The 71,624-nt window shown below is 40.1% G+C and overlaps 3 protein-coding genes across 7 annotated transcripts in view; all 3 read left to right on the top strand.

Moving 5' to 3' along the window:
- Window positions 1-9,987, top strand: part of LOC115053250 (uncharacterized) — a 13,850-nt gene extending 3,863 nt beyond the window's left edge. The window contains exons 10-32 of one of the 2 annotated variants that reach the window (XM_029517826.1): window positions 1-182; window positions 287-499; window positions 646-791; window positions 1,071-1,198; window positions 1,423-1,567; window positions 3,000-3,132; window positions 3,273-3,434; window positions 3,559-3,685; window positions 3,792-4,003; window positions 4,095-4,257; window positions 4,466-4,554; window positions 5,463-5,620; window positions 5,762-5,876; window positions 6,156-6,316; window positions 6,416-6,464; window positions 6,556-6,702; window positions 6,790-7,125; window positions 7,263-7,360; window positions 7,444-7,550; window positions 7,647-7,723; window positions 8,527-8,555; window positions 8,685-8,765; window positions 9,175-9,987. The exon at window positions 1-182 is cut by the window's left edge and continues 18 nt beyond it. In XM_029517826.1, the coding sequence (XP_029373686.1) occupies window positions 1-182; window positions 287-499; window positions 646-791; window positions 1,071-1,198; window positions 1,423-1,567; window positions 3,000-3,132; window positions 3,273-3,434; window positions 3,559-3,685; window positions 3,792-4,003; window positions 4,095-4,257; window positions 4,466-4,554; window positions 5,463-5,620; window positions 5,762-5,876; window positions 6,156-6,316; window positions 6,416-6,464; window positions 6,556-6,702; window positions 6,790-7,125; window positions 7,263-7,360; window positions 7,444-7,550; window positions 7,647-7,723; window positions 8,527-8,555; window positions 8,685-8,765; window positions 9,175-9,684 (3,568 nt within the window). In that variant the 3' untranslated portion in view covers window positions 9,685-9,987. Of the gene's footprint in view, window positions 183-286; window positions 500-645; window positions 792-1,070; window positions 1,199-1,422; window positions 1,568-2,999; window positions 3,133-3,272; window positions 3,435-3,558; window positions 3,686-3,791; window positions 4,004-4,094; window positions 4,258-4,465; window positions 4,555-5,462; window positions 5,621-5,761; window positions 5,877-6,155; window positions 6,317-6,415; window positions 6,465-6,555; window positions 6,703-6,789; window positions 7,126-7,262; window positions 7,361-7,443; window positions 7,551-7,646; window positions 7,724-8,526; window positions 8,556-8,633; window positions 8,766-9,174 lie in introns of both variants that reach the window. The other variant, XM_029517825.1, reaches the window with a different exon arrangement.
- Window positions 9,988-13,411: 3,424 nt separating this feature from the next.
- On the top strand, window positions 13,412-21,800 carry scn3b (sodium channel, voltage-gated, type III, beta). Of its 3 annotated transcripts, none has more exons than XM_029517820.1 (6): window positions 13,412-13,677; window positions 14,445-14,617; window positions 14,723-14,951; window positions 17,764-17,902; window positions 20,215-20,286; window positions 20,923-21,800. In XM_029517820.1, exons 1-5 carry the CDS (start codon window positions 13,623-13,625, stop codon window positions 20,276-20,278), a joined length of 660 nt encoding a protein of 219 aa, XP_029373680.1. In that variant the 5' UTR covers window positions 13,412-13,622; the 3' UTR covers window positions 20,279-20,286; window positions 20,923-21,800. The 3 variants fall into 3 exon arrangements, with proteins under 3 accessions (XP_029373680.1, XP_029373679.1, XP_029373681.1); XM_029517819.1 differs by having other exon boundaries at window positions 20,215-20,298; XM_029517821.1 differs by lacking the exon at window positions 20,215-20,286.
- A 19,626-nt stretch (window positions 21,801-41,426) lies between these two features.
- drd2a (dopamine receptor D2a) lies at window positions 41,427-69,945 on the top strand. Of its 2 annotated transcripts, XM_029517169.1 has the most exons (8): window positions 41,427-41,767; window positions 55,927-56,237; window positions 61,371-61,480; window positions 64,433-64,569; window positions 66,224-66,426; window positions 67,275-67,361; window positions 67,642-68,029; window positions 68,614-69,945. In XM_029517169.1, exons 2-8 carry the CDS (start codon window positions 55,959-55,961, stop codon window positions 68,808-68,810), a joined length of 1,401 nt encoding a protein of 466 aa, XP_029373029.1. In that variant the 5' UTR covers window positions 41,427-41,767; window positions 55,927-55,958; the 3' UTR covers window positions 68,811-69,945. The 2 variants fall into 2 exon arrangements, with proteins under 2 accessions (XP_029373029.1, XP_029373030.1); XM_029517170.1 differs by lacking the exon at window positions 68,614-69,945 and having other exon boundaries at window positions 67,642-68,491.
- The last annotated feature ends 1,679 nt before the right edge of the window (window positions 69,946-71,624 follow it).

The raw sequence follows: 71,624 nt of genomic DNA, 5'->3' as shown, positions 1-71,624 counted from the left end.
CTGCCCAGCTAACAGTTCTGTCATGAAGTCCTGCGATGGGGGTTCCAGGCCTGTTAACACCAGCGGGCTCAGGGGATCCAAAAACAGCAGCTGTGGTGTGTGTGAAGGGGGCACTTACCGTCCCCATCTCTCCTCTACACTGCAATGCCTTCCATGTCCACCAGGATACTTTTGTCCCCCAGGTACTCTATTCACAACGACAAATCTACCCCCACCCCAGTGGGATTTCGGATCATTTTTAATTGTTTAACTCCAAATAAAAGATTAATTTATTTTGACTGAACAGGCACTGACCACTATAAGAACAATCCTTGCCTTCCTGGATATATCTGTCCCATGGCATCCGTTCAACCTATACCCTGCCCCCCGGGCTCCTTCGGTAACCTCACTCATGCTGAGAAAATAAGGGACTGTCACCCGTGTCCTGCCGACACCTTCAACCACCTGCCTGCTCAGAAGGCCTGTTTTACATGTGGTAGCTCCTCTACCTCACTACCAGGTTAGACTTTGTCACTGTCACTGAGTTGTTGTTGTTTTTTTATATATATACGTCGGGCTATATACGGTGGGCTGCTTTTGTTTCCTTTCAACTATGAGGAGTATTTCTCCTTTAGTCTGTTGCCTTTTGGCTCACACATTTTTCAGGTTCTTCCTCTTGCACCTGCATTGGTAAGAACCGTGCCTTCCAGCAGTCGGATGGGTCATGCCTGTGCAGAACTGGTTTCATCTTCTACAATGATCTGGATTTCAAGAGCTCTGCTGCTGACAGTGAATTGGACTGCCAGCCAGAGGTCAGTAAGAAATCTAAAATCATGATTTCTTAAAATTTGAATAGACAGATTTTTAGTAACCAGTTCAGTTTTTCAGAACTAGCAGAGCAAACCACCCACGCTTTGGGGTCATTCTCAAAATGTGAAAAACACTGCACTGATGATTTCCATGATTGTAAGCTGTCATTCTGGTAATCAATGAAACACTAAGATGAGTAGATGTGCTGTTGTTCCGTTATCAACAATGTCATATAAAGTGTGTGTTTGAAGCTTTTAGGTGTGTGTATGTGTGTGTTTCAGGTGAACAGACGGTGTACAGCAGGGCAGGTTCGTCTAGCAGCTTCCAGAGAGTGTGTGTTGCCTTCCCTCTACTCCTGTAATATCACCTGTGGACACCATGGAGGAACTCTGGATGCGGAGATGGGAATGTGAATGTCTCTTATTTTTTTCACTTCACTACATTCCTTCACAATGTTAAAGTGACATTAATTTAAAAAAAATCCTGCGACCCAGAAATGGATAAGCAGTTAAAGATGAATTAATGAATGAATTAATTAGTTATTAAAAATTAAAACTTATCCTTGTCAAACTGCTAAAACTGACATGAGCTGTCATAATCTTTTGTCTTATCTGCCTGTTGCTGTCATCCCAGCTGCCGATGTGAGCGATATGTGTCTGCTGAGGAGCTTTGCAATACTTCCTGCCTCTCCCAACTGCCTCAGCTTTTTGCTCAGCGCTCACCAGATGGATTCTTGCTGCTCAGCTTGAGGGAGAGAAACAGTGTGGTCTGGGCCAGGGTGAGTGAGAGTCAACACGTCTTTGGACAAGCACACTGTCAGCTACATCTTGCAAGCACATGCAATTTCATTGACCTATTACTTTCTGATCAATTGCAACAAGTCTATGTATGATTGAGAGGAAGGATTTTTTGGTGCCTGCTACCACCTGATAAGAAAAGGCACAAATACACTGTTAGTGTTGCACTGATGTAATCCAGCAAGTTGTCAGATGGAAGGGATTAACTAAATTGAATGGTTGATGGATAGCTGGGCGTAGCATTTATCAGGGTGTTGGGCAGTCTGAGTTTAAGGAGAACACACCAAAATGCTGCATCTGCAGATTTTGTGATATCTTTGCATTTCCCAAAGACAATAATGAACTTCTTTGTCCATACAAAGAAAGTATTCAGCAGTTCAGTAAGATGGGGGCTGGTTTCATCATAAACATTATCATTGTCACTGGTGCAGGACATTCAGCCTTACTTAACATGATTTTTTCGAACATGGTGGACGGGCCTCAACATTAACTATCTCACTCTTCAAACAGCTGTCCTGTCAGCAGCATTAGAAAGGACGACTTCTAATTTGTTCTCAATTAATTAATTATGAGAAATTCATAGAAATGTGAAATGTGTTAGAAATGTGTTTTTATTCCTGCTGTTTAATAGTTATTACCCATACATGCAAGTAGAAAGAAAATGTGAACTATGCAATCATATACATAATTGAATCTGCATCTCAATCAAAAGATATCCATTTTGTTTATTCTGGTTTATTGGAGATCACTAGAGCAAAAACCCAAAGCAGTTCACATGGAGGCTCCTCAGTCTCTAAGGCTATCAAAGGCACAATATCAACCCGTTGCCCAGAGGAGGTGGATTTAGCACCCATCAGGATTAGATTGCAAAAGCATTTTTCTTCTCAAGGGTATAACCTGACAGTCAGCCTTATCAATGTCAAAGATAATAAAGTTGGGAGGTTTTTTTTTTTTCCTCTTAGCTTTACCAAGCACTGACAGAAAGGTAACACAGTTAAGTATGCATCATTTTCTTGACATTAAAGCTGCAATCAATCCATTCACACCGACATTCTAGCTCTTTTCTCTCACTCAAAACATAGGCACTAATGATAGATTTTTTTTTTATTTCACATTTCACACACATTTTATATAACTTGTAAACTCTGCCCGCTTTAAGCTGGTATAAAACTGTTTATCTTGACCTGTCTTATCTTGGCGACCTCTATCAGTTTGCTGTGGTTACTGCTTAGAGGATGAACAGATGAACTACTACAACGAGCAATTTGGTGAAATAAATGTCATATCAGAGTGACCTGTGTTGAGTCACGTGGTCTGATATGACAAAGAGTCCCTAAGCCCGACTTCCTTTATGAGTAAGAGTTACAGAATGCAGTAGCAGTTCTCATCAAGATTGTTTTGGTTTACTTCCAGACTGTCATGGATGTATTAGGACCGGATATCCATGCAAGGAATTTGGGGAAAATCCATTTGGTGCAGTTTGATGCTGAAGGACTGTTTGGTTGGATTCCCACACAGAGACGGCTCATCAGTCAGTTTCTGTCAGGTGATTAGTATTAATTTGTTGTGAGAATTTTTGCTTTGTCTCATAACTCAAATGTTTCTGAATAATCTTGACTCCTGCACTTAATATAACTTGACAGGAAAAACGCTGATTTTTGATAACTTGAAAATGATTTATTTCAGAACCAATTCAACTCTTAAATACACGTCCCAGAAAGAGGAGAGGCACAGAAGAAGATGATAATGATTCTCGAGCCTTGGCTGTTCTTCCTCGAATCCCGAACCCCATTGCATGTCTGTCCTCCGGTGACATGCTAATTTTTCATCTCACCATCAACCACACTGGTACTGCTTTCTTTGACTTTACGCATGATTAGTGGTTGGTTTCATTGTGCTAATATGATAATTATGGTAATTTAGTTTGTTTTGGATGGTGCAGTATTGTTCTTAATTCATTTATACCCCTTAGACCGCCGTCTGAGTCACTTCCCAGTGTATGAAAAAGACCACCTGTTTAATAGTAATCCCAGCTGGGACTTTGGAGCTTTTCGTCACCTGCACACCCTCATGAAGCAGACAAACTTTAACTCGACAAAGTAAGTTTAAGTCCATATTGCCGGCTGAGCCTCAGGTTTTGCTAATTTGAAATCACGTTCTGTGGCCATGTCCCCCCTTTACCACAAATTTCTCTTCCCTTCTCAGGTTCGCCCATGTGTTTTCTGAAACAGGGAAGTATGCATTTATGGACAATGCTGTCCCAGACTGGAGTATGGTAGTGGTGGTCAGTGAAGAGGGGACAGAGTGTGATTCTAGGGCAGCTGTCTTCCAGCCCATGACCCCGGAACAACTAGTAAGATATGGGATTGTCAAGCAGCACAGATTGAACCTTCTGCCTGACTGGGGAATGATTGCAGGTGTGTGCGCTTTCTGTTCATTCTGGTCATTTTGTCGTATTGTAGTATGACCTTGCTCTTCATATTTTCTCATGATGATGACTTTGTACAGGGATCCTGAGTCTGCTGCTGGTTGTAGTTGTAATTCTGACAACTACAGTGCTCATCCTGCGACCCAACAAAGAAAGGCTGATCTCCCAGTGGCGAATGAAACCAAAGTGGCGCAGCCTTGGGGAGCCCTTCTGCCCAGTGGAGTGTAGCTGCAATGGAGACAGGTCTGCTGTTGTGATAGCTGAGATTATGTGTCCTGATTGCACATTGTACAATAGCGTCCTCTTAAAAGCTAAAATGACCATGGGACCCTCTGCTTCTGCTGAAGTCTGCTTCGAAACTTTATAAAATTAACGTAAAATATAGTATGTGATAAAGTAAAAACATTACCAGAGAGTGTTTAGTTGTTTTTTTTTTTTTTTTTTGCTACAGCATAGCTTCCCCAAGCATATATGGTGTCCTTGGCAGAAGAGGTGTAGGAGAAGGAGCAGAGGCTGAGGAGCCTTCTGTCTCAAAGGGAGGTAAAGTTCATTACAGTGTGATAGAGATCATTTAATTTGTTTGCGTGCAAACGTTTGCCAATTGGCACTGAAAGCACGATGATTTTAGTCAGCCAAATGAATAGTAGTGATTGAGTAGTGAGTGCCACTGCAATCTTTTCTTATTCCTGTAAAGATACTCACTCTGGACCAATGAGAAAGATCAAATGAACGGCCAGCAGACCATTGCCATCCAAAGAGCTAAAAATATGGGATGTGCACTTAATGAATTGTTAAATGTTAAACCAATGTTTTAGGTAAACCTTACAAGACTATCTGTCTTTTTACTAACTGCATCACTTTAATATCCTGGTAATAAACCAATTTATTGAAAACCACACTAAACCACACTTGGTGACACCTTTCCAACTGGCTGGTTTTCAATATTGGACCTCACTGAGTTGTGATAGTGTTGGAAATGGCCATAACGTGGACTTGGCTTTAATGTTTCTCACTGAGCGCCTATTGCATTATTCATGGGGCTTAATAAGGCCTTTAAATGTCCATTGGTCTAATCATAATAGAAGCCATCACGCGTGACCAGGTAGCTGTTAGCAGCCTATTCCACAGTTGATTGATGATAAAGAAAATAATAGCCCATATCACAGTCTAATGGCTTCTGCAGTTATCTCCACTTCTCAAGTCACCCTGTGCAATTTTAATTCAACTACTTATCAGCCACTGCATGCTCCATCCTAGGTGGTCCAGAGAGCTAGAAACACTGCTGCATTCTTATGGTGCCCACTTAAAGGAGTTGTGGAGTTCTTGTCATTTATCATGAAAGTATCCTCTCAAGTCTTGAGGTTGATGGGACCATTCTCCTCTCAGTTTTTTCAGCCCATTTCACATTGACATTCTGTTTGTTGACATTTTCTGGCTCCATGTCGCAGTTGCATCAGGGCGCTGTAACTTGGAGGAGTTCAATGTGAAAACTCTCTATGACAAACTAGAGGACCAGAACCTCCACATAGCCTCACAGCTGGCCCGGCACCGCAAAGACACACAGGAATTCTACAGAAACATTTGTGAAAAGGCAGAGGCAATCAAGGTGAGTTTCACTAAAGTGACAAAACACAAATGCTGAAGACAATAGTTTCAAAGAAACAATTGGTAATAAAATGTGAAAGAAACATTGTGTTCCTTTAAAGGACCACAAGAAAACAAATTTTAACATATATATTTTTTTTAGAATGTTCTTGAAAATATGGATCATAAAAAACTGAGTCTTCTTAAAGAGCTGCTTGTCCAAAATACGATGGGGGCTAGACCATTGAAAAGCAGTGCAGGAGAGAGACACTACCAAGGTAAAACCGAAGGACGTCTGATCCCAAATCAAAGGCAATCAATGAGCACATAAGAAAATGTCAAATTTATTACACAAGTATGGTTCTTTGAGTAGGAATATAAAAGGGTGTGTAAGCTAACATGTGGGGCTTGTCCATACACAGAACACTGACCAAGTAGTTCAGTTAATAATGGTTCCCATGTGATGTGCTTAGAGAGGATGAAAGTCACATCCATCTTTTATGACACTTTATTTCTCTCTTTTCTGTGCATGGGACTGAAAATTCGCATCATGCCAGCTGAGGCCTCTTCAGGATTACTGGGAACTCTGCTCAGGTCTGTGGAAGCTCTCTTATACAGGCTGACTGGAGAAGCTTGGCAGAATCAGGATTTTCCTGGTCCCCCGTACTGTCATACTGGCCCTAACGATTCCAGGGACACCAACATATGTTACACACAGGTATATTCATGGCATTTCCTCTTGTTGCAACGTATCTTGTACGTACGTACTTGTACTAAGTACTACATGGATAATTATTATTACAAATCCTATCCTCAGTCTCCATCAGTGAATATCACCAAAGCAGATACTGTTTCACATGAGCCAGGTATTGAACCAATCTTTATAAAATGCCGACTGTATTTAACAAGGCATCCATATATTTTGTCACATCGTTGAACTGAGTCTTTCCTCCTCAGTCCCTCTCCAGAGCACGGCCCCTTGTCTAAGTGACAACGATCTGTCCAAGCTGGTCTGCATATCTCCTCTGTTTAAGACTCTGCTAGAAATCCAGCAGTCTTTACAGAACCTCACCCCAGCTGAGCCTAGACAGCATTTCCAGAATGGTACAGACATAAAATAAAACAACAGAAATCAAAATTAACAGCAAAGGGTGAATTTGTAGCCTAAATATATGATTTGCTATTTTGTAGCAGCTACAGAGCATTCCGCCCAGGAGACCCACAGTGGGAGCCTCATCCTCACTGCACTGGACAACCTCTCACCTCAACAGTCTGCTGTATTCCTGTTCGGTTGCCACGTGGTGCGGTTGCTTGAAATCTGCCCCCTATTCCCTTCTGTGCTGCTGCTAGTGGCCAAGTCACTGCCTGTTTCTTCATCCTCCTCTAATGAGGCTACGCTGGCACATTGCACAGGGGACTTTTATTTTGATGCAACTAATCAAATCCTTTATCTGTCTGAGGCAAAGCTTCAGCATGTGGGACACTTTATTGCCATCATCTTGCAGTCGATGGCCCACATAGTGTCAGGTAATTGAGAAGTATTCCTAAGGGCAAGTCCTGGTTTTGCACCAGTGATGTGTAGTACAGTATAATAGCTCTGTTAGTCATCTTTGAAGGAACAAAGTATGTAATCCTTCTTGGAAACCATACATTTTTCTGTCCAGGATCCAAACCCCAGTGCTTTATGCAAGCTCTCCACGAGGCCATTTCAACTCTAAGCCTTCAGCTGTTTAACTTCTCTTTCAAATCGAGCACAGCTGAGGTGAGTAAGAGCTACATTAGCCTCACGCATCATCCCCATACGGCACAAATGTGGGAAGATAACATTTTATGCCTCTTTAACAGTCAAACATTGATGCTTCAGAGGGCCAGCATAGCTCCTTAGCTGAGGAATTTCTCAATATTAGAGTTCCCACTGAAGCGTATTTTGCGGAGCACCTATTAGCTCACAGGTTGGTGAGAAAAATGAACCATATAGCACAATGTGGTGGGTTCTTGAAGCAATGGGTTAATCAGTTTATTAATTTTTTTTCTATATTCCTTTATAGACTGAAGAAGTACACATATTTTAAGTTAGAGCAGCTCATATCTGACTTTAAACAGAGACCAGCTGACACAGCCACAGGTAAGAAAACAGCAAATGCTTACTGAGATGCACTTATTCTATAAGATAAGCAAAAATGCTCTGCCTAGACATGTTTTTACTGTTTAATATATATTTATATAGATGGTAATCATAACACGCATGCATGTAGAGAGAGCAAACATCAAAACTTATCACCATTTAGAAGTTGGGCAGTTGCGTACTTCATAAAAGTTCTGAGAACTGTTGGAATCATAGTCAATATACAAAGAGTCATAACCTGGTGTTGGGAGCATAAACCTCTGATCCTTGATCTGAGTCTCACTGAGAGCCTTGTGCACTCCTTTTCCTGTGTGGGGCTGGGTTTAATGTTTTCAGAGCTCAATTTTCAATTGTGGAGTTATTGATCCATAAAAGCAATGGCAAGCTATCTTGTGCCATTATTCCACTACAATACTGCACCAACACAAACTAATAACACAAACAGTTTTTATGGCTCTCCCCAGTCAGAAGATGTAAACATCATTAAACCATTATAGGAATCGTTGGAGAGAAAATGTTAATGTCCACCCATCTCATCAGCTTGTTTTTTTTCCCTCCTTAATACTGGTCCAATATCCTCGTACACATAGTTCATGACTTTAATGACAGCTTGTCAGTGAGCACTGTGGCTTTTATGAAGCCAATAGTTGGTTGTGTTTCTGGTAGATGCACAGTCTTATTATAATGTGAGTAGGTGTTTTGAGTTGGCGACTTTTACATCAACATAGTTTCTAAAGAGACATTAAACATGAAATCCCTCTTTTTTTTTTTTTTTTAATAAAGGTCTTCTTTCATTTCTGCAGGTTTACCACCTAAAGGGACACCGATGCAGGTTATAAATCATAAATTATCTTCATTTAATACCCTGCAATGATCATACATTTTTTTAAAAACATTTCCTCTGTTGCAGAGATCCTCTTTGGAGGAAGAGATTGACCGCCTGAATGACTCCTTCTTGCAGCTAAGCATGCAGCTACAGAAGAGAGCTCAAATGAGCACATGGCAAGAGCATCCGGGGAGCAGTGCTGGAAACCATTCCGCAGTAATTAGCAGGATTATTAGACACACATTACACACATATGACTGCATAATCATGAGAATTCATCCACATGCTAACTCTGTAGTGAGAGACTCAGTAAGTATATTTCAGGATTTTATGTCCTATAAATTTCAAAATACTGACTTTTTTTTATATTCTCACTACACTCAAGCATTTCATATATCACATTTTTAAATTTGGCGTAGTGATAAATCTTTCAAATGTCTGTGCTTTAAGCTAAATATACATTTACTCCTATTCAGGCCTGACTTCAAAAATGTGTGCATCAGAATGGATCATGTGTGCCTGCATTTGCATATTGAATCATTGCCTGAGACTATGTGCATTCATTAATTTCTATCTAACCACCACATCTTCTGCAGTACATACTCTGTGCTCTAACCTTTTACAGAGGGCAACGAGCATGCCAAGCCTGAGTCGTAATGGAACAATCCTACTGGAACTGAAGAGGTGCTATGTATCACAGCGCCTCAATGAGCTCCAGATCACATTAGGGCAGATGAGACCGTGCCAGCAGCATGACAGCAAGTCAAAACACGGAACAAGAGGCTGTACACAGACAGACAGCGGCACCACTCAGCAGGAACAGAGGGAGCATTACTCTGGTATGGATGGCTGCAGTCCCACCGATGGCCGGTGGCAGGACGGTATTCCAGCCAGCCAAAGTCACAGCCAACAAACCTCTGAGAGCACGGTACTTCATAACTATAAACTAGAGAGTCATATTTCTGACCAGCAGAGGAGCAGCTCTGTCCAGACCAGCAACCCTGAAATGTCACTGAACTGCCAGATGCCGGAGAGCCAAGGTCGTCTGAATCTTAATGTTCCAGGAAAAGAGGAGCTAAACAGTCAGATCATTATAAAAAATACTACTGGACAGACTGATATTGATGACATGTAGGTGTCTACTAATCAGAAAATCATTCTGAAAAAGGCAAAATGCATTATCTGTTTCTTCCCTCGGCGTCTTTGTCTATGTACATATGCAAATATTCAGTTTTTATTATTGGAAAATGATCCAAATGGCCTGTTTTAATTGGCACCAGCTTTAAAACAGTCCTTGGCAGAAATAATTTCTGGCGACAGGCAGCAGAATGACAGATTCTGTCATCTTGTCCACATAGTTTTTCAGTCAGGAAATTATAGTGGCCTCAAAAACAGGCAGTGTTCATTTCCATATTCTAATTAAAACAATAAATCTCAGCTGAATGAACACAAGGTGACACTTCTGTTTCTGTGTTCCTTTGTGCTCACAACAACCTCTGTCTCTTGTAGAGGTGATGACCCATGTCTTTATGAATATTTAACTTCTAACCTTTCTTCTCTTACCTATTTTCATTTAGTCAGATTTCTCTACAAGCAACAGTTTAACCAAGTGCAGATAAAAGTAGCAACAAATTTTGAAAGCCTATTGGATCAGCTCCAGATGAGAAGTCTACACCAAACGACTGCTCCCTTCCACTGGTTCGATCATTTATCTGATGCACAGGGGTCTGGGTCTTATAATAGAAAGTGAGTATTTCTAGTGGGGGCTGTGAGCCAAATCAGAAGGTCAGATGGAACAAGTCTTCACTTACTATCAGTGTTAGCTTAGAGGTCTGTGCCAAGTCTCTCAGGCTGAAGCTGGTTGCCCTGCAGCTCTGTGTGTCTGTCGTTGCCTGTGTTTATGAGGAGTGAGTGTGTGTGTACATGTATGTATGTGTATATATATATATATATGTATATATGTATATATGTGCTTGTGTGTTCTTTCACAAGTGCTTTTTATGTTTTGTGTCTGTAATTTATATCATTTGTGATTCCAAAGGGAATTTCCTAGTGCATCAGGACATATAGATACAGCCAACCACCAGATGGATAAAGGATGAATATAGATAGTAGATGTTTGGAGAAGTAGGTAATGTCCTGCTTCCACTTTACAAATGGGGCCATTAGGAATGATCTTCAGCTGTGTGCATTTGAACTTTACATCCCTATTTCCAGCAGGTTCCATCAATAGCTGTCTGTTGTAATCATGCTATAATCTTGAAATCCTTCCAAATCCCTTGAAATCTGCTGTCTGCTCTATATCCTGGGCCCTGCGCATACAATATACACCCAACAACAAAAACACGCTATCTTTAACTCACTTATTTATACCATCGATCATTTCATTTTCTTATCTCTTAATATATACTAATGCCTAAGCTGCATACTCACTCAAATTCCCCATAAAATTGTCCTTGTGTTCTTGAGAAAATTGAAGTGTGGAACTAGCGTATTTATTCAGCTGCCTTCTTTAAAATATTTCGCTCTTTGTAGAAAATGAGCCAAACATGCTGTGCAAAGAGCTGTGCTTGAGGCTTCCTGTTGTCTTCTTGTCTGCAGGCAGTCGCTAAGCAGACCTTCTGTAGTCGCCATGGCACTGTATTACTGTTGCTATGGTTTCCTTATCTCCAGGATGTGGTTAAACCAGGCCTGCCATATTTAGTCTGCTTCCTTGCGTGCCATCCTACTGCTGACGCTGACAGCAACTCAAGAGTGCACTTAGCTGTCTCTCTGCTGCTTTCTGCATTAAAGCACACTAATAGCTCTAAAATTAGCTTGAACACATTTTTGACTGACTTATTTATTTTTTTTTTTTCATCTCTAACACATCTTGTCCGAAATGCATCCTGATTTGGTGTTGACGGATAAAATGCAGTTGTTCATCGTTGTTGACAAGCAGATTTAAAAGAAAATAATGATGGTGAAATGATCAAACCCTTGATGCTCGTGGGAGTAATCCTCTTATTCCTCCAGAGGCAACAGCTGCAAGATCATATACTGTGATGTCATGACAGCTCGTCCAGGCTTGTCGATGACGTATCACAAGTTCATTTTGACCTCTTTTCTTCTTTTGTTCTTCTTCATATCATATCAGACACTACAGTAATTGTGATTGCTGTAAAGCATCTGCTATGTTGCAAATTATTTGACTTTTATTAGAAAAATGTATGAAAGTTTGTGGCATGGAGACTGAAGCAGACACAGCATGTCTCTTGGGTCTCTTGGATCTATCTATATATAATGATCATTTAAATACTGCAGATTACAACTTTATGTTCTCAAAGTTAAATCATTCCAACTTTCTTCCTACAGCAAATTCTTCAACAGATTGAACTGAAATGTTTTAACATACATTCAGTGGTATGTAAAATTACTTTTTTATTTGAGGGAACAAGGTATTTTCCAAACCATTTTCATACAGAAGGTAACTCCCGCAGATAAGAGCTGGTAATAGATTTCTCAGAATAAAGCACATTTTAATCTTGTCAAAATAACTTTATCAATATTTATATGGCACACGCTATACATCTGTAAAACAGGGGAGGCAGAGTTTACCCTAATTTAATTACACTCTTTGCAGGCACTTCACTTCTTGCAGAGAGTGTGGGTGTGATGGACAGGGATGAGATTAAAAACTTTTCATTCACTCATTCAAAGTAAGAAAAAGGGCGGCAGTTGTTGTTGGAACACAGTTATGCGGCGCGAAAGTGTGTCCAAACATAGAAAAGGTCGGGCACTTTTTAAGGCCAAACCTCAGTGGATGGATGAACCGTCAGATTAGTGGGCTGTGTCCTGCACAGTATTTTATTAATTTCATTGCAGTCGTAAAAGTGTGTCTGTGCTCGTAGCATATAATAAAATTATTAACTCAGGCTATGAATTCTGAGGGGTACGCTTCAGTATTTCATGTTTACATGTCTTTGTAAACCTGAATCTCCAGACTCCAGCCGAACCACTCCATCTTCTCTACACTGAGGGTTTTGTTTTTGGGCCATGAGAACCCAACAGTCTTTGGAACGAGGTCTAAGGCAAGTACTGATGTGTAACAAATGAACTGTCAAGAGAAGGAGCTGTGCTAGCAGCTGCTCAGCAAGCTTATGTAACACAACACAAAGACAGTTTTGGCCTTATTCTTCACTTTAATGCAATTAGAGACTGTGACACGGTGTTGCTGTTGTTTAGCTCATCATCCTGCAGTCAGAGGAAAGGCAAAAGAAAACAGTGCTGCATTATCACTTGGTTAGGCCTACCCAAATGACAGTAATATGATCATGCTCATTGTAGTCTGGAAGGGAGTGACTCACGCATGCGTATCAGCCTCTCCCGGCGCTAAGTGACTGCTGAAAAACAAAGGCAGGGAGCCGCGGCTGGGAAATGTCATCAGTCATCCTTGGTGCAGGAAATTGACTTCAGACAATCAATAGTGTTATACTTTGAAGAGTGAACTAGGACAACTCTTATCATTGTTGTTTTTTTTTTTCCCTACTGTTTGTGTGTGAAGCAAAGACTCCAGAAAGAAATCGCAGACCAGATCGGCTTTTGAGAATCCACAGGTTCCTGTTTTTTTTTTTTTTTTCCGCCCTCCCTTCTTCCGTGTTTCTGGATGGATCTGGACTGAGTGACAGCGTTTGTGGGCGAAGGAGCGGTTGCATCAGTAGCTGTCACACATCACGGATTTGTTTACTTCACCGAGTGGAGGGACTAATGAAGTTAGTCTAGGTCTTTCCAGATTAGGAATCGCGTGGCAGGGGTTGTTGTATGGGAGCAGGGGGCGTTGGGGGGGGGGGGGGGGGACTCAAAGTCAGAGTTGAGAATGCGATTTGACAGAAGTGCTCTTCATGTTTGGGGGTAAGTCCTGTTTTAGATCAGACTCCTCACTGACGAGGGAGGTTACCTGCGCCCATCTGCCGAGAAGAGGCGCTGTCCGTGGTGCTGAAGTCATTTCAACTCCTGCTGTCGCTCTCCTGGACTCTTAGGAAGACTTCAGGACTTCTCTAAAAAAGCTGTAGAAGTCTGTAGAAAAAGCTTAACATGGTAGCTCAAACCAGAGTTCACCTGCACACTTTGGTACTTTTAATTTTTTTCGGTAAGTATAGCTGTGCAACATGTTCCAGATGGTTTGTGAATGCCAGCATGCCTTATCCCTGTGTTACGTAGAGAGCACAAATGAGTATTCATGGGTCCGACTGGCTGTGAACTCAAAACCCAATTTCACAGTCGTCCCTCTGACGTCTGCAGAGCGTGACACCGCTCAGCGGTGTCAGCATTTAAGCAAAATCCATTAGAAGGGGACCCGAAGGTTAAGATTTCCCTTTTCCCACTACTGATTTCTTTATTGACTGCCATCTTTCTGTTTCTGCATTCCTCTGCCCCCTTTTCATGTGTTTTCATGAGCCCTCAGCAAAAGAGATGAGAAGGAATCAATGTTGTCACTGTCTGCCCTGGAGGAACTTAGCTTATATAAGAGCACTGGACCCAACACAGCCACAGTCACACAAAGACATCCATGTGGCACATTCACTGATATGTATGCCTCACTTCACTTTAAGAAACATCTATCGTTGCATGACTTTGCCCCCCCCCCCCCTGAGTTTCCTTATCTTTCTTGTGTAACATACATGTAGAGCCATGATAGGATTCCAAAGTTGTAGTATTCATGTCAGAAATTGCTTTCTTATAATCAAGGGGCAAATTTTGCTTATACATCATCCAGCATGGTGAAGATGAAATACCCAAATGAGGAAATAATAACCAAAAAATATTTCCGGCGTGAACGTAGCTGAACATTTTGGCAAAGTTTTCATCGACTGACCTGCTGAACTAAATGTTTGTAACATTTCCTTACGCCTTCAGTCCAGCTAAGCCAGCCAGTATGTGTCGATATCCCATCGGACACCGACGCAGTTCTGGGGAAAGGCACTTTGTTGACCTGCATTTCCTGTATGAAAAGGGAGGAAGTAAAAACCAAGACCCGTGTTGATTGGTACTACACTCCAAAAAGTGAAGGCAGTGCCTCAAAGATTCATGTAGGTTGCAATGGCATTGTTTATGAAAAAACATGCATGCGTGTTCAAACTAGTATACACTGTGTATATATTTTACGCATGCTTCTTGCTTTTCTTCTATCCTAGATTTTGACCCATGAAAATGACAAAACAGAGAAATCCGGTGGGCCCTTTAAGGATCGTGTGACCTGGAATGGGAGCAAAGACTATCAAGATGTCTCAATTGAAATCAGTAATGTCACCTATAATGACAGCGGGCTCTATGAGTGCTATATTACGCGCAAGTTTGAGTTTGACTCCTACACTCAGTCCTTCCTCACTGTGAAGAATGTCACACTGAAGGTGAAAGAGAAAGGTGCGGCTGATTTTTCTGTACTCTTTTCATTGTTTTTCCTGTGCTAAGCTTTTGCCCAGTCCCTGGTTTCTATATCAGTCAAAGCTCAGTCACTCTGGCGTAAATCAGTTTAGCAGGCATATACCAGAGCTGTAAACAAGGCTATTCACTTCTCTAGCTAAGACACTGGAACGTGTCCATGATGTTACCAAAAGAAGCAGCTGTCCCAAGACGTCCACAACTCCAATCTGAAACTTGAGTTCTCTTTTGAAAGCTGTTTTTTTTTTTTTTTTTTTTAAATTCACATAATATAACAAAACAAAGCTGTTTCATTCAAACGGTCCAAGAGTTGGAATTCTTCAGAATTCTTCTGAAGCTCAGAGCACGTGTTATTCTCCTTTAACCTTAATATAAAAAGTGTCTGAACAGGAGATGTTCAGCTCCAAAGTGTTTATCTAGCATTAGTTTGCACTGGAACCTTTTCCCTGTTTCACAGTATCACACGAATCCATTAATGTTGATTTTGATCAGCGATACCAATGATCTGTGTAACTGCAACAGCTAACAGGATAAGTGATCATCTCATTATGAACTACGGCCTATTTTAACAGAGTGGCCCAGCTATTATATTAGAGATGATGTAATATTGCTGCTCACAGTATTCTGGGGATGTTCAGCACATACGTGTTACTTTAGCCTCCTCACTGTTAGAAGCACAGTCTGCTCATTGTGTTGACCTTTGTGTACTCGGTGTTTTCTTTGTGCCATTCATGCCCCTCCTTTGATGTTGCACTAAGTGTTTATCAGAGCGCTTTAAGTGGGTTTTTGCATTTTCTTATATATTTCCAACTTGCTGTTTTCACTAAGTGTGAAGGTAGTCCGCTACTAACAATGCCACTTTCCTTCTCTCCCCCCTTTTGTTGTGCCTCTAACGAAGAAGAATAATTGTGTGTTTTGTTCTGTCTGCCTTTATTGTCCATCAAAGCTTTCTTCTGTTGTCAGTGAAGGGGTTAATTCAAACCAACCACTTTGCTATCTCTTATGAGGGGTAATGTATTCTGCTTCCTGAACGCTTGGCTTGCTGAATGTATCATTTCCCACCTTGATCGAATATACAACACGACATGTATATTTGGAGAAATGTAACTCCTCCCATTTCTTTAACTTAACATTGCCTATATCTGCTTGCACGTGATATGTAGTTCGCTATCAGAGGCGAACAATAGGCTTGTTGTACCAGAGTTTGGCTTGTATTTGGAAAAAGAGACGTCCCAGTTTGGATTTGATTAACCTCCAAAAGTGAAACTGCATTATAGCACAATACTGCAGAATTTTTTATGCAAGCCTCTACCACACATTTCATACAACAGGGGTATCAAATTTCATAAAGCCTCCAACCAGTTTACTGGACATTATAGCATGCGAATCATGTTACATTAATGATGCCTAATTTAGCTGAATGGATTCGCTCTAAACAAACTTGTATGTGTTTTCCCATGTCAGGGATTATATGACACTATCAGGCTGTATTTGCAGAAGCCGCAGAGTCCATTCAGTGAAAGTCGTCAACTGTCTGGTCAGCAGGCTCTCTGAAATTTGGTACACAAATACTTGCACAGTGGTTCACAGCGGCTCATCATGGTCCTGGAATGAAAGATAATTTCGGACAGTTCCATTTTTCCCAGGTCTGTTTTTAATGGCACGTGCTCATGTGTACACTGAAGCAATTTTGCTTGGTGTAATAATTTTTCCAGTTCAACCAGGCCGTAAAGAGGTCCCTAATCCATTTCCAGATTATTCACTTACCTCAGTTGGTGGAAAAAAAAAGCATTATTTTACCTTGTTTGAAAATCCTTTTTTCTGTTTTGCCACAAAGAAACACATCTGTGGAAACTCAGAGAAGGACTTTGGATGAATAGTGCAAACTGCTGAAACCTAATATTAATCTTTTGGGGGCCGATCTTCACATAAAGGGCAAGGACTGTTTTTACACTGCATCAGGAGGATTACAACAAGCAAAAACTGACTTAATGGAGCTATTAATATTTACTCAAGACAGACTTGAAAGAAATGGCATGAAACTAAATTATATAACTTAACTATTACTGTACTGATGTCCTTTAGTATGGGCTAATCATATCTCAAAATAGAAATGTGTGCCATGCTCTGAGAACCACTGTGTCCTCACATATCCATCTGATTTCATATTTAAAGGTACTTTGTGGAGTTTTGACCATCAGTAGCACCATGGAGCAAAGTCTTTATTAGTGGGTCACTGTTTGTGTTTGTGCTGTGCACTGGCACAAGGATGTTTTTCTGCAAGCACATGGGTGGTACAACTCACAACCTAACTATCAGTTTCATGCTGTTCTGCTGAGGGACTGCTGTTGGCACACCAACAAACACGCAGCAAAAAAAGTAGAGAAGAGAGAACCTGCCAATGAGCAGAGAGGGGTCTATAGAAAGTGTTAGTTGCTGCTGCAAATGTTTTCTTATGAGATAAATGTGTTCAGCTTCTTGTTCACTTTGTTTGCAACAACTCCACAGGGCGCCTTTAACTTTCTGTAGGCGCTGTTATCATTGAACCACAGGTATCGTCACAACGCAGTTCTCACCTAAAAACACACACACTCACCAGAAAACATGACTTTGCTAATTATTGTGCATACTGAATTGAAAGTCGGCAATGCTGCACATGCACAAAGAATACTTTTCAAACCTGTTAATAAATAAGCCTCTTTTGTTATTACAACAACAACAACAGCAACAAAAAACATTCAGAGGAAGGAGGCGCATTGAATAATGCATGTCCCTCAATATTTGTTCCCCACAGCCAGCGAAGACCCCGCTGCTCTTTACTCTGAGATCATGATGTACGTGCTGCTCGTGTTTCTGACCTTCTGGCTCCTGGTAGAAATGGTCTACTGCTACAGGAAGATCTCCAAGGCCGATGAGCAGGCACAGGACACAGCGTGAGTTTCACCCCAAAATAACGTACAGACATTTGTTCCGAAAACAAACTTGCCTTCTGCACATCCAGTCAAAGATCTGTACTAACCATCTCTTCAATGGGAGTCAAAAGATAGCACGACATTGTGTGCCGTGATAACGGACAGCGTTAACTGTGTATGTGAATATTTGGTCATTGCATGAGGGTAATTTAAAGTTTTAGAAATGTCAGCAGGACAGAAAGTCAGGCAGTTGAACAGACAGACACACGGACAGAGAGGAAATTGAGTCTACACTGTGTCAGTTTGTAACCCTCTTTGCAACAGTAATCTGTCTTTTCACTACAACTGCCTGACAGCTATGAATAATTGTAAGCACTGCTGACTGCTTTTTTCTGATACAAGCATTTTACATCCGTGGTGGATTTGCAGCTCCACCAGAAACAGCCATTTTGCAGCAGCTTGTCTGTGCTGACAAAGACCTGAATGCACCTGTATAGTCAGCTCCCACCGGAATTTCGCAGTGTTGACGTGGCCACTCAATCCAGAGTGACAACTTTTGAACGGGCAATTTAAACGGAACAATTGCACACTGACATACATCACATGCACTGATTTTGTTATTGTGGTTTTGCAGTCAATTATTTCTAGGTTGCAAATGTGAGTCCTGCTGTGGATAGAGCAGCAGAAGGCATTTCTAACCCTGTGTGTACTTTCAGAATAGTAATAATACAACATAACACAATATCTTTAAGGTATTCACCGGTACAATTACCAGATGTCTCTGTTTACCATGTTGTTTAGTGGAGGGGAGCAAACGGTTCCCTGAAAGACTCCTGATTACAAAGATTCCTATTTGAACCTTGATTGATCAAGCATGTTAAATTTTGGAAATTGTGTGGCACTAACAACTAATTAGAATCAGTGACTTGGAAATACGCAAATGAAACACATTATTAGGACCAAAGCTATTTTCAGGGCTCTTGCAAAGTTGCAGAGGTATAAAATGAAGTATACTGAAGGAGATGATGAAAATAAAATGCTGAATATTTATGTACACACATCAGTACAGCTGTTGCACACATTGTGTACACTAGAGAAGAAATAAGTATCTCGTTTCTCAAATAGTTGAGCAAAAGGAAATTAATAAGGAGTCACTGCTTTTCTTGGAAATGCATTTTTAAATTTTCACTCATTCTATCAATGAAACACCCAAATGATAAACTAGAAAGTAAATTAATGAAAATTTATTATAAATATTAATATTATTTAATAATATTAAATATAAGAGAACTCCTTGATTTTGTCTTTCTGTCATTTATGTGCATCATCTGGCACATATTATTCAGATAATAACTTCATGTTGGATAAAACATTATGAGAACACAACTTAAAATATTCCTGCCGTTCCTGTGTTTTGTTTTGTTTAGTTTATTTAGTTTATTTAGTTTTTTTTGTGTTTGTTTGTTTGTTTTTGTCTCTATTTGGTAACTGAAGTCAAATCGGTAATGTCCTGTATAAATCAGTATGACCACTGAATGAAACGGACACGGAGCTGCAACAATAAGTGGCACATTTACGCAGAGGGTTTGCTGGAGACCGGTGAGACTTTTAAGAAATTACATCACTCTTTTCCTCGAGCATTTAGGTAATCTTTATTGATCCAGGTGCAGACCAAGACAGTACATTAAGTGATGCTTTAAGTGATCGAACTAATACAGCTCTGTGAACTGCATTAGTTCTTGTTGCTGAAGAGTTAATGGGTTGTGGCCACCTCGCAGCCGTTATTGACCCGTGTGACACCACATCCCACAGCGGGAAGCCCCACCCACTCACACGCTGTTGCTGGTCGACTTTCACCAACCTGGGCTTAATGGATATATACTTCAGCTGGAACGTTTTGAGGTTATCTTTTATGATGCATTATTGGCTCAGATAATATGCAATGTTGTCAGATTTTGTCAGAAAATCTAGTAATCTGTCAAAGAGAACAGAGAAATCTGTTTTCGCTCGTCCACAGTTTCTGTGCAGCTCTATCAAATTGTGCATATTTAGTGACGCTGTTGTGGTTTCAAACATTATGAACGTTTACTGTTAAATGCTGTTTCAGAGTGCAATGCTTTTGTAATGTGCCATCTGTACATCAGATGGCTACGGCTCAAATCACAACAATGGTGCTAATCATGAAAGTTAATTCCTTCTGGGTGGTCCAAAAATGAGTGGGTGGCAAAAACCTCACTGAAGGTCAACCGTAAACCAGCACCAGACTGTGGTGTGTGGGTGTCTTGTCACCATGTCTTAGACAGTTTTTTTGTTTTCTGCCAATCTGTCTGCAGGACAAACTACCTAGCCGTTCCTTCTGAGCAGAAAGACAATACAGCCGCTCCTGTTACCGAATAAAAACGCTTGTCAGTGACACGGTATTTTACATGTGACTCTCTCAACCTGACCCCCGTCAGTGAAACCATCCCCCTCTCTTTCAACACATTGTTTGTGCTTTTATTAGGCTGTACAGCTCTGTAGTGGAGTCCTGTTGCTTCAGCACCTTGTATGTCTCCTCTTTCCCATTTGCTTGAAAATGACTTCCATCCCTCCCATTTTTGGTGCTTCATTTATACTTGCACTCCATTCAGCAGGCTATGTAATCTTTTTCACTGTCAGTCGTTTGCTATGAGGAATGTTAGAATATATTTGCAGGGTATGTGGGATGGATAGTGTTAAATGAGATTTTAATTATATTATATTATATATATAAAAAAGTGATACCTGGCTTCTTGTGAAAATGTATTAACACATTAAACACAGTCTCATCAGGTACTGCTTTACATAATGAAGTAAATTATAGCAATCTTACAATTATTTATGGCCTTTTCATGAGTACGAGGTAGGTGTCCTCAGTTATTATAATCTGAAAGGGCACAGCTTTTTACGTGACAAAGAAGATTTGGAATTTATATATTATTTAATGTAGCATATTTGAGTCAGGCTATTTAGCAAATAACTCTATGTTCAATAAGAAGGTACTTCTTCATTGCCTTTTTCAGATATTGACCAATCACAATGGAGCATCAGTGTCATGTGACAGATACAGGCATAGATTTCATCAACCTCATCTGTGCCACACTGAAGGTGTCATTACTCCCAAGCAGCCGTGGGAATCCTGCCACTGACCTCCCCTGTGAATCGACTGCGCCTAGTGAAGAGCCCATCAAAAATGTGCTCAGTTTTCTGTTCTTCCCGTCTCTTTTAAGCATTTATGCGTTCACAGATACAGTAGTTTAAAGGGGAAAAAAGTCGCTGTTTTGCACCTATGAAGAGATCAATAGAGATCAGCAATGCTGACTTTGGACCTGCCAGTGTATAGCATCGTTTAGCATTTTGTTTTTAGTTAGTGGGACCTAGAGATTGCTAACCTCTGAAAGCAGATCTACATAAATGTCAAGGCGGTGATACCAGCTCTTTAGTACTGTGCAATTCATTTAGTTTTATTCCAATTTTATAGCTCAAACTGGTATTTTGGGTTAGAATTTCATTCACACTGCCCAGTGTCTTTATGTCATTTTAAAAAGATGGATTGCAAAGCTTTTATACTGTATGGATGTGCATTGTTCCCCGTTTTTTGCTGTATGTGTCAGTGTAACGGAAATATATAAAACATATGATACCAAATCAAGTCACACTACTTTTGCTAATGTGAATTAATATTGAGGTCTGTCCTTTACTCATTGTTAGTCAGCATTAGTCCATGGAGTAGGTTAACTCTTTGCTTACAGCTACTCTAAAATTTACACTTAGGCTTTGACTGTTGCTGATGTTTTACAGTAACATTGCTGCTGAGACTAAATGTGGACAAATGGAGTGGACAAATGTCTAAATTCTGCGATTCAATCTTACAACACTGTTCTTTGTCTTTTACGCCTAAGACATCTCCTGTGTGAGTGAGCTGCTTTTGAACTATTAAACATTATGCATTCCACAGCCCCTAAAGAAAGCTCTTTTCACTCAAAACTCTCTCTTACTTCAATGCAATTGTGCGGAAAAATAATCACTTTTAATCCTCCCAGGATGTCGAAGGGAAAGTGCAGCGTCGACGCCCAGCAGCTTCTCTTATGTCACCCTGATTATCTGTGACTGTTGTGGTGGAGAAAAAGAAAAGGCTCTAAATTAACTGCAGTAAAAACCGCTGGTATTTTAAACTCTCATTAATACTGCAGAAGAGGTGCTGGCCAAAAGCACTTTCAATTTGTTTGTGCTCGATGAAACTGTGTATTTTCACTGTCAATCTTCAAAGCCCTAAGACATAACTCTGTAAGGCTTGGCATTTTATCCAGTGAGAGCAGAGCTGGTCCAGATAAGCAAGGACGGACAGAAAGACAGATATCAAGAGTGAAAGGCAGTGGCATAAAGGATGTGAAAAAGACTGAGAAGTGATGAATGTTGCTCTTTTAGCTAGCTGTGACCCACAGCGATGACGGATATAGCTGCAACTGTTGTTATAGCAACCCGGGGAACTCTGATCTATAGTAAGGTGGATTGCTTGGCAAAGATATTACCACGCAATAGTTGAAACATATTCATTTATGCACAGCCATAAAATTGAAGCCCGTTGCAATACTTGCTATGCATAAAATATAAAGCCATCAGCCACCCAGCTTCCCCTCAAGACGCCTGGAAGAGGCTACTGACAAAACAAATATCTCCACAAGCCTACCAAGGTCAGGTGTACAGTCTGCTCGGCAGAGAGGTTATGTAACAACCCTTTATCCAGCCATCCATCAAGTTCACATAAATTGGTTATTGATCGTGCAACACATTCCATGAACCCTACAACAATATGGCATTATGGCTCTGAAATGCATTGTGAAGAGCAATTTGGAGCCACCAACCCCCATCCTCTCTGGCTCTCTCTCTCCTTCTCCCTCCCTCTCTGCTGTTACACTGTTCCTCCCTGAGGATACAACCCAGTAATATGGCCCACATTTGAGCAAAAAACGTTTCAATTTAACCACCAGGCTCCGACTGCCTCAGTGCTCTGGCAAGCATTTTAAGTCAGACCGAGGATGTCGAGTAGCTGTGGCGAGAAAATCACTCTCCATTTGCATTTAATTATCTGGGGTCATAATTGTAAACAGATCACCAAAGTGTCGAAAGTGACAGAAAGGGATTTACTTTCTTACGATCAAAGTGACAAACCATCCTGCAAATGTCGTTTTCCCTTTGTCACGGTCTGGAGTGGACTCGTTTATTATTGAACTGTTTACTCAGGGATAACCACAAAAATTACAATAGTTTTTCATAGTAAAATATACCAAGTCATTACTCATATTATCTGCACAATATAAAACTTGTCCATTTATAAAGGGTCTTTGTCTCCCCCTAGTGTGAAGCACATTATGTCATCAAACACCAACGTGAAATCAAAGGCAATGTGCAAATGTCAAGCTTTCTCTCTCTCTCTTACACTCTCTCTATCTCTTTCTCAAGCTTTGGAAAAACACTGTTTTTTTTACTGGCTGATGGAGGACCATTTCTGAATTCAAAGTTATTGATGACAGCAATATTTTTCTAATAATTTCAGGAATATAAAAGTTAGTGATTTAGTGCATCCCATCTGCTCTGCAGGTTGACTGATCCGAAATGCCTGGCTGTGGCCCAAGCATTGATGCAGCATGCAGTCGGCTGCCAGACACCCAGAAACACAATTTATTGATTGTCGATCAATAGACACTTTGCTGCAGCTGCGTTCTATCTGTTTTAACATTAAAGAGTTATGAATATATTGACAAATAAGAAAGTGAGTGATTACTATGCTTTGGTTTCCTGCTTTCTAAAAAGGTTTGCATCTTAACTGCTAATCTATAAAATCTGTTTCTTTCCGCACCGTCTGTAAACCCTCTAACTGGATTTTCAAGTATTGTATCTGAGATAACCATGGGCAACCCACATATAATTATAAATGTTCGCACATGTCATGCAGTACCGTTCTAGACAGGGACTGTCTGTTGACTCAGCCATGCAAAAAAGCCCACATCATAATCACTCATTTCTGCAAGTTTCACCTTGATTGGAGACTTCCAGCCAAAGAAAGATGGGAATTATTTTTGGATTGCAAACGATCTCTCTTCTAGTTGAGATAAATTCAACTGGAATCCACATTCCCGGACCAAACGCAGAGACAAAAGTCATCTGTTTTCCTCTGATCATGCTCTGTTGATAATAAATCAGCAATAACTAGACTCACCTTTTGAAAAAGAAAAGATGGGAAAGAAGAAGCATTATGGCTTATTTGAAAGGTAAGCGAATTTAGAAAAGCAAGAGATCATTGCACAGTGTTGTCGTGTTGATTAAAAACAAGTGTCTCAGCAGATCCTCCACATTAAACGTCAGTAATGAGACAATAGTCACTGAAAACAGGTCGTTTTGTTATACAATGCCTGCTCTCACCAAACATAGAGATGGGAGAGTGATATCAATCTTTGCACCCCTGTTAAAGAAAGTATGTATTTTGGTGTTTGACATGTATCATATTTAAAACCAGGTCTAGACACCTTGAAAAATGTTTTAATTTTGATTTTGAGAAATTCAGTAGATTATACTGATCCCTGGCTCTGATTGTATTTAGCACATAATTATTTGGTAAATATTTGATGAAACAACTGTCTTGCCTGTGTGAGACATTCAAAGTCAGAGCTTATCAGAGAAATGAAAGCCTGCTACACAGTCACTCAGCGGTTTATGTGTCTTTGACGACAAGTAAATTGCACCTTAACAACTTTGAAGATCGCCTCACTGATGTTTAGCTCAGTTTGACTTTGGCCAGCGTACAGAGCACCCCTGAATTGTTCTTGAGTCTGTGTATAATTATATTAACCTTTCTGTTACACAGTTGCCGTCAAGTCCCCGTGGTGTCATTGCTTTAAAGACAAGCAAAGAGGTAGAGGTGTTACAGAGAGCCACTCCTGACTGCTGAATGAGAACAGCATCAGCTCAGGAATATTCATTTACTGCCTTGTAATCCATCAAAGCCCCTTTTTAACAGAAGTGGTCTTCTGGGTATTTCTGCTTGTGCTCCTCCTGTCTGTCAGAAAATCTCTAATGCATATATTCTTTTAGTAATTCGACAGCAATGTGTGGCATTTCTGAAGAAATATCTGCAGTTTTTTCTCATCTGGTACATCTAGTATTTTGTTTTTAAACCAGCTACCAGTCCAGTCTTATTTTATTTTAAATGTGTCAGGTGTAGAAGCCCTGGAAACTGAGTTAGAATTAATAACAAACCACATACCAGACCTTCATGTCATGTGTGTGGATTAAACACTGCAAGACCTCTGTGGAAGATGATGGTATTTGTTTTTCAGTAGCTTAAGTCTTACGTTGCAACTTATATAGATTTTTTTTTTCCCTGAACAGTCTGTTCCCAAATGTATTGCTGAACTTGTGCCTTTTCATTGACTTTGTTAGTTTTCTCATGATAAGGTTTGTCACAGAGGACTGAAAAAAGTGTGAGGAAAGACAACAACAACAAAAAACAAACAAACAAACAAAAAAAAAAAAACACCAAATGAATACGAAATCCTGCTTTTAACTCCTAATCAAAACTACAACCATGAATTAAACAGGAACCCTTTCACCGTACACCGTAACCTTTCCTCTCTCCCATCTATCTCTCCTATCCATCATCCCATCCTCCATTTCATTCACTCGCATTTCAAACAAGAGGCATCTTTGATTAGCGAGACAAAGCGGATGCCTTAAATAAAAACACCATTTACAAGTCAGACTGGGAAGCGAGGCAGTGACTGGCCCATGCTTTCAAATTTGTGATGAGAGGATGGTGCTGGCCCACAGCTCCATGACGTCGCTGCTCTATTGTTAGTGAAATGAACACCTGGCTGCCAGAGAAGTGCTAAATCACTGCTGTGTGTTTTGCTACACCTGAGGCCCTCCACACACAGTGACACAAAGCAGAACATTACATTGCAGGCTGGCTGGATTCAAAGGTAACTGTGCCTGAGATGCAGGTTTTTCATCTAATTAATCAATAACTGGTTGGCTGATTAAATGAAAATTTATTGCACATTTCAGGATTAATCGCAAATGTTTTATTTATTTATTTATTTATTTATTTATTTATTTATTTATTTATTTATTTTTTTTTTGGGGGGGGGGGGGGGGGGGGGGGGGGAGGCACTGCTAATATAAAACATCACCAAACCTAGTAAAACAGTGGTGAAGAGGTTAATTAGCTCTGTGGATCTCTGAAGGTGTCTCATTGTGCCGTGTTGCCAAAACTTGATTAAAAAGAAAAAAAGACTGCCAATTGTCTGATGAGCCTCCTGCGCTATAACATTTACTCAGCAGCTGAAGCTGCCGTTGTCAGATACTCTTGTTGTTAGTAAACAAAGAGAGCTCGGCCATGTCTGATAAATGTAATTTTACTCCTGTGGTTATAAACACACAAACATTTTTCACCCACATCTGCCTACATGCATACCTCTGTGAAGGATACACTTCAGAAATGATAAGCCATGTCTTACACACAGAGCCTTGTATAACGACTGCAGTGCATCAAAACTCAATTAATTAAACTTGATATCCGCAAAGAGCAACAGGTTCACTCAGTGGAGGATAATGTTATGGGTGGGAAGTGAGACACACCAGCCGTTTTCTTGTGGAAGGTGCTCCATCCTTATTTCAACAATAAATCCCAAGTCTGTAAAGTCAAAACTCCTTTCCACAAATCCTCTGGGATCAATTAACAGTGTGCACAGGAAAGAAGAAGGTTTATCCACAACCTTAATCCTTCTAAAAATCCTATCCTTTTCATTTCCTATCCGAGGTAATATTATTTACATAATTTGTAGCTTGTTCTCTGTACTTTGATTAAGCCTGCAAGCTTATCTGGCAGAGATAAAAGCAAGCATCCACCGTTACTTAAATAATTTGGAGTAGCGACTAATGAACACACTGGATCGATTGTGAAACCACAGTGCATAGCTAGTTACTGGAGTATGCCCCTCTCGTCCCTGCAGGAACAGCTGACCTGATGAGCCTTGACTCAGGTCAAAGGCTTGGAAAAAAGAAGAACTGTTAGTGAGAAGTGAAAAGTTACATCATCGGAAGGAAGGTAATGTTGAACCAGGGTTAGGGTTAGTCCATCACTATCTCATCCGAAGAAAATAAATCACCTGGCGCGGGGCTCATAGAGAAAAGTGTGATGGATTTTTAAGTTGGATGGCTGTGGAATTTATTCATTCATAAAGTCCCTGTGCACGGCGACATCACGCAGTGGTCGAGTGCGTGCTTTGCATGCATAGGGCCCGGGTTCAAACCGCAGCCACAGTGCAAACCAGTGGTAGGCTTGGGGAGGGGAGAGTGACAGGTCACCTGTCCATCACAGGGCCAACACACAGAGACAGACAGAGACCAACAACCACTCACACTCAGACCTACAGACAATTCGGGGCTCATAATCATGTTAATCACCGGGCTGGGAACCAAACCCACAGCCTTCTTATTGTAGGGCAACAGCGCTAACCACGATGCCGTGCGTCCCCTCCGTCTGTGACATATTCTGAAAGGTCCAAAACTGAACCCTTTCTGTTTCAAATTAGATCAAAACATCGTGTGTAAGAGTCTGCACACATGGTGAAACGAACTTTTTACCATGTTCACAGCACGATGGAAGGGAACACTTCAGGTTTCGCAGGTATGTCACCATAATGCATAACAGGAATGATGATGAGTTAGGAGTCACCAACAGAATTACACACACAGATTTCTTGGCAAGCCAGCAGATTTTTTTGATATTGACGCTGTGTATCTGATTTAAGATCTCTTTTTTCCCAACAATATGGTCTGACCTTCAGTGATTCATCACCTTGGATGAATTAGATTTTTTTTTTTTTTTTTTGATTTGTGTAGCAGGGTAGTGTAGGGAGAAAAAAAGAGACAAACAAGACAACAAAAATATAAGAAGAGGCCAATTAGAAAATTTTAGAATAAAGACAGCCAATCTGCTTTTTTTTCCTGAACAGCACTTTTCTGTTGCACCTCAGCAGCGTAGATCAAATTTGCTTCCCCAGATGAATTTGACCTACACTGCACCATAAAAATCACTTTACCAGGTGAATTTGATCTAGGCTGAATTGGATTGAGTTACGTGCTGTGGAACTGTGGAAACCAGGTGTGATTGAAAACTACAACAGACCTTGAATGAGGTGAGGCTTTTCCGATAAGAGTGGACAAATTGCTTCTAAGACAGCTGTCCCAAACCAATTAAACCGTCGGACACACGCAAATATGCATTCGCACTTTCACTGGAAACTGACATAAAAGCAAAGCCTGCGGTGTGTAACAAATTACCTAAGCATTTATGAGAAGAACCAATGACAGAAAATCTTTTGTGAAATGTTTGTGCAAAGCACATCTTATTACAGAGCAAACAGTGGATTCTTAGATCAATGTAAAGAAGACACTCATTGAGTGCTATTATATGTGTCAAGGTGATGAATATGAAAGAAAGGGTGGAAATCATTAAATAAGTGCTACACCTCCAGTTTTGTTTTTATTCTAAAAGAACATTTCATTTCCTGAAGGTCTCTTAATGGCGCAGATTAGTCTCTGCTCAGCGACTGTGACTAATCAATACAAGAACAGGAGAACAGGCGCAAAGAGTGAATAAATGAAGAACTTAATACAATTGAGTTCTCTAGGTATGGTATGAGTACCTCTGGATTCTGAGTGGCTCAAATAACTGTCTTAATTGAACATGACAGAACCGCACAAACACAACCACATGGATATGTTCTGCAGTAATTAATTTTCTAGGAAAATCGGGTTATGCAGAAGCTTTTCTTGTTTCAGTCTTTTCTGAACAGTCAGGCTGAATACATTAGCCTCCCCAGTCACATAATGTTTCATTCTGCAGACTGTTCTCTCTTCACTGATTAAAAAAAAAACAAAACATGAAGCACATGATGGAAAATAGGCCTATTTGTGTCCCTGAATCTTGATCATCAGGAATAATGTGGGCAACAGTCAACAAGATCACTTGTAATTCTTGTAATTTTGCACGTATTTGTTTGCATTGGTGTATTCTTGAGTTCAAAGTAAATTACCATTTAGACCTGTTTTTATGTCACACTGCAAACTAATCTTCCTTAACCCCCTGATTTTTCTCTGTTTTAATGTCACCAGCATGTAAAATGATCTCCTGCAAAAGTTGTTTATCATGTACTAGTTTGTGCTAATACATATTGATGCAACACTGAAAAATAAGGCAACACTGGATATTTTAGGACACTTGAAATCAGTAAAAGCCAGAAACATTAAAGACCAACATAAACTAGATTCAGGTCTGTAGGCCTGAGGTTTTCTGGCAGGATAAAGGAGGTAATGCATGGTGAGAAAGCACAAAGCTACTTGACTGTGCTCCGAATAGACTGTTTGACTGGCTCAATGGAAGCCTTAATGTTAGTGGAGAAGAAGAGCGAGCAGCAGGGAAGCATTGAAGAGAGTAAGAGAGTAAGGAGAAGGTAGTGCTTATTGACTGGCCACCAAGCAACAAATACTCACGTGCCCATGAGCAAAGCATCCAATATCAAACTTAGTTGGGTAGCCGTCCCACAGCTAAAAGTATGATGTGCGTTTTACAAATAAGAAAAAAAAAAAGTGCTGCTTGCAACGAGGAGAGACGAGAACAATGTGATTATGATTGCGATGTAAGTCTGATGTAAGAATGCTTTTTGCAGCTCTTTGCACGGTTACACCAGTTTGGCAGTGTATATACTGTAGGATAGACATGAGTCACAGCAGCAGTCGGAACTTTGACCCTAAATGTCCAACGCTGTCAGTTTTTTGATGTGGTTTCTTCACTTGCACAAGCTTCGGATTGGCTGTCAGTCAACTTGTCACACGGTACAATTTAAAGTCATCATTTGTGATATCATCATGTTTCTGACAAACTGATACAGCTGATACAGACCAGACGGTTGAAGGTCGCCTTTATGCTCCACCATCTCTACTGCTGTGCATGAAGGAACATGATCCCCCATCACGAAACACATCATGCTGTCAAACTAGCTTTAGAGACCCCCTGTTCATATGCTGATTTTGTCTTCAGCTCTGTTGCATTTCTTACTCTATGAAACACAGCACAAGATGAGCAGTTTTTTTCACTGAATGCAAATTTCTGTTCCTGATTCCACTCAATCGCACTGCCAATCCATCCATCTATCATCTATGCTGCTTATCCACGCAGGGTCGTGGGGGGGGGGGGGGGGGTGGAACCAATCCCAGCTGACACTGGCCAGGGGCCGGGCACATCACTGTCTGTCACAGGGCCAAAAGCAGTCATGCTCAGACTCACACCTACAGGCAGTTTAGACTCATCAGTTAACATAACCTGCATTTCTTTGGACTGTGAGAAGGAGACTGACGACTCCGAGGGAACCCTCGCAGAGAATGTGCGAATCCCCCACAGAACTGCCTCAGGCCTTGGACTCTTCTTGCTGTGAGGTGACAGTGTTAACAATGTTGCTGCACGGTTTCCAACCTGGTCTAAATCAAACCGAGCTTAAGTAACTGACCTTTTCAAATGTGTGCAGGAAGCATATTCACTGACACACAGATTTATGTTGAAGGAACCTAAAAGCCTTTCATATTCATTTTTTTGCATTGGGACGCCATGAAGCGAAGAGTTTATCACTAAAATGGTCTTCTTGCAGCAGCAACCCCAGAACACCTAAACTCATTAGTTGGAGAATCATGATCAGTAAATGGTGTTTTGCCGTTAAATGCAAAGGATGGAGTAATGATCAGTGATTATGATACTTACAGTGCTAATTAACTGTCCTCAAATTGTTATCCAGTTAGAGCTAGGTCCTTTTTCACGGGTGTATCTATGCTTTATATGTAAAATACTGTATGTCCAAACAAATTCCCACTTCTCCACAGACTGGTGCATATGTTTGATAGTATTGCTACACAGCAGTTACCTCTCTAGCAGGATATATTTTGTTCTTCCTTGAGGTTTCTCTTCCTTAGATCTGTCACTATAATAACCGTGAGAGTGGATTACCCTGCTTATATCTATATTGCCCTTGAAATCACCCCACACAGAGACACTTCTGCTCACTTCCTGGCTTTATCATAAGACGCTGATTGATAGTGATGGTTGCATAGGTCCCACTGACTGACAGTCAATAACACATTAACACGCACTCAGCACACAAATATCAACGGGGTCGCACATACATACACGTGCCAATCAACTGAATCGACACAGAGGGAAGGCTGTATCGCCTGTTGTGCCCTGCAGACTCAAGAGGCTGCTGTGCTCTATACTGTACTTCTCCTTTTACAGGCTGGATTACTGAATATTTCAAAGGCATTGGTTACCCAAATCTTTAAACCTGTTGCAAAAATATATGATGGCTTGTGGTATGAGATATACATGCAGAGCCATTTTAATTGATGCTTGAACACAAACGCAACTTTCTAAACTGCATTCCCTGCAGCTTTAAAGACAGCAGGGCACGTCAGATCTTCCATTTGTGGTGTCATTTCATATTATTCATGGGCTCCCCCAAGCCTCCATATGTGTCTCTTTTGCATTCCTCCCTTGGCCTGGTCCCCATCCCATCTTCTTATCTCGCCCCTTTCCTCTCCGCCTATCACTCTGAATCCACTTTCTGCATCCTTTCCAAATCTCTTCTGCCTAACGGCATTCATGTGGCAGTGGCAGAGCCGTGGCTACAGAATGAGATTCCGCTCAAATTGAAAAGGACGCTAAAGGCTGCATGCACGCACATGTATCCAAACACCCACGCAGGTTTACGGTAAAAAATGACATTTCCACACACAAGCAAATGACAGGTAAATGATTGATCTTGATGGGCTCCTACTCTGCGTCAATGGACACGCTGACTTCGGCACAACATTAAACTTCTGGAAAAGAAAAAAATGCTGATGTGCAAGAAAAAGTAACACACTCAATACACCAAGACAGAATAGAGCTGTAGAAATGGCATGAAGACTGAGAGAAGAGAAGAGAGGGTAAGGGGAGGAGGGTGAGTGGCGGGGACACAAAAAGATGACTCTCTGTGCGCGGGTGGAAGTGACTGGTGAGGTACTGTATGATGAAATGAGAGAGAGAGAGAAGATAGATCAAAAGGAAAAAAAAACGCTGGGGAAAGGGAGAGACGGCGTGACAGTTTTGAAGTTGACAGGCTCCGTGGACAAATACAAGCAGTACATAGGTTGCCTGAGGATGTGCATCTACAGTCAGAAAAGACAGCACTCGAGAACACCAGCACACCGTGGGCAAGGAGACTGCCTGCCTGGTCCAGACTCCTTATGTAAATACAGATCACAGTTTCACAGCGTTTTAGGGTGATGAATAATAATAAAAAAAAAAAATCAGATGAGGACTATGTTTACACCGTAAATTTTTCTTGACAAACGAAGCACTGTCCCACCTGCTGTGGACAAGCAAGAAATGATGCTGAAAAGAGCAATCTAAGCAGGTAAGTCTAAACAGGCACTTACAGCCATTACACTGTCATGAAAATCAATGCATGGCCTTTGACTCGGGCTGTGCATGCTTCAGTTACACTCCCTATGACGTTGGCGGCTTGCACCTCTGTGGGACTGTGTCTTAGACATGGTTCATTTCTCCATGCTTCATGCGTTAGTTGTTTGCTGACACATCTACTCAACTCTGAGCTCCCAGGCCTATCTCTGCTTTCTTATTCTTCAGATAATTCAGAATGACACCTGTTTTGGTCACAGTGCCTGGCTTTGTTCAGTTCGGGCATAAATTAAAAAATGTTATTAAATAATAAAAGCATTCTCTGCCGCGCTGATGTGACCTTCACTACCAAATAAAATATTGATCTGGAGCAATGGATCCTCTTGTAGCCAATTAGAGGGCAGTGTGGTCAGGTGGGAAGATCTGACAGTCTGGGCTGATCGGAGAGGGGCACAGGTCTTTCACGTGGGAGATGGATGACAATGCATCAAGTTGGATAAAAAATCTTGGACTTTGTGTTATTTTGTTTTCTTAGTGTCACCTATTACTAGTGACAAAAAAGTGGTCATAATATAAAAATACAGTAGTTGCTACAGCAGTGGTAGCAACAACAGTCTCAGTATCCACATTCAGACACACCGCTGTGTTGTCAGAGCCCAAGGCCATAATATCCACAATTTCAGCCAGTAATTACCCTGTCTCAAATGTCTAACTGAATGTGTTTCTCTGCATGTTTAATCCTCAGGGAAAAAAAGCTGCTTCATCAAACAAGCGATAAAGAGACATTTAATGTGATTGGCAGTGGTGTTGGTCTTTTGTTGTGGTGTCAAAACCAATTCCACTCATCCGACAAATGAAATTGGCACATTTTGAGAAGCGCATCCCTTTGATCAGTACTCAGGCATCCGTCTCTCAGAGTCCCCCGGTTGCTGCTTTCATCAAACTGGGACAAGGTAATGCAGAGCACCCATGGCCCCATTTCTTCTGTTGCCATAAGGTCCAGCACGAACAGCAGCAGACGCTTCCCGCAGCTCTCTCTGACATAGATGAATTGTTTTTCTATTGTGTCAGTAGGGATCCCGGCTGCATCAGATTATTCTTAGATCTCTTCCACTTCTGTCAGGTCTGACTGTTATCTGCTTTCTCCCTCTATTGCGCTATCCAGACACCACTTGTGATTTTGCACTTTGGCACCTATAAGATGGTCTTAATGTCCTCTTTCTGTTTCTCCTGTCTCTCACTCACGAGGAAACCTCAAAACTTGGATATAATGATCACATCATAGATTCACATCTCTGCATTCTCTAGTTCCCAATTAAAGTCAAGAGTATGCTCCCTTAAAATAAAGATCCCCATCCTCATGCTACTGAGAGCATTTCAGCTTCTTCTGCTTTCATTACCCATGATTCTCTGTTTGACTTCTATCTGCTTATATTTCTGGCCCATCAGCCTCTTGTCCAAGTACTTGCCTTTTTGTTTCTTCTACTTTTGTTCCTTTACTCTTTGTTTATTTCCTATTTTCATAATGGGGCAAAGTTAACAAAAACAAGAACAGACAGACAGAAGTAGACAAACTTTGGCCTCTTCATCAAGTGATGCCAAGAAAGCATCTTGTGTAACTTTTGTAGACACGATTTCACATGCAGAGCAGAGAAAAAATATTTATTTTGATTGTAGTGGGGGCTCTTAAAGGCAAGGATGATGTTTTGTCAATGGAACCAGATTTATAGATGTGATCTGCTGAAATGCTTTGCAATTCATATGCTAATGAGCTGGCCTGGGCGCTGAGGAATTCAAAAGAATTAACAAGCCTTTTACTTTTTGCAGTTTAAGCATTGTTATGAGGGCTGTACACTGAAGTACATCACATAGCTTTATCATCATGTTTCCCTCAGCCTCTGCAGTTATAGAAGAAGATGAGGTTCCTTTCGGCGGAGGCTGAAAATAATGAGTCGGTTTGGGCATTTGAATAGAGATAGATAGTGGCAAACTACACACTGCTGTGCCTAAGAACTTTGATTAAATATCCAGGATAAATTATGCATTTGTACACATCCTTCCACAAAATGACAGAACTTGCAAAAAGAGGCAAATTAAAATACATAGAGACCCCCTGAATGCTTACTTGATTAAACTTGGCCCGTTCCCTTTTGCTGATTCCCATCAGTGATTTTAGGAGAACATTTGAGTTTTTAAATATAATGTCTTCTTTACAGTTACTAAGTTTTTCACCTTACATTTCAGAGCCATTTGTTTGCAGCCAGAATGTCACAGCCACAATAAATCTCAGATTAAAGACTTTGGGCAAAAAATAAATGTCCCAGAACTAACTTTTTGTATGTCTTAACCTTTCACATTGTCTCTTTACATCCATTCAGCTAGTTTCCCTTCTCTCCTGCACACTCTGCCTCGACGCTTTGAGTCATGTAGTAGGTCACAGATGTGTGTGTGTGGTAAAGATGAGGGGGCAGTCTGTGACTCTGGCAAACCAAAACTGTTGGTTGTTCTCTCATCTCGACAGATGAGTGTTAGAGTTTACAACAAAGTTTCACTCGGAAATGCGGGCCACAGACGCTTTATGAAGTGGCTCTTGATCTCTTTGTGTGGGTGGTAACATAACAATCAGCAGCTACAGAAGTAGTGTGAGTGAATATGTACGCATGTGGCTGCACTGTCAGAGGTAGGTGGGAAAGCGTGTACAGTATAATTGTTTTAAAACCTGCGTTTTATTTTGAATAATTCTTTCAAATTATTAAAAATTTGTTCACAAATACCATATAAATGTGTTTATATTAATGGAAAAGGTTCATGTTAATATGTACTTATTTCTTGTAGAGAGTTTGAGGAAAGAATGTATCATTTTGCAAGGGTTATGAATATGAGCTGGTTTTAGTTACGTCAAAAAATAGCAACAGCGGTCCACCAGCATCTACCAGCATCTACCAGCATCTGCAGCTCTGTAATTAACAGATTATACCTGTATTTAATTGCAAAATTAGCAAATGCTTATCATTACACCAAGGTTGCCTGGCAACAAGCAGAGACTCCAGGAATATATCAAATCAAAACGTGGGATTGATTTTGTTACAAGTTCCACAAATGACAAATGCTGTTGTAATGAGATGCGTCTAGAATGAAGACGGATTTTGTTCTTTGTTGTAGATAAAGTTTTTATTGCTTTTTTATTATTCCTTTATATCAATTTAAAGGCAGCTTCATATTGTGAAATCAGCTATGAGCATAATGTTGATCATTTAACTCTCTGCAAGAAAACAACTATATTTCCTGAGATGTCAAACTATTCCTTTAATACCCTCCACAGAGATGATTATACCGCTTTATTTTAACTTTTAGAATGGTATTTCTTCTGTTGTACTGGTTTCAAGAAGACATATGTTTCGATGTAATGTACATGTAAAAACGTACAATTATAAGCACGCTTCATTTCCCCAGCTTGTTCACTTTTGTAGGATGAGCCAACGATAACAGAGGTGAAAGAGGACTGACAACTATAGTCTCTTTGTGGTACCATGACATGTGCCTCTCTGTGGCATTGGGCCCACGTGGAGCTGATTAAACCACAACTGCAGAGCAACACAGCCAGTAAAGTCAGTCACGTGTTACAACTCTGACACGATTTGCAGTGGGATGGTGCACAGGTTGGAACTTTTATGCACTGCAAATCTTTTTATGGTTTCTTTTTATCTGCTGTTTATCTGTACGATAGTCTTCCTCATCTTGACACTCAGCTAATTAAACCTCCCCTTGCATAAACCGGGAGGTGGGAAATGGTTTTCTGTACAGTTTGCCTAATTAATGTTGCAAGTATTGTTGCATCCAACAATGACACATCTGCACATCTACCTATCTATCTGCCATCGGATTATAAAAGAAAACAACGGTGGAAAACAAACAATCACAGAAATAGCATGTAACACTGCATGAGTAGATGTGATATATAATTAAAATCCAGCAGTATTCTCATGTTAGATTCAATCAAGCAATAAATGGGTACACTTTCATTTAGTCTCTGGATTCTGTGTTATCACTCCAAACTCAATAAAGGAACAGGTTTTTCAATTTCAAATCAGTCTGTGAGCAGTTCCAAGCTGAAAGAACAGGATACATGAAAGCATCTTGACAAATTCATTGCAGACTCACTCATGGGTGACCACGCTAAACAGCTTGTGTGTGAATGCGAGGGCTATTCCGCCATGCCCCGTCATACTGCTGACGTGCTGCTAGGCTTGCCAACTTTGGCAATGAGTGACCTTGAGCACATAAAACAGTCTCACACTGTTTTATGTACTCTCCTTGCTCACACAGAAATGACAAATGAGTTTGTGTCTGGTTGCCTTAATGGACATAATTTCAGTGTCATCAATGAGCCTTGAAAGTATTTGCACCATCTATTATTATCCCAAATCTCCACCTCCCTTCAACACTGATATTTTACTCATCTCTCAGTCGCTTTTATCACATTGTGTCCTCTCACCTGCACGGCCGTAGCAGCAGATAAGATGCAGCAATGACACAAGGTGCCATGAACACCACAATAGTGTAAGAGTGTAATGACTAAAGTTCATTTAAATGCAATTAAAAAGGAATATGAAAAAAAAAACTTTGCCTGTCGACAGCTTCTTCTTACTTTTCACACCAGATAACTTTTTCATTTATGAGCTCCCATCAAATACATAATTAGTCTGCCTCAGCTGACAAACTAAATCAGTATCTGTTGAGGTGAAATTTTTAAGCAGCTCAGGAGTCAATATCTGAGGTGGGGAGTGTTTTGGCCTTTTTATTCTAAATTCCTTTTATCAGTGTTTTGTCAAGTTTTTGTCTTTGATCCACTTTCTGTGTTTTTCTCTCCTACACAGTGGATCCTGTTTTATGGGTTTTGTGTCATTAAGTAGCTTGTTTTGTTGGCTTTATTATTTTTTTTTTTTTTTTTTTTTTTTGTGGTTTGCACTGCTTTTTTTCCCACAATGTATTCTTATTATATAATCTAAATTACCATAAAGTAAGTTTTACAATATTCTTATTCAGTTTCAGTATTCAGCAATTTTATTTTAAATTTTTTATCGTTCTTTCTTCCCTCTCTGACCACATATATATATTTTCTATTTTTGGGGGGGGCAAAGCAGCCTCCACTACTCACAGAAGATTGTGCTATAGTAGAATTAGTTGTCCTATAGGAAAATAATTTCAAACAAGTGCAAACAATGACTTCAGCCAATGGGTGTGCCAGGTGAAATGCAAGGGAATCACCAGATTTATTCAACTTTATTTCACCAAACCTTGTGTACATTTATCTCTGAACCAAGCATCTTACACTACAAGTTAACTTGGAGAAAATTTCAATGTCTGGTGAAAGCTGATATCTATTTAAAAAAATCTATTCTAATTGGTGACAACATGAACAAAATGTTGTTTTGTGTGGCATTAAATGAAATAGAGGGAGGTATAAAATCTCTGTCAGTGCAATCCATCTAATAGTTTAATAGCTACATCGCCCTGATCCATGGTAGAGAATTGTACTGGTGCCTTAACCTTTTCCACCAGTATGGGTTAAATATTATTACTTAATAATATAACTGATATCAGTCACAGATATGGAATCAATTCAAAACTAACAAGCCAGCTATGGCATGATGGCAAACTGTGTAATGATGTGCTTTAATCCCATCTGGGCACGGCTGTAAGTTTATGGCACTGAACAAAAGCTATATTGATGCTCCACAGGCATTACATGCAAGTCGTTAAATGCCGGTCAATCTCCCTGTTGTTATTGGGATTTTTTTTTTCTTTTTAGATTCGTTAACAATAAAAAAAGCATAGAATTTCCTATCGGCTGATTTACTCTTTATGAGCCTACTAGCTGTGGAGTAACACAACCTGCAAGTACATCTGTCGTATTCAGGTCCTTACCGTTCCTGTCCTCGTCGTCTGTCCTTATCTCCTGGTGCCTTTGCTGTCACCCACATTTCTCATGCAGGCAGTGATGCCACAACTTTTTGGTTCTTGTTCTCTCAGCATGCAGTCGGTCAGGTGATGCTGCCAGGGCCACCCAGGGAATGAGCCTCAGTGCTAAATGTAAGATGTCACACAAGTTTATTTGGTGGTAACTAGCAGTGATATCATACATTTTTCACTGCGTAAGGTGAACTTTAAGGCAATGACTGCTCTTGCGTAAAATATTATCCACGTTCAGGGCTTTACTCAGTGGTGCAGCATGCGTTGATGTGAGTAACAGGGAGTGTGTGTCACAGCACTGTGCCCCTTCTTACCAGGTCTGTGCCTCTCCCCAGGTCACTGCAAGTCAGCAGCTGCTCACTTCTGGTGGCGAGGACTCTGCGGATAGAGGATGCTTGTGCATCCGGAACCTATAGTTGATTTTACCAAGCTCTGATCATCAAGGCAAAAAATGAATGCCAATCAATTTATTGAGATTGTACGCCATTTTGTGGATCTGCCATCTAAAAGAAATCAACTCGTCAACAGGAGTTAATAGAAGCCATATCAGACAGCACCAGTTCCAGTGCAGTCGGCATTTAGATGTGTTTGAACTACAGCAAGCCAAGGGACTGGCTGTATCAATGTGTGTACTGTGCAGGCGTATGCGTCTGGGTGTATATGTGTGAATGAGTGAGAAAGCCAAAAGTCTAATTCGGTAATCAGATCGGTGGTACAGAACTTCCACATTTAGGCTGTATCACTAATCTGTGATATTTCATACATTTGAACAATTCACATGTTGTAATTAACTTTATTGCTGTATGCATTGCTCCCTTGATTCAGCAATAAGTCGCTTGTCTGTATCCTACAAGTAAAAAAAAAATAATCTTGTTTTGGAAAGAACATTTGCTGACATTCTTCATTCGGCTGAATTTTACTTGATGGTGAAGACAGCAATTATAACTTTAGATAAGGAAAATAAGGAAGTTGTGTTCAGAAATGTGCAGGCTGCTCTGCTGAAGTGGATTTCTCCACAGAAATGACTGGTGGGGTACAATGTTGCAGAGAAAGTTCACACTTCTTGCAGGCAAAATTCAAACTACTGCAAAATCAGAGGTGTCTACATCACTGATAGGCGGACAGTGATAGATGCAAAACTGGCCATATCGCTTTCTTATCTCTTAGCAAGCTTGGCTATTCATTCTACGAGTATGGTAACTCACATTCCTAAAGCAGATATTCAGCAGATACGGCTGAATAATGGCTGAGATACTAGTTTGGCTAGCTTCATGAAGCTGATGAAGAGCTGGCATGGTGACATCGTTCTCATGGTGCGGCTCTGCTGCTCAGTATTAACCTGATGACTCTGCTTGGAATTTTAATTAAGATGAACGAAATGCAGATATAGCAGAGACCAGTGATGATGAAGACGAAGAAAGCATATCCTTTACACAACATTCAACATATGTCCAATTCATGGTCCGAAGAGAAGCTATGTGGTTCCTTCAGTTGCCCAGACACAGTTGTTATAAATAATCAAGTAGTTTTCAGAGCCAGTTTTCCAATCAGAAGATCTCCCAGATGCCAATTTTCCTGGAAAGATTTTATCTCAGCTGTGGTAGGAAGTAGGGCCATAATTTTCAAAAGTTGAGACCCATTTATAAAGTTTTAGTTTGTCAGGAGACACAAGAGCCAAAGCTAGGAAAAAAAAAAAAAAAACACTACAAGGTGGGGACACCACATCTGTCCATCCATGCCTCTTCATTTGAATAGGAGGGCTATGTCAAAATTGATACAGTTGTCAGGAATAAGAAAATGAAAAATCACAGCAGTTTTATTACCAGGCTGACAACGTGTTTATTTCTGCTGTGAAGCTGAGCTTTTTAACATTGTAGCTCATCGGAACTAACTGAAGTCAGCCTCAAGTGGCCTTTTGAGAAAAAGCACTTTTTGGCACATCCATTTGGCTTCATCTTTCATCCCTGGAGGCCAAGATGTGGCAGGGGCTTTCCTGATGACCAGTTAAGTCAGCTACATGAACCACCAGGGTCGGGACGTGTTTTACCATACTAGCCAACATATAGCTGTACATTCACCGCTGCTATCTCAGCCTAACTGAGTTGCTTCTAGAGAATATGAGGATTTCCTCTCTTTTATGGCATGATAATGAAAACAAGTTCATCCATTGTTTAGTTCCATGTGTTTCCATACTAGCTAGAGCGTGTTTCAACAAAAATCCTTCCTTAAATCTCACCTGTGTGGACACAGCACTGAACTGCTTCACACACAAATTAAAATAAACGATGCAGACACAACCAACAATATTGGTTCGCCTCCTTCTGCTATATGGGAAAAGCTTACAGCATATATTCAACACTACCTCATTAAAAACATATATAAACATATTTACTTACTAAATGTGCTCCTCTTCCTGGTTTCTGTCACAGGCTGAGAAAGGTGGTTTGTGTGTAATTTGGGTCTTCAGTCTGAAATAAATCTCATTGCTGTGATGGGAAATCCATGGTGGGCTAAAATATTTCTTAGTGCTCCTGATTACAAGTGAAAATTTAAAGCCAGCAGAGCTCTGAGGACCCAGGTGTCATTTATTAAATAAGGAGCTGGTTTGTGGACGAAGGAAGAAAATAAAATTGAAAACCACTGTAATTTCTTTCCCGAAAGAGAGACAGAGGCTGCATGTATTCTCACTTCTTTCATGTCGCACTGAATTACTGAACAGGTGAAATTGTATTAATACATGATCTTTTTCTGTCTTCCACCATAAGCAGAAAGAGGCGACTTGATACAGTAAAATATTTAAAAATTCATCCAAAGGTGCCGGATGGAGAGCGGAGCAGGGGAAATGTGACACAAAGCGAAGGTAATCTAAGGTTTCGCCGATGTCAGAGGCAATAAGGGAAACATAGGTGTCTGCCAGGCTCCAAACAGATGTAACCCCGCCTCGATTTTCCACAGTTCTTTACAGTCTCCGCGGCTCCTGCCTCCGTCAGAGCCGAAGGTAACTCTACTCCGTGCGTAAAGCTCCTGGATACCAGACGGACGCTGCACACCTTCACCCTCTGCTGATTCCTCTGAGGACTCAAACTGTCCACAATCAGTTTCACCGAACACTGTAAATGATCTGAAGAGGTTTTATTTTCAGGTTTGCATTTATTGATTTTTCATTTTTATTTTTGGGCTGCCAGTAGCGCAGTTTTGTTTTGTTTTTTTTCTGGCAGTGTCTACTGATGCCTCGCACCCGAGTCGCTGCACAGACTCAGTTGGTTTATAAAGACTGAACAATGTGCAAAGCCAATGAAGGATACGGTCGGAGTTAACTGCGGATGCTCTTGGACTTAACAGCCTGCAAAAAACAAATATCCAGTCAAACTTATGGCGTGAAGGTAAGGCAGTGATTTTTTTTTTTTCTATATGATGTAACAAACTTGGCAGGGGGGGCAAAAAAAAAAACCCACAAAAACAAGAATGCAGCTTTAGTCATCCAGTAACTGTAAATATTGGATGTTGAGGCATTTCTCCCCGGCGGGGCTGATGGTCCAGGTCAGCCTACCTCCGGAAAGAGTCGGGCTCGTATAAACTGATTTATTGGGTGTGATTGCTGAGGTATTAACTTTCAAGGTGAATCTGTCATCGCTCTTGGCTCACTATTTGCCGCTTCTACCTAAAGCGCATATTCCCCCATTTCCAAAGAGTGTTCCTGAGAATGAGTGATCCACAGTGTGGACAGAGAGTGTTCCGCATACAGCCCTTTAGTCAGCGAGCAGAAGATTAACACAATCCAATGTAGTTACAGTACTGGTCCAGGTGAGCTTTTACTGTAAAAAAAAAATGTAAATAAAATACATGAGTGAATAGTTGAATACCTGAGTGTGGCAGTGTCTCTGTGTCAAATTGTCCTTCCCAGCCCAAAGACGTCAGGTCCGTTTGCATCCTGGTCCAGTCAGTAATCAGTGCGGGGCAGGTGACCGCTGAGCCGGCTGCACAAGCCGGGCAACAACCACCGAGCAGCTCCAACAACTTGCCAACAGCTGGCAAAATGAAACAAAAACAGCGTCAGTACTGTGTCTGTGGCTCCTCAGTATCAGTATCAGAGGCTTTTTATGTTGTTGCTGACACAGTTTTATGTAAGCTTTGTGTTAAACTATAGCATCAGTCATTTGAACACATTCATTATGCAACTTTGTGGTCAATTTATAATAACACAAAGTAGGACAGCACCATAGGAAAACTGGTTATGTCAACCTCGCCTTACCTTGCCAGAATAAAGTCACTGAATGATTTCTTGATGCAGCATATTAATGAGCTAATCTAAAGTGAAACTCTTTGATTGTTGATGATGTTTCTCTGCTGTCTGCATACACATTGTTTGCACACATTGATTTTACTGTACACCATACTGTCTATAATCTGCCATACACATATTGTGTGGAAACCAGCCGGCTGTGTCCTCATGCAAGCCCAGACTCAGACAGTTTGAATATTATTTTCTGGCTGCTTGTAGACGATCATCCTTTTAAAAAAAACAAAAAAAAAAAACAGATCTCCTGTATGAATTACTTGAATTAATATCAGGAGTCAAGGAGTTTAAATTGCGAGAGATTGGGTTACATGGAGATATTCACATCAAGGCGATAAACAGTAATTAAGAGGATAAAGCGCAGTATTAACACAATAGTTAAGAGGTTTAAAACCAAATCACCTGACGCGACTGGTCAGTCAATACTGACATTTCAATTCAGCACAATGCTCCCAAGAGCTGGCATGCATTCAGCAAAAACAACACAGTGTCACAGCCTGTGCTTATTAAATGCAATTACAAATCTGAAGGAAATTTATTTAGTTTACAGAGTTCTGGTACACTCAAATCTGTGAAATCAAAGCCTCGTTCATTAAAGAGTCACATCTGAAAGCCTTTCAGCAGAGAAATCATCACATGCACTGAAAACAGGAGGTTCAAGAATGGTCAGGCCTTGTAGTTGTGGACACAGAGAATTCATCGCATGTCTTTTCATTAAAGGAGTTCTGGCAGTTTAGCGGAACACTATGCATTTTTATGTACATACTAATACTGATACTTATACGCATAAAACCATGGCAATGTCACAATCCTTTCATTTCTCTGACACAGAGGAATGGTGCATTTGGGAGGGGAGTAATCTCTGGCATGTCTTTAACCAAGCTGATTAATGTCTTGTGTGCTTTGATATTGACGTAATTTTATTAGTGACACAAGAATATTAAATTTGTCAAGGTCCACAAACACATTCTAATGAGAGTGGATGGATTACATGACTCTTACCCAGAATATTAAAAATGGGTGCATGTTTTTTCATATTTGTGTCAACCTACATAAAAGAGTAAAAAAAGAAAAAGCAAAGGTATGAGCGCAGGAGCTTATTTGACCTTTCCATGTAGTTCTTTATGAAATAAAAGCAAGTCAAGATCAAATATAAAGAATTTGTAGCAAAACTTAAAACATACTAATTGGATGCTTAAAATAGCCTCCAATTTACAGACAGCGGGAAAATCAATCCCTGCGAGAAGGAGTCGGAATCATTGCATATCTTTGTAATAAATGCATACTGCTCACAACGCAGACCAGTATTTTCAAAGCACTAGCATAACTGCTCCATTATATTTTGCTTTATGTATACAGTGGTCATCTGGCTCAGCAAGACCATTGTGTTTTGACAAGAAAATCATTTAATTGTATTGGCTCTGCGTGAATGTGGGCCAGTTGGACACATTCACGCAGGGCATTCTCTGCCCTGAAACCCATTCATCAGTAAGTCAAATACGTCAACACTCTGGGGAGTTACAGCATCACTGAAAGGATGGAGGAGCCAATTAGGTCCAAAAGCCAATAGAAGATACACTGTGATATGGTTGTAGTGCAGGTTACAGTTATACGCTGCGAAAGTTGTCAGCTGGTTGGTCTGGCTGTGCATTAATGGTGTGTCTATGCTATATAGTGATCAATGTGGCAGGCCCTATCTATATATAAACATGTTGATGCATTATGTATTAGTAACCACCATAGCCCTAAATGAATAAGAGCTAGTATCTTGTTGCACAAATTCAGCTCTGCTGGTTGTTGTGTTTTGCTAAGCATTTACGTTTCACATTCTAACATCCACTTTCGTGGATATCACTTGAAAATCAGATCTTATCATATTATCTTTCCAAAGTTGGTCTCGTCCAAATATTGCAAAGTTGCATTAAGAGATCGCCTTGCTATCAAAAGCAGAATGTTTGGCTCAGTCAAACCGCATTTCCACACATTTTAGAGTAAGAAACAGCTTATCTGGGTTGGCTCTTTGAATCTTGAGCAACAGGCAATCAAAACATCTGGGTGTGTAGAAAGAGCAGTGAACCTTTCCATGACAATCTCCCTGATCTGCTGCCAAGCTGCACACACACACACAAACAGACACGCAGAGACACATACAAGATTCCCCTGAGAGCTGTTAAGTGCTTAAGCTACAGTTAGACCACACACTCTAAGGACATATAACAAGCGCTGGGTTGTACAGTCATGCACATGAGCAGTGCCAGCAGACACACATGCACAATCAATGTCACTGAAGCCACCGAAGAGTGATGGTTCAAATTAGCTTCGGCTCCTGTAGAGTTTGATAAAATATCAGAGGTAAATGGCATAAAAACTATTTCCATGTCCACGGGGGAATTCTCTGACTGTTCGAGCAAACAATATGGACTGGTGGTGTGACAGACGCTGTGCGGTGATTAACAGGATGACAGAGCAAAAGGAATGAGGATTAATAGCAAAAGTAAAATGAAAGAAGAGCATCTCCCAGGAGAAATGAAATTTCTTCCCAATTATCTTGCAGTGTGGTGTGTTTAGTCTGAAACAGGACTCTGTGGTCCGTTCAAGGCTGTTTCCTGCCTGTACACTTCAAATGGGCAGCACTTGTTCCGCATCATTCCAGCTGGAGGAGATGGTGTCTGGGACACACAGACAATCAAGGTGTGAAAAGAAGAATTATTAACTGGCTTTGTATCTCAAATGGTACAAATATTAAAGGGTGAAAGTGCGATTAAGCGGGCTGATGAGTCAGATTTGAGCTTGACATGGCATCACTTTGAACAATGTTTTTCCAACCTCTTGTGTCAAGTGCCAAATAAAAGCCGGAGCTGCGCGGCCTTTCAGTGGCAGCTTTCTTGACATTTACCTCAAGAGTCTGGATGTCTTTTGTTTGGTGAACAAAGCGAGCATAAATCCTTCTGTCCTAATGACCTTTTTGTGTTATTATTGATAAATTAATGTTCAGTAAAGTGCTTTCATAGCAACTGCTAATCTCTGGAAAACAGAGCAGAGCCCACAAAAACAACCAGCAGCAAGAATTACAATGGATAACAAAGTGAGCTAGTGTGTGCAGTGCTTAACACACTGGTTAGCCATGTAGTTGCATATAGTGCCGAACCTACTGAGTGTTAACTCCCAACGTTGCAGTTCCATTATGCCTGCAACACTTTCAACTCATTGTTTCAGTTTAGACTGTGTGGTTGCCTGCCAAGGGCTTTCATCAACCACCAACACAAAACCGTAGGCAGCCATTTTCTGTAGCCAAGATCAGCACACCATCTCACCAGTATGATGCAGAGAAAACAAAAGATTAACAAGTGACTGGATTTAGAGGGGTAGGGTTATGATCTTGATATGTGTCTCCATTATTTATTTATTTATTGAGCTGGTGAAAGTAAAAAGGAAGCTGCAAACACCAAACAGATAAAAATAGTGTGTAAAAATTGGTATCCTGAGTCTTACTGCCGCTGTGTGTGAGGGTGTTGTGATCCGCGCTTGCTTTTGATTTCGGAGTCTGGTCTTAGAATGTGGGATGTTTATGCATTTCAGTTGCTCTTGTTAACCCTCATTTGAACACGCAGGCAATGCCCGCATCTGAGCTGACAGTTTTCTGTGCAGCATTGAGGTAAATGCTGCCCTGAAAGTGTTCAGGGGAAAAACACCAGAATTTCCTTCACTGAAAAAGATGCTGCAATCTCTGTCTGTGTAAGCGCAAACTAGGCACGCCTTCATGGGTTAATGGTTGTGGTACAACTGTATTTGTCGGCTCTCATGTACACAGGGCAACTTTATTTAGTTGTACCTTTTTATTGTGTGTTTAATGACTGTTTTTGTTCCACTCCGTAAAATTTTGCTGCCTGAGAATGTGAAGGGAGGAATGAAGTTGATGAATCATTTGTTTTGTCCTGAGTGAATGTAATGGCAGTGATCATTTCCAGAACCTTAAAGTTTATCAGCACATGACCAAGAAAAAAAAAAAAAAAAAACTTTTTAGGGAACTTTTAAAAATCAAGACCACAGTATCTTGTTTTTTCTTGAAAATGGTTTACTGGCAGAATTAGGTAACGGTTATTAAGGTTTGGAGGCACAAAACCAATCATCAGTTTAATATTATTACAATATACTGATTGAATACTAATACTAAGACAGCTCCTACATAACAGACACTGCAAAACCAGCACCTTTGGAAAGCAGAACTGATGGAACGCCTTCCAACATGTACAGGAAATCTCACACCTGCAAATTTTAACCAGCCATTTTTATGCAAGATTGCGGTCAAACTGATTCGCACATATTCACACTGTGCAGGTATCACAGCATTCATACTTTAAAGAGCTGTCTCTTGCTGTATACTCTTCTCACCTGTATTGCTTTGAACTGAGTCAGTAATGGCTGAAATCAGCACCACAATGACCTTTATGTCTTTCCATGCATAGGTAGAATTTGTGCCCCGAGGGCTTTCTTCTTTGACCATGATGCATCAGGGCCTTTTAAAATTAGCCTTTCGTGCCCCCCTCTTCCTTTCCATCACCGTAACTTGTTTTGAAGCTTCCTGGACGTTCTCCAGTATTTCAGTTTTTTCACTTCTTTCTGACAACAGAGCCACAATAAAAACCCCCTCGTCAGTTTTTTAATTTGTTCTTTGAATGCAATTTCCAGTGATTCCAGGTTATTGCTCACGTCAGTCAAATAATGGACTTCATAGACTTTCTTGGTTCTTTTATAAAGTCAAGTCGGGTTGCTGAGCATTTAAAAAAAATTGCTGTTTGTCATATAGTCAATCAGGTTCATGCTGTCTAAAATATACATTATATAGGCTCGAACATTTTAGCCACGGTCACATTTGATATTGGTTTTATAAGACGATGCACAATAAACTGCAACTGTGAGATTAACTTGTTTTTGTATGCAAGGTGGGAACCAAGTAAATATATATTTAGTTGATATAATTTTTTAATTCCTGTAACATTAACGATTTATATCTCAGAGGGGTTCCAAACCAAGAGCACCACTGTTTCACGAGAAAATCTTTCATAGTGGCAACTGCAGATAGAAAGGGGGGCATAATTACAATACAAGGATGATGACACAGTAATTGCCACTCTGAATGAGCAGGTTTATTTTCAGCACCGCAAAAGTCATAGCAGATTCCACCTCCACAGCTGGTCCATACAAAGTGGCTTATAGTTTACTGCTTCACTCACACACCAACAAAAGGGAGCTATTTTTTTTAGGTAAATCACATTAACTTTGCCAGCATCAATGATTTTGGCCTTGCAACTAAGAGGTTTGTGGCAGTGAGAAAACTAATTATGATGAAGGGTATCGCAGTGTAGAATCAAACACTTTGACAGTATTGACAAAGTGGTATCAGCATGAGGTTTCGCCTCCCTTTGAATGCTCTGATACTGGATAAGGAAAAGGCTGAGCATTGCAGACATTGCAGAAGGGAAGCAAAAATAAAACTGTATTGGTACCATTAGTGGCTGTATATGGCCGTTACCCTAAATCCCCCCAAAAACTGCGGTGTGAATAACTGTAATCAATGTGGAGAAACGTGTCAGTGTTAACGCCTTTTGTACATTTACCATTCAACAAAAAGAGAACTTAGAAAAGATGGAATGCATCTGTGCATATGTTTGAAGGGATTTCAATAATCAAGTGAGAATAGCAGTGATTCAGCAGAACCAAAATGTTGATTAAATGGTACTCGTGTTAAGATTAAGAATGTCATGTAACGCATGGTCTAATGAAGTGATGCCTCCATAGATACCGCGTGATTACATGAGATTTGTGCCAAACACTAACTAGGCACATCCCTGATATCCCTGATATTAGAGCGCTGTAGCCATTGTATGCAGCATTTTCCTAATCAAAACTATTTGGACTAAATGAAAGAAAAACTAAACAGGAACAATTTGTGTGTTCATGCTGTAATTGCAAGTTAATTATGGTGTTCTAATGTGTTGACTGGTTAATATTTTACAATTAAAACTAAATATATCCATAATTACACCATGAATGGCTGTCTGTAATCTTTAATGATAGCACGGCAAATAATAAACTATAACCAACTAATATCCAATGAAGTCACGTTGTTTTTATACCTACACTTAAAAATCAGAGAATCCAAGCTGTACAGGGATTAAAACCAGCTGATGCATTTGTGAATGTTTGTGCCAGATAGTGCCAACATTGGTTATTTCCTCTTGGAATAATAAGTCTAAGCTTTATCTGATGAAGGACAAAGCAAGCGAAATCCACATGGAAGACATGTAGTTACTTTGCACACGACAAACTCCCTTGCCTCTGCTTCTTATCTGTTTTTGTTGAGGCCAGAGAGCTCCCCAGTCTGCAGAAAAAACACTTGTCACTACTGTGTAAGATCCTGGATAGTCAGATAATGCCTCCTGCTTTCATAGATCAGTGCGAGGTCACCTGGGAACAAGAGTCTTTGGTTAGATGTAAAACTGAGGGATTGTGGGTAGAAAGTGAGGTCAGGCCATTTAAGGATTATATCCAGGATAGGTCAACTGGCCACAATTAGAGGTCTACTGACTGGCTACAGTCTCTCTTTAGCTGTTTAATGATGACAGCTGGATCTACGCTGCAATTGCTGCTCTGCCTCCAACAATTTCAATAATTTACAACTTTCATATGGGAATGAATACCTTATATGGTAAACTGGACCGGTTCTCAGCACCTGTGTCATATTTAATCTTTGTTGGTCTCTGAATAGATTGTGCTGTAGGCTGTGACTGAGATTAAGAAAAGGGCATTTCCAAAATTACGGTTCTTCCTGTGCACACAAATCATTGCCTCTGTAATAGCCTTATAAATGCATCTGCAGTGTGTATTGTGATTTCCTGAAAGACTGGTAAAGGGGCGCAGTGCAGCCAAGCAGCCCTACATATTTATTATGAAGAAAGTGAACCTATAGAAACATCGTTTAACCCGCATGAATTCAGCTATGCCAGGGTGGCACAGCATTGCCGCGGTTAGCACTGTCAACTCACAGCAGGAGGGTTCTGTGTATGATCCCCGTGTGGAGTTTATATGTTCTCCCTGTGCCTGCGTGGGATTCTTTGGAGAATCCCTCCTACACTGCTGTCAGGATGAGAGCATACAAAAGTACAGACAGTTACAAGGATATTCAATCTGGATGGGCCAATAATGCTGCCGTTAGGGAGGTGAAGGACAAGAAATCCAAAGGTGAGTGCTAGCGTTAGCTAGTTAGTTTTAGTTCACTTCTTCAGTCGGCATTTTAGGGCAGTAGCGACAGTGCATGAACATTTTGGTCACAACATAAATCTGATCAAAACGTTCTCCCTGGTAAACCAGTTTAAACGACCCACAGTTGACAGCTTGGGTTGGTGTCGAGAAAGAGGGACTTGTGCGATCTGGCCACTGCACCTGTGTGGCAGGTTTGCGGGAAGTGTGTTCGCATGCAGGTGCCTTACTCTACGCTTTGCTAGCAGCTGTGAGCAAACCTTACCTTCGCTGCAAAGTGGTGTGTACTTCGATGGTTGCCATTCTTTGTCCCCTGCTCAGGGAAGGAGGCGCGTCTTAAGGCACGTATCCATCTCCTCCTCCTCTGGCTTTTCTTTCTCGGACGGTATCCTGTAAAAGCACAACCCAGGCTTGTCTGCGTGTCGATTTGTGGAGCTAATTGCACAGCAACGAGCCGGCATTTTGGTAAAAGTTAAGCCAAAACTAGTAAAAGAAAAAAAAAAAAAAAGTAGCTGGCGGTAATGCAGTTTTTCTTACTGAAGTATTCATTTATATTTTTACTTTCCAAACTACTGTGCGTAAGAAAAAATGTTGAAAAAAAGAGGATTACATATATTTCTTACCTTCTTATTTCTTATAGATGGAATGCGGCTTTTGTGGTGCATCAAAAGCTGCTGACCATTATTCTGAATATTCTTGTGGTAATTTATTACAGTGAGACATTTTTTTTAAACTTCTCGACATTACTTGAATGAAACAGTTTTCTCTTTGGGGTTTCTAGTCGCATATCTGCAAGCTGAAGGTCATTCTAAACTCAGGACAATAGCAAAAAAGCAACATTTTAAGACTTCATTTGGCTTTTCTTCTCTCTTCTCCAGTTTAGTGGGTGTGCTGCTCTCCAAACACAGACACACAATGCATGAAACATATCCAGGAGATGAAGCCAAAATCGTTAACACAGAAACACTTCTATTACACAACAACTAAGTGATGTGACGGGTGCAACATGTTTCATATATATATTCCATATTATATTCGCTATAATATTCCATTAAATACCTTTTTAGCCTTGATTTTACACTTTGTTTACTTTGCTTGCTGCCAGGGTGTGTAATAGGACTTGCAGAACACCCACTGGTCGACTTCAGCTTTTATCTGTGATTGTAAACTCTACTCTGAAGTTAAAGTTCCCAGTTGCCTCGTAGTCATTTTTAGTGCTTTGGCTTATGTCTTAGGCTTTACTTAGCTGCAGCTTGTTGACTGCTGTTCTTATTTCCACTCATCACAATACAGCAGCAGTGTCTGAGTGGAAAGAATAATCACATGGAGGTTTGCAACACTGCTGACTGTAGCCTGAAATACACATGACTAATGAACAGGATTAGGCACATATTAAATTGTCACACTTTGGAGCACCAAAAATAAAACATCATAATGAACCTCAAAGTTTACATGTGTTGTTGTGATGCTGTTCCCTTGTACTTCTTTTAAAACCCACAAAGTGCTCATTGTGCATTTGCTAAATGAGAAAGACTTATGGACACGGAGCAGAATGGACAAGCACCATGACATTAAGTTGTTAAATGTATAATGGCTCACAGGCTAATACTTTAGTTGGACAGGTATTTCACATTTTGCAAATGCTTTGAGCGTGTCAGTTCTCTCCAATCTTAATGTCCAGGCCTGGTCCTAGTCTGCTCTTTCATGTGGGATGGAAGATGCAGGCACAGTGTGGCAGTAGACTGATAATAAGTTCATTTCTATTTTGCCCAAACCAATACAGTACAACTAGGAAGCATGTAAGTATTCAGTGAATAGTTACATTTTCAGTTAATAACTTATTAGTTAATTCTAGTGTACCCTCTAAGCTCCACACAATTAAGCTAAGCTTCTTTGCTTTTTTTCCCCAAAGGCAATGAAAATAGAAACAAGTATAAGCAGCAAAACCTCTTGTTTCCTAAGTAGCATAAGGGCCGGTTCATAAATAAACATTTTCCAGAACCTATGGAGAAAACAGCAGTAAAAAAGCTGTGCACTGTGTTCCGTTGCCATTAGCGTGAACACCCTGAAACCTTGCAAATTTTAGATTTTGACATTAATTCTGAGGGTTTTATTCAGATTACTGTCTATTGACCAGGTCTGTGCCTCACTCATTTACCATCACAATTATTGCTATATTGCATTGTGTACCCAAAGCAAATCACGTCAGTCACAAAACAAAAGAAGTATGGGACTCGACATCACCTCTAGCAGCACCTCTACCCACCACCCACATCATTTGTCAGCACAGGCTGCATTGTAAATCATTTTTAATGTACATTGTGCATAAGTGCTTTAAATAAATACAGTGCAGCCCCCAGGGCACAGGGTGGTCTGCTTGTCTAAAGAAAAAACACTTTCACAGGGTGCCTGTGTAAAGGCTTGTGATTAGTCCTTCATTGCAGAGCCTGGTATGTGGGTGGGAAGCTTCCGAAGGATAAACATGAGCTGCTCCTGCTGTAGTCAAAGGTGGGTGGGATCTTTGAGTGCTAGCATTCCTAAGTATGCACAAAATTACAAAAAGCCTGAAAAGTGTGGTTGGCTGAATGGTTGTTTGCCTGCATATGCTATGTAACAAACGTAAGAGCTATCTGGGGTGTGGCTGGCCTCTCTTAGTGTCAGTTGGGATTCAGTGAATGGTATTTTAACAGATGTGTTTACTGTGTTTACTCATAGAGAAGTGGAATTTGATGCTGAGGCTGACAAATGAAGCCAGTGCAGATTTAAACATGTATGCTAACTAAAGATCATCAGGGGAGACTCCACTGGTTGTAAAAAAGGACTCACATTTTATATGAAAAAGGGGCCAACTTTGCACTTCATTTTTTAACCCAGTAGATGATTTCAAAATAAGTTTGGGGCACCAAGCTCTTGTTTAATTGGCAAATCTTCTTCAATTGATTTTATTGTTATTTATTTTTTGTTTTTCTATTTTTGTTTTGTTTTGATATTTAATTGTGGTCCCATTTCAAGGAAAATAAACTGGACAGTGCATGCCTTAAGACAGACTGTACCAGAAATGGTGATGGGCCATTACAGATCAGATCCACTTCTCACTCCTGCACATCTGCTCCAAATATAGTTCTGGTTTGAAAAAATAAAATGGAAACAGCCAAATTCAAGCAGTACACAGCAGAGAAGTCACCCATGTTCCACATGTTTGGGAAAATAATAGAGTAAATAAAGTTGTTCTTGATATTCATTGTACCAAATCTTTGCCCTATAATTCTCTGTTTAAATAGAGAATATACAACTATTTTTTTGTACCAAATACGTTCAGCTAAGCCCAAAAGGCTTTAGTACATAGTTATCTTACAACAGCAGGGAGCAGCCTTGGAAAAGATATGTGCCCTTGACCAACTGAATGAGTCAGTGTTCCTGTGGACTTAGATTCCCCACCCACCATTAATGACACCGACCTGCAGAGCATCATTGTAATAATAACAATGATTATCATTATTATTTTTGTTGTTGTTGTTGTTGTAGTTGCCGTTGTTGTAGTTGTTGGTACTCAGCTACAGATCAGATAGCACATCATTCAAGAACGTTACATATTGAAAGCAGTGGTGAGAGGGCACAGGTAGCACCAGCCATTAGAGCAGCAGTGAGAACACTCTCACGTGCTGTAAGCAAAGAACTGGAGCCAGCAAATAAATAAGAGTAGACAGCACAGGGCATCTGGAGGGTACGCACAGATTCTGTTGCCCAAGAGCAATGCTTACACATCCTAACAGGAGTACTCTACTCTTCTCTCACTCACTCACCCGCCTCTTCTATTTGTTTGTTTGTTTTATGTTCTTTCTCTTTTAATCCTTCTTGCTCTCTCTTTGCCTTGGACTGCAAAAATCCAGGGTTAGATTAGTCAGTCCTTCTCTTAGGTAGCCAATTTTGACACTGTGGGCTATGCAGAGCAGCACATTTTGAGGGTTTAACATTGAAAGTCGAGCGTCAAATAAGTGAGCAAATATCTTTGATAATATCAGCTAATCTAATCAGTGCGCGGACATTCAGGTGTACTTGAGCTTAACTATAACTTGACCTGATTGAAAAATGTACCGATTGCTAACACAGTCTGTCCTTAGCAAGTGAGATGTGTGTGGATCGTAAGAGAGCTTCAAGGTCTGAATACCACGTTTGGCTCCTTTGAAGATGGAAAGGAGAAAATTAATGTCAGAAGAAATCAGCCTTCACAAGTCAACAATCTGGCAGAAAAAACTGCTGTCAATTCAAGAAATCGTTACTAGATAAAGATACCAGACATAAAATGCTCTTGCACTTGTGTTATCAATATCATAGCAGGATTTTAAAACATAGCCATAGACACATTGCAGACACAGCACCTATAAAACATCTCTATGCATTCACTTACTGTAGTAACAGCCACAGATCAAGAGATAACTCACTCATTCACCTCCACAAAGTAAAATTACACAAGAATAATCTGAAGAAACAATGACAGGGGTAAGAATTAATTGTCATGTTGTGAGATCCAATTTAGTGCAGAGATTAAAGGAGTTAAATGCAGATGGGGAGTTTGAACTGATTCCAGGAAGCAGGAGCAGCAGCCTGAAAGGTTGTAAAACCAGTTAGAGCCTGAGAGTGAGACAGAAACAGAGGGCGGTATGGGGTGAAACATTAGCATTAATCCACTCAATGGGACCACACTCCTCAGGACTTATATGATGTGATGGTGTTTTGTTTTTATTTTTTATTTTTTTAATTTAATTGTAAAAGGATGAGACCTGCAGCTTTATCAAGTTTACAATGGTGTTCTCACTGTGTTAAAACAAGTGTGTGTAGAGTGCAGCCTGAAATCTAGTGTTAAAGATACAAACTGTAGCACGAATACAGTTTGAAGCCAAATACATCATGTTTGCAGCAGAAATTTGACAATGCGATCAGAAGGTCATGTTGAATAAGCAGATTTAAAGTGCTGATACATTATGTGCACTGTGACACAACATCTCAGTAAAACCTTTTATGTTTCTGTCTGGTCATACACGCCATAATGTTAGAACAAAAAAATATATATATATATATATTAGGCACATCTTTTCTAAATGTGGAGTTACTGTCATCTCTTTAGTCATCTCTAATGGAATGTATTTGCCTGGCACAAAACCCTGTTTAATCTTTTTAAGCCGCTTTCTTTTAAACAGATTTTGAAGCACTGATAAGCCTGTATCTAAAGCCTGCGTTGAATAAATTTGTTGATGAGACTCAATTAAACTGTTTAAACAGAGAAGAGCAAAGTGTCAAAATATCAAACTACCCTGCTTCAGTGAACCTCAGTTAGTTTTGGTAATATTCCAAGAAATGTAGCAATGCGGAATACAGTTATCAAAGTATTAAACAGAAAGTGTTTTTGCAATTGTTTATGGCGAAGGAAATACACTTACCATGGAACAAGCAGACCTTGAAAATACCTTTAAAATAAAAAAAAAAAATAAAAAAAAAATCTTTTGAATCAAATTCACTTTTTCTTACTTCTATTTGCATATTGATGTCATGAAAAGGGTTTTTGTGTGCTGTGTTGCAATTTTACAAGCTGTCAAAGATGAAGACGAACAGATAACATTGCACGTATCTTTCATACATCTCAACATTTAAACATGAGGACACTCACCAACATTTCCAGGGCTCACTTGAATTTCTTCCACTTCCCTGAATGAGCTTTATTAAAATGTATACGTTTCCTATTGAATACATTCAAGATATTAAGGTCTTATGGTTATAGTTTGATTGAACAGAAACTAGTAGATGCTTTCCACTATGTCCTTTACAATATATCTCAAAATTAAGATGTTGCCAAGTGCAGCATGCTATAAGAGATAGACATGATGTTTTTGCAAAGCTCTCGGGGTTTGTTTTTCTCTCACAAACTGCAAACATTTACATAAATATGACTCCTCATTGCTCAGTTACTGTTGTCTGCATGTTTTGCAGGGCCCCTTCTTGGCCGTCGTCACACACAGCTAATGGATGTCTTTACCCAGTATGCCTACAATGACAGTTTCTATGACAATGGAACATGGAGCTTCAACGAAACAGCGCAAGAGCAGAAGCACCCTTACAATTACTACGCCATGCTTCTCACGCTGCTCATCTTCGTCATTGTCTTTGGCAACGTGCTGGTGTGCATGGCAGTGTCCAGAGAGAAGGCTCTGCAGACCACCACCAACTACCTGATAGTCAGTCTCGCTGTCGCTGACCTTCTAGTGGCCACGCTAGTGATGCCCTGGGTCGTGTACTTGGAGGTAAGACAATGGAAGATGAGCACATATACGCCCACCTACACTTTATATAAATAAATAAGCTGGCGGAAATGCTCCTTCACCTCAATTCCTATTCTTCTCTAAGTATTTATCTTGTGCCACTGAAAGAGCATTAGGAAACAAAAGGCAATAGTGACTTGCAGGCTTTCGCTGTAGTGTTGTAGGACAGTGAAAGGGTTGGCTGTGAAAGTGATCAGTGCTTAATTTTTGTAACATAAATTATGAGTTTAAAAGACCGATTTTAGTTTGGCCCCAAACTGTGAAAAAGTAGTAACATATTTTATTCAGACAACAAACATTGATGTGAAGTCAGGTCCCAGCAAACTGCTGATGGGAAATGGCCAAACCAATGCCAATGTCAAACAGTATACAATGTAGAGTGTCAAAACACCAGACAGGGCTGGAGGTTACTTTTTATGGATAATTCCCCTGAACTGTGGTATACAGTTTTTGCATTCTCGCCTTTGTGAGATCAAGCAGAGTAGTCTGTTAACCACTGCAGCTTGAAAGAAAACTCAGGTCAAGCATAAAATCATCTCCAGTTTAACAAATCAATAGCAAGCAGGATGTGGTCTATCTCTCAGAAAAATATCTCTCCGCTGCCTCTTTGCTCATTTCTTCTGTTATCCTTCTCAGTTCTGTGGTTATTTCTGACCATCGGGCATTAGGTCATGCTGTCTGATGAAGAGAAAGGCAATCCAAGACTGGGGGGACTCTAATCCTCCTGTGTCTCTCAGTGAGTCATGATGATTATCACTCTGATCAGATTACAGTTTATAAATCCACAGGATGCCATGATGTCAGCCTGTTTCTCTGGATGCTTCTTTATACACAAAGCATATTGGTGAATGGAAATGTGTTGCCCAATAATGTCACATAAATATTTACACTTTCAGCCCTACAGAATATATAACTATTATATGGCTCTTATTATTAGTAACAAAACAAAATAGAATAAAAAACAACATGTTTTTGGTAATTGCTGCCAATCAACAGACTGAAGTCTGTATGCAACTCGGATGCTGTGTTTGTTTTTTATCACAGTTGTTTACCTATAATTTGTTGATGTTGGCACCTGTGTGCTGACTGTATGAGTCTACGTCTGAGCAGTTCAGAAAGTATGAGTGGAATTACAATCACACACCTGCCAAAGTTTTGTCCATCAAATATTGAATTTGTTACTACTGCAGAAAAAACAAAACAAAAAGGAAAACAAGTCACACGGGGTGAATATTTGACTTGATAGTACAGGTGTGTGTGTTTTTAACTGCTGTTTGTTGTGTGAAGCCGCCAATGTTTCTGGACATTTGTGTTTAACTGTATATTGCAGGTGCCATGCAAATAGAGCATCGGGTTACAGGAACACTTATGGGTCAGCTGCTCTCTGATCTCTGCTGGCATCCCCTATGTCGATTTCTTCATCTTTGGAAAAATCTACCGCACACAGCTATTTCCACATATTGATGACATAAGCAAGCATGAAATTGTTTGTTGTTACTCCAGGATCAAGGGCCTTAAGAAAGTCGATGGTCAAGGCAAAGCAACAGAACCTGAGGTATTTGGTGTTTAATGGGTCATTTACCAGAATATGTTTTTCAAAATGGAGCTCAGTAACATCATTCAATTGTACTCTTCCTGTCGAGTAAATGCTTCCAGTTTGTAATACAGACTTTCTGCTGTGAAGGTTTTTAAAAATTTGAAGCTTGCAGTCTGATAAAATTTGCTGAGTAATGTGATAATACTTCTGGGGTGTGTTTATATATGTCTTTAATTGGACCACGGCTTCTATGCCCGTATTATTAATGAGATGCCTAGTGATTCCAGTCTAGACCAGAAACTGGGACATTTCATTATTTTTTCATCAAGGTTAAGAATTGGTTACAGTTTCACCGTGTTTTCACGAACACATGGGAAGGAGGGGCAGGGCGGGGCAACAGCAGTATTCATCTGAGCTGATCCGATGATAGTCACACAGGGAAGTGGTCAAATTTCCGTTTTCTTACCGCTAGACATTTTATCCCTACAGTAAGGTGAACAAATTTCTGAAATGAAAATCCGGGACATTTTCCCCCGCAGTGGTCATAAATCAAATGTTATCAGTATGAAATAAATAACAGGGGCAAGTTGATCTGCAGCACAGCAACCAAACTAAACTATTCTGCCAGCTGGTCTGTTTCCGAGCACGGCGGCATAATGGTTAGCGCTGTTGCCCCACAACAAGAAGGTTGCAGGTTCAGTTCCCGGGCCTGAGGCCTATCTGAGCAGAGTATACATGTTCTCCCCGAGTAAACCCACTTGGGTTTCCTCTGGGTACTCCTGTTTCCTCCCTCCGTCCAAAGACATCATGTTTGGGTTAATTGGTGACTCTATTGTCCGTAGGTCTGAGTGGTTGTTGGTTTCTGTCCGTCTCTGTATGTTGGCCCTGTGATGGACTGGGAGCTGGGATTGCCTCCAGAAACGGATGGGTGGATGAATGAATTCTGTTTCTGGTTGCTGTGCATGCTCTCTGAAAGTGACGTCAGCCTCCTACTTTTTGTCCCCTATTAAAGTAGGGGGCTGGGGGGCATTTTGGGGTACGACTTTTACCCAAATTGGGGACCGCCCAGGAAAATCAGGGATGTCTGGTCACCTTACCCTACAGGCTAATAATAACTTGAGTGTGTCCCGCCATGAATTAATATGCTGTGAACTGAGCTGTTTGACAAAGTCAGAATGGATTACCCAGCATAGATATGGATTGGGGCCCTCATCTTTGGAGTAGAGTGGAAACAATTTGGTAGCTAACAGACACCAATCTGTTGAGTGTTTAGGGAAAACACAGTTCGCTCTTTCTCTGAACCGAACTTTTTTCCCTATCTCTGTACCAACATTTCACTTTTTTGAACATCACAAAGGCCACACTTGTGCCTGAGTTAAGTATTCACATGAAAAAATGTGAGAACGTAGTCACAGTGAGTGGGGAGGGCATTCAACTTGGCCTTTATCATTAAATGCTAAATTAGCATTAATTACTACAATTTTTGCCAAACATGGCTGAATTAGAGCGCACATGATTGGACATTATGCGTGACTTTTTTTTTTTTTTTTTTAATAAAGTTGATTAAAAAAGAAGGTCTATTTCGGAAAGTGCAATTTCATGTCAGAGAGAAAGTCCTGCTGGTATTGAATAGTTTTTTGCGGTAAACTGCCGCAATGTTTTTTGATTATATTTTATGACTATGTTGATTAACTTTTGATTAGCTCAATGGATTTCACTTTTACTTTCAATTCAAGTTCCATTTATTACATTTGAACTTTAAGTTATTCTCCTGTTGATACGCTTCATAACTGGGTTAGCAAATGAAGTGCATTACACAATAATATAATGATAAATGTTTAATTTGTGAATGTATTACAAAGGTAGTCTCAATCAGGTCATGAGAGACCCGAATAGAAATGTTTATATCCAAACAACCATTAAATTGGAAAATTGGACAGTAAGAACGAGACATGTTAACACAGACAGCCAGCCCAATTAAAGCTGGATTAATAAAAGCAAGTGATGAAATCATCAGGGAGAAATTCGAAAGAGAAATTAAAACTTCAAACTCAAGAGTAACTCAACTGTGAAATATTAAAATGGTACATTAAATTAGGAGCTATGTGTAAAATTTGTAATATACATTTCCTCTTGTTTAAGGAGGTTGCTGTTTTATGTGCTCTTTGTATTGTATTGTATCCTTTGTCCTTTCCTTTATTTATTAACTTTAATACTGATTTTAAATTGCACTTGCTAACCATTGCCCCCAGTACTGCATTTTCTTTTTCCAACACCTTCCATTCACAAATTGAATCATATCACTGGTAGATTCTGACTTATGATCTTATGCATGAGCATAAAATATAGTTAGTAGTAGAGTAGAGAGCTGGGCATGAGGCCAGGGAGATAGCAAGAACAAAATTGAGAAAATCATTATATTATGAGGCGCATAAACGTGTTATTGATTGCAGCACTGGTGAGCTAGGACATGAGAGGCAAAAACCTAAAGAATGACAGTAAAAAATCAAGAATGTGATTTGCGATGATAGCTAAGGAGAGAAATAGACAGGCTAAAGACGGTACTGTAGAGCTATAGAGAAGACAAATGTCATGGAGAAAAGGTCAGAAAAGCACAAGAAAGAAAGGAGAGGAGGGGGAGGTTGTAACGGGGAAGAGAGCACTCATTAGGCTGTCATATCATCCTGCAATCACTGCTAGTGTAGTAGACACAAAAAAGCAGGCTTTTAAACATGGCACTTAATTTTATGAACACACAGCCTAAGGACAAAGATTAATCACTCAGAGATGTCGATGTTGCCCCTTGACACATACACATACTTTTCCCAGCTGTGGGAGGAAACAGTGGGCCGTGGTGTCAGGCCGAGTGGACGGCGCCAAACCTTCGAGAGCATCACTGATGACGCTGGTTATCAGGGGATTTTGACCACGTAATAGAGAGCAATAGAGGTATGAATCCAAATAGGTTTCGACCATATCTTTGATTGAGACCCACCCAGGGATGTGAACCAGGATGTGTGTTAAAGGATGATTATCTCACTAGCAATCTGGGTTTCCACAGATTTATGCAAAAATCTATAGCATGAAATTCCTACTACTGTCAGTCAGTCAAATGGTGCAAAGTAATGAAGTGAGTAAGAAAGGTGGTCAGTTGTTATCATGCCAGGCGTAACGTTCATCTTACCACCATGAATTTGACAGACCAGCAGAATTATATCTGTTCCGGCTGTCTATTACAACCCATGCCTATTTAATCTAATTTATATTAAATGATTTTTTTTGAAAAATGGGCGACTACTTACGTACCACTCTGAGCGCTCTGAGATTTTCTTTCATGCTTATTTTTTTCTTACATCCAACATCCGGCCCCTTCTTCTTCGCTCATCTTCCCCACTCTCTCTGTTTTCTGGTGTGAAACTAACATGACAAAAATAAACAATAGGACTTCACTGTCAAGCTTTTTGTTACAGAAGGAAAACACATCATTTCTGCCAAGGTACTACCTTTTTCTGGGTAAGGGGCTTTTTTCTGTCTGCTGTTGCTGTAAACTGCCATTTGCTGATGTTTTTCTCTTCTAGGTAGTAGGAGAGTGGCGCTTCAGCAAGATCCACTGCGACATCTTTGTCACTCTGGATGTGATGATGTGTACAGCCAGCATCCTCAATCTCTGTGCCATCAGCATTGATCGGTAAATTTGTCACACCACACAGATTGTTTAGTCCTGTCTGTCGCGCTTCCTGCATCGATTCCAAATGGAAATCTTTACCTTCTGATTAACTCATGTCAAGTCAAGTCAAATTTATTTATCGAGCACATTTAAAAACAACGGTTAACGAAAATACAGGACAGTCAGAAGGCGCACTGAAGACAATGGTTCATTTTTGAACCACCAAGGTCTTTGTTCTTTCCATGATTTGAGTCTTTTTGTCTTCAGGCTCTTTTATCTTAACGTAACAGCACTCTTACCCCAAACATCCTTCGGTTGCTTTAATTATTCCCAAAGCTAAATTACGAGTTTCAGTTTACAACAACCTTTAATCGTGCAGCACCAAAGCACACAGAGTGACCAATTCCTTCAGATTCAGCCTCTCAACATTGATTGGATTTGGTCACCAGCCTGGAAGTCTTGCTCATCGGACTTTAACACTAAATGTTCTGTTAGAAGAGACTACTTACATGTGTACAATAGCCCAACTATCAAATCTCCTTGGAAGAATATGATTCTTTGAATTGTCATAGATGGATCTTAATCAAGCTGCCATACATGTTTTTTTTTTTTGTGTGTTTGTTTGTTTGTTTTTATCCGGTACAACTAAATATAGTGTATCACACACTATGGGCTTAATGATCTGCAACTTCAAAACAAAGGAAATGGTACATTAAAAATATAAAATAGATAGGGTAAAATATGGTGGTAAAAATATTATCCAAGCAAAAATACACCACAAGCAACTCTCTTACATAATTAACCCTGAAAATGTGGCTTAGATTTAGAACACACTCAACACATGTAGGGCACATATGCACATTGGTTCATGACAGGCTTCAACCTTGATCTTGGGACAGCCAGAAGCAACTGGTCTATGGGCCATAATGGGTGTAACGAATATTTTTCTAATTTCCCATTTCAAAGGCAGACACATTTGAGTGTCATCTGCATAAAATGTTATATTGTCAGAGAGATACAGATTCATCCCCCCAAAAAAATTACTTTGAAAACCCGTTGCCTGAGGCAAGAGGTGAAGATGCTGTGTACTGAGCTGGGTAGAGCTATGGAATCTAAAGGCATAAGAGCAGTGCAAAACAAGCAAACAAAAAACTAAACATACCATCAAAAACCTTCTCCCTTCTGCCACAGAGATAGGATACAGTAGATTATTTCAGGTTGTTAACAAACTAACAATCTACATGTATACACACATATTATAATATAATATCATTAAAACGAGCACAGTGGTACAGAACGCAAATAAAAACAACATTACAATCAAACACACTAATAATAAGAAAGTGCATGGCAGGAGCTATGTGACAGGCTGTCATCCACCTGGATTCATTAATGCCTTATCCAAATATAAATCTGATTACCTGGTTATGAAGAAGGGATTAATGACACACAGTCTCCTCTGTAATCAGAAGCTGATGAGAGCGTTATTGATCTGACTTTTTTAAACGCTTATCACTCACTTGAGTATTTTTCAGGCTCCGCCAATGTGATGCTGATTTGTAAAAGTTCAGATGAGAGTCACAATTAAATCTGTTTCCCTTTATCAGTCCACGAGCTCCAGGGAGAGGATTAATTTAAACATCAAATAAATGTCTCTGTCTCTGGTAACTTTGTTCTTATCCAACAATATGGAGCCAGTCTATTGCTGTAAATTTGAAAGCAAATGAAAGTCAAAATTGAGGAAAAATGCAAACAGCAGTTATTTTAAATTTCCTTTCAGTATTATTTGAGCCGGGGAGAGAAGTAAGTTCTTCTGTTATAAAAAAAAAATAGAATAGATTATTGGCAGTTGGACTTTGAGTGTCTTCAAAGAAATCAGCCTCACTTTCTTTAGAAGCAGAAGTACATGAACATCAGCCAAAATTTTACTTGTGTAGAAGTTGTTATGGATATAGACATGTCAAATGAGATGAAGAACTCCAATTATGCTGCCAAAAAGCACAGAGTACAATAAGTAGAATTCAACTGCCTAACGCAATTCCCACAGATTGTCAGTCAACGCACTAACATGCTTTACAAGACATTGACATGAGAGCAGCTTAGTGAAATAAAGAGATGAAAACATTTTCAGAGAAAGTCGAGTTGTAGCTCTTGTTTATAAATGGTAGTCCTTCATATTTGCATAAATTTACAATTCACTACTCTAAATATATTGAGGACAAATGCAGGGAACTAACATTGCAACATAACCTCCTGCTCTGTCATTAATATTACATAAAATATGATTTCATATTGGAATATGATATGAAAATATGATTCTCATGATTCTGGCTGCCTGGGAAATAGAAATCCAGCAACACTTGAGGGGAATATCTATCTTTTTCACCGCTAAATATACTACTATGTTTAATTGCAAGGTGCTTAAGGTGCACAGAAAACAGCTTGTCAAGATTGATACTATTAGAGTGGTAAAGCTTTGAGTCAACACCTGAGCGATGAGAGACAACCTGCTATAAAGCACCTTTCAGCGAAATGAGCTGTGCTGAGGTGTCCTTTACTGAAAACAGCTGTGATTCCAGCAAGCTCAGTAATAAAGCCAAGGTTAAATGATCAGGTCTCTCCTGTGAGACACAGGCTCCCCTCCAGGACAACATCTTCATGTAAAATGCAGCCCACGGCACGTTGCTGCCACCAAAGGGCCAGCCCACTATCAAATTGGATCTGATCCAAGATGACAGGCAACATTTCTTGCTTTACCACATAACTCCTATGTTGTTTAAGCGAGGACTCATCTACTAATGAACAAACACAACCACAGAATTTAGTATGAAATGGCCAATCAGACATGAATTAAAACAAACCATAGAAAACATTTTTGCTAAACTCATCATACTTAACCTAATGTTGGGAAGAATGGTGCCATGTCGCCATAACATAAAAACTAAAGTGTCTATTTGTCTTCACTCCTTGTAGTTACACAGCAGTTGCAATGCCAATGCTGTACAATACTCGCTACAGTTCCAGGAGACGGGTCACAGTGATGATCTCTGTGGTGTGGGTGCTGTCTTTTGCCATATCATGTCCCCTGTTGTTTGGCCTAAATAACACAGGTAAGAAAGATCACAGTGCACGTGTGCTCCGCTGTGTTTGAAACAAAAAAACGTTTTTCATAGTGTGATTTGTGTGTGACTGTATTATTCATTGGGTACATTTACTGCACATTGCAGTAAGTGATTCGCAGATACAGATAGATCGTGAATAGCAAACTGGTATTTCTTCTTGATTCTTTTTGTCTCTACATTGAAATTCCACTGAAGCACAATGTTCTTAAGTGCCTGTTTCAACACAAATAAATACAAGCTTCCACAATTTGTGATGTTTTGTAATCTTACCCATGGAAGTGACTGATTACTTCACCCAGATGTGTAAGTACCTACTGCCCAGTCAGCCTTATTGCATGGAGGAGGATCACAGTTAAACCGGATTGATTAGGAGCTTTTTAGAGGTAGCAGCTTGTGGCTGATTACCTCCTACGGCCTGCATCCTTGTGTCACTTTGACACTCCATTTGACGCTCCAAACTCCATGTCAATTCTGCTGGGACATTTGGATTTGTCAGCCCCACTACAACTTTCAAGCAGCCACAGACCTAGTTAGTTAGATATCTCAGAAGCAGTAACTGAAATTGAGACCTAAAAGATTTGTTTTTGAACTATAACGTCTCTTGTGTCTTTGCTCTAGATTGAAAGATTGTTGAAATATAAGGTTTGTCACATCTGTCTGGTGATATTTGCAAATCATGACAACCATTGTGCAAAAGAATACAAATGCATGCACACTCGCAAAAGCATGAAACCCACACTTCTACAGCAGCAACTTTTGCAGCAGATGCTAACTGATTATTTCCCAAATCTTTTAACCTAAATTTCTCTCTAGCACACAGTTGACTCTTTTTTTCAATGATGCTAAGCAGGACGCAACCTCCCAAGTAAACTGTGGTGCTTCTTCAGTTAACCACTCTCTACCCCCGAGGCACAGCCAGACTTAAATGTGGAGACAACAAGTTGTTAACATGGACTACACTGTGAATGTGACGCCTGTAGTCAATGCATGATGATTCATGGATTTACCATAATGATCCTAATTCTATGCAGTTATCGCCGCCTGTTTGGCAACAGCTGCTGCCTAATTCGTAGATGCCCTCAGGGTATGGAGTTTATTTGGTCTGTTTTTGACTCGGGTCCAGTCATGGACAGAGCTCTAAGACCTGTCACAACACCAGATTGTTTGGGGAGTTAAAAAGTCTCCCATAACTCTGGGAAATTTGGCTTCTAAACCAGGCTTTGAAATCAGTGAAATCTAAAATTAACAAGCAACTAATGCAGAGACTAACATTGGGATATATGGGATATTGTGGTATGAGCTAAACATTTGGCACCAAATAGACACCCTGTGGCAGCAGATAAGCACAGAGGGTTAGCACAGAAATAAAATGCACTGCACTGGTCTAAGTGGATGGGGGTGAGAGAAGAGAAATTGTTTATATGACCTTCAAGTGCAAGTGAGGAGACTGTGTAGAGAGGTTGGAGGAATTTTCAAGAGATTCAAAGAGGCGCAAGTTCAAGCCCAGCCCTTTTAAGAAGTTCCAAGAGCCAAAGTAGCGAAAGCAAAGCAAAGACACAAGCCACAACTACACAAAAATATTTCTTTATGGATGATAACATCCTTTCTGAAGCCTGCATTTACCCTCTGCTTATTTCCACAGCTACTCGTGATGAGTCCCTCTGTGTGATCGCCAATCCAGCCTTTGTGGTATACTCTTCAATCGTGTCCTTTTATGTTCCCTTCATCATCACTCTACTGGTTTATGTGCAAATCTATGTGGTCCTGAGGAAGCGCAGAAAACGTGTAAACACAAAGCCAAAGCAGCGTGTCTGCCAGGCTGCTGACCCTGATGCTTCACTGAAGGTAAGCTGTCACAGTAAAATGTCCCCTGTTCATAGTTCACACTTACACCTTAGTAATACATTATACTTTATTATTTTCCCAAAAGCCTGTCTTTTTCAACCAAAGAATGAATCGGTGCATAAAAGAAAAAATTATGTGTGAAACTGCAATCAATCATTTTTTCAACCCTTTGGTGTAATGGACAGATGTTGGATTACATAGCAACATGCACAGACGAGAAGAGGATTGATTTTCTGCTAATGAATAACATTCAAAGCAAGGGACTTAAAAGACAATGCTCGATTATACCGTTGACATTTCAAGCGTTTTTCTCCTGATATGTAAATGAAATCCATTATTACGTCCGTGGTGAATGTGGATAATCTTAATGTTACATTTACTGGAACTTGTCAGTGTCAAAAGCCACCACGCAACCCTTCCTACGATGGCCCTCAAATGACCTTTTTCTTTTCGAGTTATTGACTTTACTGATACAGAGAAACTCAATGGGCTCTGCACAGGAAGCTAAGTAATGCTCTCTCCAGTGCATGCCATTACTCATGTTTATGCATGGTTTTACTCTGAGGTTTGTGTGTGTGTGTGTGTGTGTGTGTGTGTGTTATTGAGTGCAGGCAGACCAACATTATCACATGTGCATATTGACAGATTTGCTTCACATATACCGCGAATCGTTGAATGAACTTGTTTGGCCTGAGACAATTTTAGCACATAATTTTCATTGCAGGTTAATTAAAGCTGCAGGTCGGATTCTTGGTCAACATCCTCTTTATACGTGAGCCTCATTGACTAGCAGGCAGTGCTCTGACATTGTACCCTCTCCTTGCTTGACACAGCTGCTTTCATTTCAGGATAAGTGCACTCATCCAGAAGATGTGAGGTTGTGCACCATGATTGTTAAATCAAATGGGAGTTTTCCAGTCACCAAGAAGAAAGTGGTGTGTGCTGTTTCTTCAATGCTCCTTTGTATAACTGTTTTATCTTCCAAAAAGTTTCATTGTTGGAAACATATTTGTTTGCCCTGTAAAAGATTTAATAAGCTGCATTCCTGCATTTCTCAGTGAAATTTCAGCTTTAAGGTACCATTCTGTTACAGTAAATCTCAAAGAGGGTTAGGGTTAGTGTTAGGGTTGCTATCGATTCACTGCAATTAATTTTAATGTCGTCAATTATACAATAGCCTTAATGAAAACTTACCATCTATATCAATATGCTCAGATATTCATAAAAGATGGAGTCAATGAGGGGGAAGATCTGGAGCTGGATGAGCTGAACAGCAGTGGCAGCAGCCAGAAACAGAAGCAGCAGCCACAGTGCGCTCTTGGAGACACTCCAGCCACGAGCCACCAGGTACTGATGTCCAACAAGGCTCATGCCAGCCCGGCCTCCTCACCTCCCACGCCCCCTGAAGAGTCCCAGAGGGCAGAAAAGAATGGAGATCCTACGAAGGAGGCTCTGGGGGATCCGGCTCCTGTCGTGGCCAAAGTCTTCCAGACACAGGCCTTGCCTAATGGCAAGACTCAGACCTCAATGAAGACCATGAGCAAGAGAAAGATCTCCCAGCAGAAGGAGAAGAAAGCCACTCAAATGTTAGCCATCGTTCTTGGTAAGTGAGTTCAATTACTGCTCTATATATATATATATATATCTCCCTGCTAATGTCATATCTCCCATGTCATACTAACAATTTATGATTACATATGCTGAAGATAGGCAAAATCAAAGGGTGCTATTTGTGAGTATGCACATCAAAGTAAGGACTGATGCTGTGAAATCAAACATTTCCATAAACAAACATTACTACATTTTTGTTCTTAACTGTGCACTTGTATAAACACATGTTGCAAGGACATCAAACCAGCAGGGACCTCTATTCACACTCATTAAATTCAAATATGTGTTTATATCACAATTTACCACAAGCTTCTCCTGAAGCATACTGTTTAAAACATGTTTGTTGTTAGTGCAAGCCTCCAGCCATGTCAGCATGAATCTCTTATTTTCAGCTCAAATTGTTTGGTATGACCCACAACAGAACTTGAAAACAAGTCACGATGTGACGCAACAAAAAGAAATCATTCCTTCACTTGTGTTTGGGAGTACAATGCAATAAAAGAAAATTCTTTCTTTTCACTTTCCTCTCTTTCTCAGGTCTTTTCTAATACTCCCTTTTTACACATATTTCCGCAGGTGTTTTCATCATATGTTGGCTGCCGTTTTTCATTACCCATATCTTGAACACCCATTGCACAAAATGCAAGGTTCCTGCTGAGTTGTATAATGCTTTCACTTGGCTTGGTTACGTCAATAGTGCTGTAAATCCCATCATATACACCACCTTTAATGTCGAGTTCAGAAAGGCATTCATTAAGATCTTGCACTGCTAAACTGATGCATCACTTATCTCATCGGACTACGGGGAGAGTGATGACTAAAAGCATCTCTTCTTTGCAAATACCTCATCCTGCTAAGGAAAACGCACCACGGAGGGAAACCGCAATCTGCTTTTCAGTTATGAAGCTGGGTATTGAGAAAACTGACAATGTCTTCCTTCAAGACATGTTGGCTCAATATGTGAAGTGTTCATGGACAAATCACTGAATGTAAAACAAGAAAATGTCTGTAGCAATTACTTGTTTCATGGGGAAAAGAAAAATGTAACATTGTTCTCTTAAAATCATTGTGTTTGTCACGTAAGGAGCCATCTGTGTATACCACACACATACAAGTTGCAAACTGCTTTTTATGGTGTGTGTACTTTTTGTTTCGATGATGATAATTTTCAACAAAGCTTATTGATATCTGGTCAGTGTTCATTGCAGTGTTAAAACTGATATGCGAGCTCTTAAACTTAAAAACGTATCTTTTATCATTGATTGGAATGTGTATTCAAGACGAGGGATAGTTTATTTGTTGTATAATGTGGCAATGCCAATAAACACATATTTGCAATTTTATAAATTGATAAATCACATATTATTCATATCTCAACTATTATTATCATTATTGGTGGTGTACATAGCTTTTACACATTAACTGTGATTATATGCCTGCAATGGAACTGTGATGCATGCTACACTGCTCCTCTACTTGACTTCTGAAATGTATGTTCAAGAAAAAAATACAAAGATGTCCAATAACTTCCATTAAAAAATACTGTAAAGTGCCACATGAATATCAGTGTTCGCTGTGTGCATACAGATAACCAGACACCGATAAAGAACTTGCCATTATCCAGCAGCCTCTCTCTTATTCCCAGGATTGGTCTGCAGTTGAATAATATTGTTTAATAGAAGGAACTGTGAGCATCGCTGCAGTAGAGGTCTTTTGTGGCAAACTAATGACCTGTATGTTGACTTTCCAGGTATATAATCATACGGATGTGTGCAAACCCTGAAGATGCTCCTGGGGGCTTTTGCTAAGTAGGGATGAGATGAACTTGGCAAAACTGTAATATCAGTTACAACAATATCTGTGTGTATTGTTTTGGCCAACGAGGCCCGCATCATTTTCAGTTCATCAATAAAGACATTATTACCAACAACGATGTGTTCATGTTTTAGTGATCGACCCACAAAGCTTAAGTTAAATCACAAAGGTATTGTCATATAGATATTCAATTTTAGACAGGAAAAATTAGCCCAGTAATACCACATACAGCAAAGTCTGGCTTCTAAATGTGATGTGTTCATGTACCTGTGGGCACACAGCTTTTGAGTTTGAGACCTCTGTTTCTGATGACGAAACATAGAGCTGTACCTTTTCTGGATTAAATAGGTAGGCCCATGTGGTTTAAAAGGAAGATTGTACAATGTTGAGAATCTTTGGGAATCTCTGCTGTGAGCAATCAAAGAGCCAAACCACAGTGACAAAGATGTCAGAAAAAAGTTCATCCAACCTTCTAGGCACATCATCATTTATAGTGACTTTTCATGCTGCAGCTACTGCTGCTGCTCAGGAAATGAGTTCAGCTGCTTTTGTTGTGTTGTTGTGTTTGTATCATCAGAAACAATTAGCACTTCACATTGAAAAGCTGGTAAAGACCTGACAGAAGCCAAAGAACAATAAAAAAAAACATACACCTAATCCGTTAGTCCACTTGTACCTAGTTGATAGTATATAGTATGATAAATACTTATCTTATCAGCTGAACAGGGAAAGAGATAGCTACAGGGGGAAATAACTTTTACCTCCTCGCTTCTCTGTCACTCCTTTTTATATTATATCTAATTTTCCCTTTCTTGTGACAAAAGGGTGAATCCTTAGAAAGGGTAATGAGCAGCACCAATTCATGGTCAACAAAGGAAATGCAGCAAAAAATAAAAAAAAGCCATTAAGAAAAAGTTATGAGTTGTCTCATTCTTCATTTCACTGGTACCAAGTGTAATGGGTTTACATTCTATTGTACATTCAGCCCACCAGCACTAAACACACAGGTTTTAGCAATGGTTGAACTGAAGTTCATTATTATTTCACCCAAAGGATTTACTCAGTAGCAGCTGGATTTTGGTGTGCGAAATCCTGACTGCAGCTGAAAAGTTTGTAATGCATTTTAATGTGCTTCACTTCTTCCTACTAAAACAACAAAAGAAGTAGTCTGTTTTTTGTTTTTTGTTTTTTTGACAGGTTTGCTGAGTCCCTTTGGGCTACTTGTGACTGACGCAAACTAGCTGCTTTATGAACTTACATTATCTCCAAGGACATTGGGATTGCCTTTGCACCCTGACAAATGATCAAAGCTGAAGCTTTTGTAGCAGATCCAAAACAATTATTTCTTTTCATGACAAAAAAAGAAAAAAATATATTTCTATTAACACAACTAATGCCTCAAAGATTCTTCATATTTCAATCTATATTTTCTCTGGAAGAAGCATTTCATACAAGTGTGATCCTCTCACAGCCTGGCTTATGTTTCTGTTTTACTTGGATAGCGCCAGATATGATCTACACATATTTTTTCAGCTATATATGGATCCTCCATTGTCATGTGTGACACATGTATGTATGGTATTCACATAATTAAATCCCTTTGGGGAATGTCCCACTCCAACATACGAACCTGCACCAATCATGCCGGACACATTCTCTGTTCAGCACATTTCTGTCTTCATAATAGCTAGTGAATCATTTTAATTAGAAGCTGTACACATTAAACATAAAACTATTATATATTACTTCTTTTATTTTCTGAATTTTCTGCC

Source organism: Echeneis naucrates, chromosome 13 (genome assembly GCF_900963305.1).
Source record: "Echeneis naucrates chromosome 13, fEcheNa1.1, whole genome shotgun sequence".
Taxonomy (NCBI): Eukaryota; Metazoa; Chordata; class Actinopteri; order Carangiformes; family Echeneidae; genus Echeneis; species Echeneis naucrates.
This window is presented reverse-complemented; position numbering and strand designations above follow the sequence as displayed.

What these genes read in the sequence shown, in the direction of transcription:
- drd2a (XM_029517169.1), top strand. Translation starts at nt 55,959, where the DNA reads ATGGATGTCTTTACCCAGTATGCCTACAATGACAGTTTCTATGACAAT. An exon ending in GTTTGGCCTAAATAACACAG is followed by an intron (nt 64,570 to 66,223) that starts GTAAGAAAGATC and finishes TTATTTCCACAG; the next exon opens with CTACTCGTGATGAGTCCCTC. An exon ending in AATGTTAGCCATCGTTCTTG is followed by an intron (nt 68,030 to 68,613) that starts GTAAGTGAGTTC and finishes ATATTTCCGCAG; the next exon opens with GTGTTTTCATCATATGTTGG.
- scn3b (XM_029517820.1), top strand. Translation starts at nt 13,623, where the DNA reads ATGGTAGCTCAAACCAGAGTTCACCTGCACACTTTGGTACTTTTAATT. An exon ending in GGTACTTTTAATTTTTTTCG is followed by an intron (nt 13,678 to 14,444) that starts GTAAGTATAGCT and finishes TTACGCCTTCAG; the next exon opens with TCCAGCTAAGCCAGCCAGTA. An exon ending in GAGCAGGCACAGGACACAGC is followed by an intron (nt 17,903 to 20,214) that starts GTGAGTTTCACC and finishes ATCTGTCTGCAG; the next exon opens with GACAAACTACCTAGCCGTTC.